This window comes from Triticum urartu, chromosome 1, assembly GCF_003073215.2.
Source record: "Triticum urartu cultivar G1812 chromosome 1, Tu2.1, whole genome shotgun sequence".
NCBI lineage: Eukaryota > Viridiplantae > Streptophyta > Magnoliopsida > Poales > Poaceae > Triticum > Triticum urartu.
The window spans coordinates 495650516-495722604 of NC_053022.1; the positions used below are offsets into that span (position 1 = coordinate 495650516).

A 72089-nucleotide genomic window follows, 5' to 3' on the forward strand; every position below is an offset into this window, starting at 1 on the left:
TGAATTGTGGGTTTATGATCAAGTCTATCTATGAACAATGTTTGATTCTTCTATGAAATCTTTTATGTATGATTGGTTATCTTTGCAAGTCTCTTTGACTTATCAGTTTGGTTTGGCCTACTAGATTGATCTTTCTTGCAATGGGAGAAGTGCTTAGCTTTGGGTTCAATCTTGCGGTGCTCGATCCTAGTGACAGAAAGGGAAACAACACGTATTGTATTGTTGCCATCGAGGATAAAAAGATGGGGTTTATATCATATTGCTTGAGCTTATCCCTCTACATCATGTCATCTTACCTAATGCATTACTATGTTCTTATGAACTTAATACTCTAGATGCATGCTGGATAGCGGTCGATGTGTGGAGTAATAGTAGTAGATGCAGGCAGGAGTCGGTCTACTTGTCACGGACGTGATGCCTATATACATGATCATGCCTAGATATTCTCATAATTATTCGCTTTTCTATCAATTGCTCGACAGTAATTTGTTCACCCACCGTAATACTTATGCTATCTTGAGAGAAGCCACTAGTGAAACCTATGGCCCCCGGGTCTGTTCTCCATTATATTAATCTTCCGTCAACAAGATATTTCAATTACCTTTTATTTTGCAATCTTTACTTTTAATCTTTATCATAAAAATACCAAAAATATTATCTTATTATCTCTATCAGATCTCACTCTCGTAAGTGATCGTGAAGGGATTGACAACCCTTTTATCGCGTTGGTTGCGAGGTTCTTATTTGTTTGTGTAGGTACGAGGGAGTTGCATGTGGCCTCCTACTGGATTGATACCTTGGTTCTCAAAAACTGAGGGAAATACTTACGCTACTTTGCTGCATCACCCTTTCCTCTTCAAGGGAAAACCAACACAGTGCTCAAGAGGTAGCAGCACCTCGCTCCATTTCTTCTGAAGGAGTTCCCGAAGCCATGCTGCAACACCTGCTTTGGTCTCAACTATTCCTTGCTCTGCAAATTCTATTTCGTCAAGCAGTGCTAATTCTGATTCTGAGGATTCTTTGGACGTGTAGTTCCTTGTATGCATTCTCTTTCCTTTTTGACACTTGTTGACAAAAAGTGGGAGAAGAACATCGAGTGATAGATGAACGGGGTATTTGAATGGTGTTTTATTTTGCCAGTTGCTTTTCGTAGTCGAACTCTTTGGTGTTTCTCAAACAATTTGCCTGTTGAACTTATCGAACTGCCTATGGTGTTGGAATACTCGATCGTCATGTACTGATTAATAACCCCCCTGCAATGCGATTTGCTTCCAACTATCTGTTTGCGGGTCCTATCGAAAGTTTGCTCCCATGCAATGATTATCCTCCATAATTATCTTTCATGCAGGGAAAGTAAAAGTTTTGCCAAGAAGGACATCAATTCAGGCTTATCCAGTCAGAGACATTTTTACTCCTTGAATCTATGTGTGTTACGGTTGGATACGCTATTCATTATCTCTCATTTTCTAACCTTGCACGCGAAGAAAGTCAGCTTCAATTTAAAATCTCATGAGATTTATCTATATGACTGACAAAGTGTTTTTCCTCACATATATCCTTCGTATCTACTTTGTTACAGGAAAACATCATCTGAATATTAACTCCTCCGAGCAATATCCTTTATTTCCCTTACTTTGACAATTCTCGAGTATCTACGTACCTTGCAGGGAATTTACATCTCGTGTGGATTCAAATCATGTTCTGAGAAAACCTTAGTGACATATCCTTCGTCACAAATCATTTCAAAGTATTGATTATATCTAATTCTTTTCAAAGATTGTGTGACAGGAACCATCTCAGTCAGTGTCGAGTGCATTGAAAGAGACCACGAATGAGATCTTATGTCAATAACACTCATACGAAGATTCACCTCACTTCCTTCCGATTTAACTACGCACTTAGATGATGCATATCTTCAGGGGGGAGCATGCGTTATCTTCGTAATTATCTCTCGTTGTTCATTATCCTTCGCATTACATTCCATTCATTATCTATCATTCGATGTGTTCAGTTTTGTCAACAATCGTCCAAAAAGGGGGAGATTGTTGGTGCAATACTTCCTTCCTGTGTTTTGGAGATTGTTGACAGAAACAGGTATGGACTGATTTGTTTGCTAGTGCATATAGAGAGAAATAGTCCATACAGAAACTGAAGAGAATGTTGTCTCCGGTGCCAAGTTCGAGTAACTTCACCGAAGTACATCTGTGCTACTGAAAAGAACGAGCTACATCTGGTGAAGATATGTAGACGAGAAGATTGCTGTGACGGAATTATCCTCTCTAATGATTGCTGCTGAAGCGAAGCATTTGGTTTGGTGTTGTTGTCCGAAGAAATTGACTGCAGTGAACGGAAGTCGAAGACAAATTGAAGACATAGTATTCTTTTCATCTTTCTTCTTTTGTTCAATTGAGTCATAGGACCTCTGTACTATTAAGAGGGGTATAGGTTCTCGAAGCTTAGATCCGTTGTGATGCTTAGGCCAAAAACTATGAAAGTTGCGAGAGAACTCTCTTTGTGTTCTGAGCAAATACTTGTCGGAAAGAGACTGTGATCTTCTTCGCCGCGAGAGATTTGTCTCAGACCGAGGAGTTAGCATTACTTGCTCCACAAGCAATGTTACCATTGTGCTCAAAATCCTACCGTTGGATTCATGTCGTTCGGCCATTGGATTCTCTCGATGTCCAATTTGGTCATTTCCCATCAGGGAAGGCTGCAGCTATAAATAGCCACCCCGCACCAGCTTTGTCTGGTGGCTGCTCCGCTTAAGATTTTTGAGAAGATTAATTTGAGCACCCCCTCTCCGAGTGATTTGAGTTTAAGATCCACCGAGAGAAAAATCAAGAGCCCAAACTTAGAAAGTGGTTGAGCATCACAGTAGTTCTGAGTTAGAGTTCTTGTACCTATTACTCTTGAGAGTTGTGCACTCTCTAGACGGATAGGTTTCGGCTCGAGTGATTGAAGAGTTGTTGTATTCACCGAGCTAGATCTTCAGCAAGCAAGAGTGACTGTGGTTTGCGAAGGTCGACCGAAGGTTTGGAGATTGCCGACATGTATGTACCACGAGTGAAATCAACTAGAGTCTGATCAGCTCCGAGTTGAAGAAGAATAGGGTGAAGAGAGTTTATCTTCCGTGTTAAGTCACATCCCCTCCAACCAGACGTAGCCCTTTGGCAGAAGGGTGAACTGATCTACCAAATTCATCTCTTGCCATCAAGCACCACTAGTTTATTCTACTTTACTGCATTTCATTCAGCAGTTTACCTTCGTGCTCTGTGTTGATAGTTTATCCGATCTTTATCACCTGTTGTATCATTCTTTTGCTTCGATCATCTCTGTTGCTCCCCTTTGGTCGATATACTCTCGGTCCTAACAATTGGTAACAAAGCGAGTACTCGTTGTCTCTACTTATTAAAGGCCTAACGTCCTTGGAGTTTTGAGTATGTCATATGCAGGTAAATCCTCGCGCTCTGAAAGATTTCCTATCTTCGATGGAAATGACTATATATACTGGAATGAAAGAATGAGGATCAGAATTCAAGCTATCAACTTTGATCCATGGCAGATTGAGCAAAATGGATACACCATTCAGCAACCGGATGATCCCAATTCCGATGACAAAGTCAATCTGCCGTCGAATGCTCAAGCAAAAGATATCATCTGTAGTAGTCTCTCGAAAGACATTTTCTTTCGGTTCCAAATGCTCGACACTTCAAAGCAACTTTGGGATGCTATAAAAAATTCTCATGAAGAATTCATTGCCAGAACACAGACTCACACTCAAATGCTTCGTGCCATGTTTGCTGGCTTTAGAAGCCTTCGAAAAGAAAGTGCTATGGAACTCACTGGTCGGTTTACAAAAATTGTTGAAAGACTTCATCAATGAGGAGTAACTGATATCACCGATAAAGATGTGGTCAACAGGCTGCTCAGTGCTCTTGACGCTACTTTCAATCCCATCATAGCAGAAATCAAGCAAAGACCAGATTATGAAGAACTTCACTATCTAGAGGTCATGACGCTGTTATCACTTCACGAAGAAAAGATGGAACTGGAAAATGCAGATCAAGAATCTTCTTTGGAAGGTGAAGGAGAAATTCTCTCAAACTATGGTAGTTCACACAAAGAAGAAGATATTAAGAATCAACACACCATCACCAGAGAACTAGAGATACTAACAGAAAGGCTAAGTGATCTCGGAAGACAAAATTTATGCCTCATGAATGATGACAAGTTTGACTTGCCTCAATCATCAAGAAGGTTACCTCTGAAAGAAGTGAAGTGCTTCAAGTGCAAACAATCCGGTCATCTCATAGCAGACTGTCCCTGCTGGGAAGGAAAACCTAGCAACAGATGGAAATATCTTCACTGCATTGGATTCACACAAATGGATCATCATACTAAGCTCTCGAAAAAAATGAATATTCCTCATCTTATTCGACGAGACTAGTCACTGACGTGAAAGCCAGAGCAACCATCAAGTCAAATATGAAGAGAATATCACAGCTGAATAGAGCATGTGCTGATATGACCCTGGATTCTAAAGAGGAGGCGAAAGACTCTGAATCAGATGATGAAGAATTTCATAGAAGTATTGGAAGGAGCAACGCCTTCATTGCCTATGAATCATCAGAAAATTCACTCGAATCGGACTCCGATGATGATGCCTCAAGTGATGATGAACCAATCGCATTCTGTCTCATGGAAAAATCATCTAAGGATCAGGTATCAGCAAAACACCAAAAATCCATGAATGGATATTCTCCTGAATACATTGCATATGCTAAACTGGTCAATATTGCAAAATCTCAACATGATGAACTTGAAATGCTTGAGAGGAATCTTAGGAAAGCCGAAGGATTACTAATTGAAGAGATGGAGAAGAATCAAAAGTTTGATGGAAGAGCATGACGCTTTCTCTTCAACTATTGATGATCTTTCTAACAAATATGATTCTCTTTCAGTTGTCTTCGAGAGTTTATCTGATGAACTCCTTAACAGGTATCAATAACTTGAGTCTCTGAAAGAATCTCATAACACGCTTGCGAAAGAGAAAGCTTTTCTCTTCGCCGAGTAATCTGTTCGGCTTCCTGATGATTTTATGCCTCCTTGCTTAAAATGCCTAGAACGTAGTAATGTTGATTCTCATGCTGAAACTTCTAATGTTTTCATCGAGAATATTGCAACTACTACGAATGATGTCACTAACCCCTCTTCCAAGGAATTTGCTGTTGTTACTGAGGAAAATTGTAGGCTAAAGGACTTGCTTGAGACAGCATTGCTAAGGATCCTAAAAGGGCATCAAACTCTATGTGATGTGCTCAAGAAGTCAATACTACAAAAAAATCCTCGAAAGGAAGGATTGGGTTTCGAAAGAAAACTCAACGTTGATGGAACCTATACTGGACTCCCGAACAGTATCCTCGAACGAGTTGGGTTCTTGCTAAAAGAAAAATGCTCGAACCTACTATTCTGTTAGGATATGATACTTTCATTACTGTTGTTCCTGATGAGTCTGATGACTCGAACTACAAATTCTTCAAACAACAAAATGGTAAGGTTTTCGCTCGATATACTGGGACTAACTGCAGGTCTGGTTCACCCAAGAAGCAAATCTGGGTGAAGAAGTGCATTACTGAAAATATATCTATCACTTCTAACTTGAACATGCAGAGTAATTCTCTTCGAGATAATGATTATCATTCGCGGGATGGCTTAGGGAGTTTCTCAAATGGGTATCGATCAAACCTTCAACATAAGGAGTATATGCGTACCTCCTCAAATCATTATGCTCATGTCTCTGGAAATAACTTCAATGCATATTCATATAATTACTCTCAAAGTGCACAGATGTCTTGCAGATCTCGCCAAAAGAATACTCCTGCTCAGACGAAGCAAAATGAGATCCTCGTTGCCCACGCAAGTGTGGGTTGCGAAAAAGAACTAATCCTCTCTTGGAGATATTATCTCAGGAATTCCATTCGTTTATTCTTTATCCTAAGATCTATATTATTGGTGCTAGTTCCTTGTGTTTTTCATTTGTTTTCTTTGCTTTTTGTTGTGTTTGTGTTCTTTCCGTATATCTCATTTGCTCACTTCAGATATCTTTGTGTTCATCCTATTGTATTCTCATCGCTGTCTTCATCATCTCTGTCATATTTTACGGTTCATCTGTGTTAACTTATTGCAGTTTCCTTTCGATGCTCACTTCATTTTTTATCTCATGTTACTTCATGTGATTGCCTATAGCATTACTATCATTGTGATTAAACCTGTGTTACTGCAAGCCTGTACCATAGTTGCTTCCTACGTTGATAGATATGCTCCCCAACATCATGCTTGATTGAGCTGTTTTCCATCATACTTTATTTTCGCTGTTGTGTTTGGGATCTGTTCAAAACATTCAAAAGAATTTTTGAATCTCCCATTCACCCCCCCTCCCTTTGGTTGATATACTCTCGGTCCTAACATCTATAGGCATAATTCATTGTCTGTCTAATTAATTAATTCCATTAACGACTCGGTTTCCAAATTGATTCGGTGCGGAAAAAATTGCTATTTAAGTGGACATGTGTAATTAATCGTCTTGATAATTAATTGCATTAATGGTTTGATTTTCAAAGTGATTCAGCGCTTGATTTCCAAATTATTTTCGCATTAATGGCTACTACGAATGACGACTACTTAAATATTTCCTTTAATAATAGAGATATTACACATTTGACGGACCTCTTAAGTGGATTCATTTCTGCAAGGCTATCGAGTATTGTAGGACACATTTTTCTGAATGATTTTCTTGACGTTTGAATGGACACTCTTGATTTATTGAGAATGTAGCCTCTCTGACTCGCTATATGACCGACAAGAAATATAATATGACCGCCTCCACGAACGCCTGTATCCGGCGGTCCGATGACCCGCCTGCCACCACAAAGGTGGGAGTGTGCAAGGAAGAAAAACCAACATGGAGGGGTGGTGGTGGGAGGTGAAGGCGAAAATAAACCATGAAAGAGAAAATAAAATGTGTGTACGGCCTACCAACCCCCCCCCCCCTTAAAAGTAGGGATATATGTGATTTGGTAAGGTAAGAAAATATATGTTATTTTGTAAGATAAGAAAAATATATGTTATTTTTGTTGTATTAGAAAAGTTGTGATTGCCATTTAATAGTAGAGATATTGAAACAATAAATGGCAGCACATTAAGGAGTGTTTTTTTTTATAAGGTAATCGAGAAAAATCTTATGTCTGTCTTTTAGGAAAGTGATCTCACATATATGATGTGATTTCTAAATTCTTAATTACATAATTGAATTGAATCAGCACATGCCAAAGAAAAAAGGAAACAAGACCTTCCCCTTTAATGAGATTTGATTTTTTTTAATAGGAGGGGGGTGGTGTGAGGTGAGGCAGAAAAAAAATCAAACGAAAAGTGAGGAGAAGCTATCAACTCCCTCTTTAGAAGTAGAGATTTTAGTGCTATATTATTTATCTTCTATACGGTGACTCTCAAATGCATTCTTCACAATCTTGCAAAAGAAGGTTGAATCCTAGCGAGGAGAGTTAGTACATCACTTATCCTAAATTAATGCATAATTTTTCCATGTCTAATCCTAAATTAATGCATCACTTATCCTAATTAATGCATTACTTCCTCAAGCTCAGCGTACAATGGCCTATAAATAGCAACCCATATGCAGTATATGTGATTCAAAACAGAAACATAATACAATATAGAGCAACTGTGCGCACATCTTAGTGATTAGCATGGAGGCCAAGCTTGTAGTCATCCTTGTGGCCTGCTTGTTGATTTCCTTTAGCAATGGAGGTACGCATGTAGTATACAGTATCGTTTTCGCACACAAATACCTGAACACATCGCTACTTTGCATTTGCGATGTCATTTTGCGAGGGTTTGTGGTTGTTGCATGTTATATATGTTTGTTGGGTTGATCGTGGTGTCATGGAGTTTCTTTCTTAGCGAGTAGTCCGCATGTGGTCTATATGTATCGGTTTTCGCCCGGTTTTCCGTTAATTAACTGAGTAATTCTCTTCTTCTTAATTAATCGATGAGGCAAATCTTTTACCTCCGTTTTGAAAAAAAAATCTAAATATTCTCCATTTCATAAGTACTTCCTCCGTTCCTAAATATTTTTTCTTTTTAGAGATTTTAAATGGACTACCATATACAGATGTATATAAACATATTTTAGTGTAGATTCATTCATTTTGTTTTGTATGTAGTCACTTGTTGAAATCTTTAGAAAGACAAATATTTAGAAACGAAGAAAGATCACGTACACCAGGAACTAATGACCAGACAATGCAGGAGATGCACAGTGCACGGTGAAAGACCTCGTCGTCGCCCAGACCACGGCGCCGACGCAGCCCGGAGAGACGTACCCGAAGCATGTGGTGACGGTGAAGAACACTTGCGTTTGCATGCAGCTCAGCGTGAAGATGGACTGCGCGGGGTTCGACTCCTCAGTCGACGTCGTCCCTGCTGACACGATCACGCCGGACGGCGACAATGCGCTCTGCACCCTCAATGGCGGTCGTCCGGTGTATGGAAACGGCACGGTCACGTTCAGCTACGCGTGGAGCACAGACATCAGCTTCCGGCCCGTCTCGTCGTACATGGAATGTTCCGTAGCACCATAATGTTTAAGGACTCATTTTACAAAAAAATGTTTAAGGACTCTAAAAACCATGGAAAAGTATACAGCTGGTAGTGGAAAGAACGAAGCGCAGGAAATAAATGGAGTATACTTGCCGACTCTTATTTATTTATTTTGTGGGGAAATTTTTCGGTTTATTCATCAACGGTTAAGCTAGTATAAAAAACACCAAAAGTAAAAAAAATACATCCAGATTCATAGACCACCTAGCGACGAGGACAAGCACTGAAGCGAGCTGAAGGCGCGCCACCGTCATCGTCTCTTCCTCATTAGAGCCGGACAAACCTTTTTTGTAGTAGACAACCGGGAAGTCGTCTTGTTAAGACCTTATAGGACCATCGCACCAGAAAATTAACCATCACCGATGAAGAAAAGTGTAGATTGAAAAAATCCAATCTATAGAAACGCAAACATGGACGAACGAAGACTGGATCCACACAGATCCATTGAAGACAAACGTCAACCGAATCCAACGAGATCCACCAGTAACAAATCTCTGCCTCCGCCACTCCTCCCCACGCGAAAGGGCCATGTTGTTGCTGGTGCGCGCATCTCATCCCTGATCCTCGTCGGCAGCACGCACCTCCCCCGAGTTGCGACGAGCATTTTCCTGTGGCGAACAAGAGCATCGACCAAAGTTTTTTGCAACGGGATGCGTCAGAGGGTGTTGGAACTTTCCAGTCCCATTGTTGCCCCCGGTGAGTACCGGTGTTGCGTCAGGCGCTAGGCTCGACAACGGGGATGTGCTGGGTTTGCCCCCTTTTTTCATCAAGCGACACATTAGTTGGCTGGCACGGACATTTCTTTTTGCTATGTCCGGCGACATTATTTGCTACAACCATTTCTTTTTTTGCTGGCACCAGCAGAATTTTTTATAGGAACCGGCGACTTTTTTTGCTAGGATCCAGAATTGGGGTGTTTCTTGTTGGAACCAGCCCCAGGTTTTTACCGCCATCTTCAGTTTTTGTTGGAACCAACGCCCATTTTTGCTACTACTGTCTTGCTGGCTTTTGGTGGAACAAAAAGATGCCATAGCATCCAAGTGCACCGACACCCTGTTATCTTGTCCGTCGATGCACACCAAGATTCGTGGGTTGTTCTCACGAGCCACACAGACCATTTGCAGGGCCAACATGCTTATACAGGCCATTGACCGAGAAGTGCATCGATGCACGCAGTGCCATCAACACGTAGCGCATCGACGACGCGCTTCTCAAGATCTAAATTTGATCATAATTCAGTGATAGAATTGTTGCTCCTGTCGCAGGGCTGACATGTCAATCCGGATGTAGACAAGCATGTCGGATTCTCCCCTATGATGAACAGTGCGAGCAGCTAGGCGCCTAGGCCCAATTTTCTACCAAATAGTCCCTCCGTTTCTTTTTAATATGCATATAAGATTTGGTCAAAGTCAAACTTTGTCAATTTTAACTAAGTTTATAAAAAATATATCAAGATTCATAAATATGAAATCAATATTAGTTTATGCATCATGAAATTAATTTTCATGTCATATAGCTTTAGTTTTGTAGATGTTGATATTTTTTCCAACAAAGTTGGTCAAAATTTATAAAGTTTAACTTTGACCAAATCTTATATGCAGACTAAAAAAAATAGAGGGAGTACTTGCAGTCTCCCGTCCTAGACCTGCTAATGCAACTAGTGGTACGGGGCCGGGTCCAGATCTCGAGCAGTTGTTCTCTCGATGGACGGGGTTGATAACCGGGTGCGTAAACACCAGGGTATTCGAAATCCATTCTTGTTGGAACCAACACTAACTTTTGCTACCACTGACTTAGGTTTTGTTAGAACCAGCCCACATTTTTGCTACCCCTAGCTTTGGCTATAACTGACGCTGGCGTCGCCATTGATGCTGAACCCGAGGGTGGGCAGAACCGGCGAGGAAGGGTGTCGCGGTCAGCGTTGTGGAGCTACCATGGATGCAACAGGGTGGTGGCGAAAAAGTTGCTACGGCCAACGGCCTTTTTGTTTTGTGATTGACGACAGCGAGTGTCGGGGGCGAGGCAAACATGCAAGGGTGGCCCGCTCGGGCGCCTGGCATGAGGGAGTGAGCGTAGACACGAGGGAGGGGACGGTCGCCATGGTATTTTCTCGTGTTCTTTTCAGATGTGAACGAGGGTGAAAGACGATTGGAAACCAAGCCATCGGCAACCGGCATCTATTATTGGCCAATTTTTTAATATTGAAAGCAATGAATGCCAGGACCAAACATTTGTCGTTTAATAATTGCTCATTATTCAAACATTGGATATTTTTAAATGCTAACTTATCTTATACCATGAATCAAATTAATTCTCCCCAATCAATAAAAGACTGCCTCATTTTCACCGTACAGTGGGCTATAAAAGGCAACCGTGATGCAGAACAGAAACACAACACAATAGTATACATCAACTGTGACAGCATCTCAGTAATACAATTTGTCAAAAACTGTGACAACATCTCGGTGATCAGCATGGAGGCCAAGCTCGTAGTGATCCTTGCGGCCTGCATCTTGCTTTCCTTCAGCAACAAAGGTACGCACTGACTTATACAAACTGTTTTTGCACACAAAAGGAAAGTAAAACAAACACCAGGAACTAACAATTGGGCAATGCAGGCGATGCCCAGCCGTGCACACCGTCGGATCTCCTCGTCAACCAAACCACCATGCCGGGGGAGGTCGGAGGGCGCCCGCACTACCTGGTGACGGTGGAGAACAGGTGCGTCTGCACGCAGCTCGGCGTGAAGCTGGCGTGCGCGGGGCTCAACTCCACCGTCACCGTCGAGCCCGCCGGCGTGGGGCGCCCGGGCGCGCTCTGCACCCTCAACGGCGGCCAGCCGATGCATGCAAACGAGACGGTCTTGTTTGCGTACGCGTCGAGCGCGAAGATCAGCTTCAGGCCCGTCTCGTCCTACGTCGACTGCTCCGTAGCCCCCTCGCCGGCTCCGCAGGCTGCACCATGATGTCCAGATACTTCCTCCAGTTCTTTTTAAGTCTACATATAATTTTTATTCAAAGTCAAAGTATCTTTATTTTAACATAACTTACAGAAAAAAAATATCAACATTTACAATATCAAATTAATATTGTTAGATTCATGCGAGAGTATTAAATGTTATGTGCCTGGGCACCTAGGTGCCCCAAATATATATATAGTATTGTAGTTGTTGATATTTTTGAAAATAAATTTGATCAAACTTTGCAAAGTTTGACTTAATCCAAATCTAATAAGCGGAATAAAAATGACCGGAGGGAGTACTCCGGCAGACATGCAACGACAGATGTTTTATTAAACGGAGGCAAGGACTCTATGTAATTTTTTTTAATGAAAACATGCGCACAGCTTCCTCTCAAACGGCGTCACAGGGTGGTGTCCCAAACACTAGTCTTGTTTCATTTGTTCGCCCTCGCCGTTGCATACCGTGCATCAAAACTCAAGCGATGACCATGGTTATGGCCAGGTGGTTGAAATTGTCCAGCAGGCGATGAAAACATTTTATTTCATTTTTTGAGAAAACAAGAGCTTGTATTTGGGATCACAATCACAATAGTGGAAGGGAAAAGCAGGCTCACGATCACGAGCACCACAAGCATCACAAATTTCACGCCTTTGGTTTTTGCCCAATGACCATAATCTCGCAATCTGCTCGGTCATTTTCTAAAGCGGCACCAAAAGGTTCGGGCCTTTGATTATGGTCACTGATCTCGAAGCAGGTTTTTGCCCAGTGACCATAATGTCACAACCTCTCTAGGACACCACAAAGGGGGCACAGTCCATCGATAGGCCCATGTCACTTGATGACCTCAGTCCTCGACGGGAGACAATCAGGCATAAACTGCCACACAAAGATCTTGATCTTAAAATAGGAGACGTTTTGCACAAAGGTGTGGACCACACAAAGAGTCAGTGCACGACATAGAGTCTGGTATGCCGAGCCGATAGAGAACACCCCCGACGAGGACAAAAGCATCGACAAGAGGGGCCGGCCGAAGGGTGACCCAAGCTACGGTTTTCTCGGGCCCAAGGGGTTGTTTAGATTGCGCCAGGGTCCGCCTCGCCAATCGCGGGCGCACCAATTTATTGGCGGCCGATTCCGCCACCCGCGTCTTGCCAACAAATTGGCGTTGGATTGAACTAGTGCGACAGGGCAGGCCAGGGCACACCGATTATTTGGAAGCCATCTAAACACCTACCCTATGCATGATCAACGCCAATATTTTGGATAGGCATCAATGGGCGTCGATCCAAACAGCCCCTAAATGTCCATAGGAACAAGACGTTCCAATTTCCATTGTGGGCGGCCGAGGCATGCAATATCATCGGGGCCGAGCACATAGCAAAACAAGTATAGGAACTCGACAAACAACTGAGATCCACCCTAACCATGTGTCAAATCAGAAGATGGTCCCGTCTCCATCACCTATGAGAACAGATAACCCAAGCTGAGTCTCGTGCTTGATCGACTGGATATACTTCCAGAACTGGGACCCCTCCCTATGTTCACAATTAAGAAGAGGATACTTTGCTTTCATAAGTAGTAGCCACGGACCCCCCCCCCCATCTTCTCAGATAATCCTCCTTACCTATCTCAGCATAAGGGCCACATTCATATGACGAGACGCAAGAATACATAGATCCACATGTCCTCGGGCAAGCATATATCCACCCACTTGACCACATGGTGGTATTTTTTCCGCCTACCCGCCGCCTACGATAAGAATCGTGATAGGTCCTTTTCAAAGAAGTTACGCACACCTTCTGACAAAATTTACAACCCCGTCATATACATGGGAGGCTCGAGAGATTGGAAGTCGATAAGCATTGGTTTACTCCCTTTGGGGTAAATCGCATGCACCACGGCTCCGACCGAGATGTGACCCGTCTTGCAACCGGGTCAAAACTCGAACGAGGATCCTCGAGTCAGATAACAGCGTCCCCAATTACTCAATGAGAAAGGCGGACAATCTACGATTAAGGTTCTTCGCAATCCGTTGTTGATACTCAACTGGATACCCCAAAATCACAACCTCACTCTTATCGAAATTGATCTTAAGGCCGGACATGGCCTCAAAGCAGAGGAGAAGAAACTTGTGGTTGATGATAACTAGTTCTGACCCCTCTACCATGATCATGATGTCATTCACATCCCGGAGGTGAGTAACATCACCTCATTCGAAGAAAAAACACCTCTTGGAACAATATGCCCAACCACACATGAGATATGACCAAGCATCCTAGCCTTGTCCAGGATGGCTGCCAGGGCGTCCACCGCAAGGTTAAAGAGTAGGTAGGAAATAGGATCCCTTGCCACACCCCTCTAGAAGACCTGAAACAGGGGCCACTTCCTCATTAATGTTAATCACAATGTTGCCATTCCTGGCTATTTTGCATGATCCAACAATACCAACGGTCATCGAACCCCCTTCACTCAAGCACTAGGCGGAGGAAGGAACAGTCAAGACGGTCATAGGCCTTTCCAAAATCTAGCCTCATGAAAACACCTTTCTCACGAATCCCATCATGAATCCGACGCCCCTTAGAAAGGTGAACTGACAGGCATGAGAGAGGCGCTCCACCACCGGGGCGAATCACATCACACACACCTTAAAGAAGATCCGTTCTAGAACATTGATCATCGTGGTCGGCCTAAAGTGTCGGATATCTGTCACCCCAACTAGTCTAGGGATCAGGGTAATCACACCATACTTTATACATGACATGTCCAATGTCCTAATGTTGAATTCTTGGAACGTTGGCATAATCACTGGCTGAAGTTGCCCCTAAAACTTTTGGAAAAAGGAGACGGGAGCCCATTCGGACGGAACGTCAAGCTAGTCTTCATCTCCGCGATCACCCGACCAACCTCCTATGGCAGAGATGGGAGGGTAAGTTTCGCATTATCCCCAGCTGAGACCCTAGCGTCGACTAGCCAGAAGTTTGTCGCCAAAAAAAATTGGACCGTGGGCTCCGCTGTGAAGAGCTCTTATAGAAGGAGTATAAATGTGCAACGACCCCCCCTCCCCCCCCCAAGAGGACATCCCTCTTCCATAAACGAAGGGATTGAGAATTTTCGTCGCCGCCCATTCACAATGGCATGGAAAATAGGCGGCGTTGGCATCACCCTTCAAAAGTCAATTCTATACGCTTCTATGTTGCCAAAAAAGCTCATTGTTGACACTGTATATAGAAAAAAAGACGAGCTCGTGAATATCGTGGACGACCGGTGCGATTTCTACGATGACTACCTCTATTTCGAAACCGGTTCGGATTTCCAGATCGTCAGGTTGCAGGCGCGCCATGTGATTTCCGCATGGTGGTGACCATATACTGAAAACCCCATGTTCCCATCAATGCAGGGAATAGCACACGCATAAAATTGCATCCGCACACGGACCCAATGATATGTTTCCGATAATGCTACCCAGCGAACGCTTGCTGGAGGTGCATGGTAAAAACGAATGTTTTTCGCGGCGATTTACGTTGCTGCAGGAGCATGACGATTCCTTCAAGCAAACACGGCGATTTTTCACGGCATAAAACCCTTTCCTCCCAGAAACTGCATTGTGTTTACGAAGAAATCGCCACGCGCGTTATGAAAAAAGAATCATAAGAACGTTCGCAGATGGTATCCTTCTCAGTGAACATTCCACTGGCTGCTGCGGTCCTGTGTTTTTGGTACATACACATCTCCTTTGGCCCGACAAAATTGACCACGACGTTGCTGCGGTAGCCGTCGGGAAGAAGAAGAAAAAAAAGCGGCCGACCACGCCATCCGAAGGTTCCAGACGCACGCACGCACGCCTGACCTGCCACAACGGATTCTGTTCAGAGGCCTGAGTAGGCCAGCTACGAATCGTGTGCGCCGGTGCACGTCACGCCTTCCACATCGGTCGCAAAATGGAAACTCTCTCAGATTCTATAATGTTGAAATAATAATCCTACTTTCCCGGAAAAAAAAGAAATAATAATCATACTGGTACTACTACTGTACTAGGAACAAAAACAATTGCGTAGGAAACCCGGAGTCCGATACGTATTCGCGGCTGGTCCCGCGCGTCGTAGAGATCCCGTGGGCGGGCGGCTTCCCACCTGACCCGAGCCGGGCCTGCCACGTCGGCGGAGTCCAACGCATTTCCGACGCCGCGGGCCAACGGCGCCGCGCCACGTGGAGCGCGTGCGCCATCACCGCGTCCGCCCGTCCGTCCCCCCACCTCGTAATCATCTCCGACTTTCTCCCCCCCTCCCCCATACCCCCTACCCCGAGGCCTCGGCTCGCTCGTAATCCCGACCCGGACGCGGCGGAATCTCGCGCCGGTCAAACCCTATCGCACGCGCGCGCGCGCTCTCACGGGCTCGGATCGGGAGGACTAGGGTTCGCGAGCTGCTGCCCTCCGGCGGTCTCCACGGCGTTGGCGTCGGCGGCGGCGGCGGAGAAGAGAAAGAGGGATGGAGGGGCTCCTGCACAAGCTCAAGGGGCTCGACGCCTACCCCAAGGTCAACGAGGACTTCTACAAGCGCACGCTCTCCGGCGGCGTCGTCACGCTCCTCTCCGCCCTCGTCATGCTGCTCCTCTTCGTCTCCGAGACCAGTAAGCGCCGCCTCCCCTCCTCCTCAGCCCGCAATGGCGTCGCCGCGATGCGCAATTCAAGAGTCCACGGTCCTCGAAAAGATGTTGAATTATAGTCCTAGCTAGATGTCTCTAGGAATTAACAGGTTGTTCAGCTCGGATTGGGGCGAGGCTTGATTTCGATGACGCGGATTTGATGTGCTCCTGTAGTTACCCTTCTGCTTGAGATTGAATGCTGCGCAAGATTTTCGAGATGCTTTTGGGTTTGCCGGTGGTAAAATTCATTGAGAGGTCGACAAAGGTGGTCTCTCTGGCCAAGCAATGTCTTTGCCGTCCGGGGAAGGAAAAGCTTCCACTTTTTGGTCGACATGTCTACCTGTGCTGCGCTGGTCATTGCCACAGATTGCAATGCTCGAGCAGTTGGAAGATTCCTGAAAACCTTTTCCGTTTTAGTCCATTCTGTTTTGCCAGTTTGGTGGGGGACAAGATTCAGTTTTTCATGTCTAAGTGGTCATGAAAGGTCATACCTTTGCTGCTGTGTTCCTGCCTGTGGTTCAGATCATGTCTTCAGAAATACTCCCCCTGTTCCTGAGTCGATGGTGTTTACATACTTTGGTGCATACCAAGGCTTGGTGGCCGTGTGCTGTTTGGTGGGCAATTTAACCCTCTCTCGACGCTCGATGCATGGATCGGCGCGTGACACTGGTGTAATTGAGGTCGCGTGCAGGGGCCGCGCTACTACGAACGGGTAATAAGTGCACGTGAGGGGGTAATTTTGAAGGATACTCGAGTAAATGGTGCCACGAGTTAGGAGGGGTAGTTTTGGAAAATATACCTAGGAACCGCGGGAAAATCTAAGCCACCATATAAATTCGGAACGGAGGGAGTAGGTTGTCATTTGGGTTAGCACGCCTGCACCATCAATATGTTCTTTGGAATGTCTGCTGGTAAAAAGGTTTTATTTCTTAGTCAACATATTTTGACCAGAATGGGTTTGCAGTATATAAAGTACTAAAGTTTAAGCGTTGAGGTCAATGCCAATGTTCTGCCAGAAATTTGCAGTTGGAATATGTTGTGGTTTTCTCTGTTGGGCAAGTTTGGTTGTGCGTTTTTGTCCAGTGTCTAGTTATGAAATCTGCTGTGCATTTGGTCTTATTTTTTTTCCTTTTTTTCAATATCGTGACCCTTTATATCCCTAGCCGTTTCCATTAATGCTACATATGCTAGTCTATCTCAAATAAATGAAGTACGACAAATATTCTAATAGCCACTATTTATTTGTCTGCTATTTTTGCAGGGTCGTATTATTATTCAGCAACCGAGACTAAGTTAGTGGTAGACACATCAAGAGGAGAAAGGCTAAGAGTAAATGTTAGTATTTGCCTTGTACCGATTAGACTTGATTCAGTTTTTTTGCTGCCGTAATTCAATTGTTTCTCTAAAAGGCATACTTCCGTATAATATTTTGGCAACATGGTATTCATATCCTTTGTAATACTATAAATCTATTTTGCAGTTTGATATTACTTTCCCGAGTATTCCTTGCACCCTTCTCAGTGTTGATACAAGGGATATTAGTGGCGAGCAGCACCAGGACATTGTACGTACTTCAGTCATCTCCTTTTTTGCCAATTCTTGCTTTATCTGCTGATCCGTCATCTTATTATTTCCATTTCTTGTTTTAGAGGCATGACATTGAAAAGAAAAGATTGGACTCACATGGTAATGTCATTGAATCAAGAAAAGAGGGCATTGGTGGAACAAAGGTTGGTGTCTCAGTTTCACTTAGTATGATGAGCTCATTAAAAATTCTAGGTCTTGAATAGGTGTTCAATTTAGTATGGGTGATAGTGCCTTTGGAGTTGAGGAACATGTTTCCATAGATAGCCGTAGAAACTGTGGTTGAAGTATAAGTATTTGAGTAAAAGAAATCCCTCTTCCTTACTTTCTATCTATGTTAATTACCTTTTTGGGGGAGTGGAACAACCGGAAATAAATACCTATTGTTATTATTTGGTAAGGATTTAGTGTGACTAAAGTGTACATATTTACAAACAGGGGACTGAAATTTGAGAACCATTCTGGCTCCTATATCTTGCACATGTGCATCTTTGTAGTTCTCTGCTGTAACATGGGTTTCTTAAGGAGTTAACAATGAGTAATTGGTACTCAATAATATGTCCACATAGAAATATTTTTTCTATTATACATACCTCGATACAAAATCTATATTAGTTTCCTTGTATAGTCTGTGATATTTGTCATTGTTATAAAGGGTTTTCTGTATATTTCCACCTGTACTTTGTGTATTTATGCTGGCCCTTGGCCTCCGGGGAAAACAAGTTGCATATTTGCTAACATGGTTTCATAGCCTAGGGTTATGCCCTTCTTTTTCCTCTCCACGTTAGGGTCTTATGTTCAGATAAAAAAATTATTATCTGCGATGAAACTGTAGCTCGTCGAAATTATAAGGCTAACCTAGTCTTAACCAATATTTCTTACTTATCTCAGCAAGTAACCTCTAATCATATGGCTATATTCTACTTTGTCATTTGATGCATATGCTTGATTGATCCTTTTCATAGATCGAGAAACCATTGCAAAAACATGGTGGAAGGCTTGGCAAAGGCGAGGAATATTGTGGCACCTGTTATGGTGCGGAGGAGGTGCGCACACTTTTGTGTTTTCCCTGTGTTAATCTCATTTTCTGTTATCTGTTTTACCTTTTTAACTTTGCACTGCTTGTGATTTTTTGGAGCCCAGTCAGATGAACAATGCTGTAATTCATGTGAAGAAGTTAGGGAGGCCTACAAGAAGAAAGGGTGGGCTCTTACAAACCCTGACCTAATCGACCAGGTATATGAATTATTTTGGCATTTTTTTTGCCTGGATATATCCAGAAAAAACTTTGTTTTGAGTTTTTGTTTTTGTTTTTGTTTAGCATTAAAAAGAAATCCATTGTATGGTACTATGTTGAAGATTGTGGATACCTTGCTGTGCTCTCTTGAATGACAGAGATGGCACATCCCTGAAATATTTGCATGCTATGCACTCTGCTGCATCATGTGCAACTTTGCATATGATACCGTCCCTTCTGTATCATAGGCTCGTAGCTAGCCATCAGCCTTCTCTGTTCTTTTTCAGGCGTTAATTTACATACTAGTGGCCAGTTAGACACGTTTTAATGTGTTTGGTAACTCATTTCAGTCTGTATGTAGTCCATATTAAAATATCCAGAAATCTTATAATAGTGAACGGAGGGAGTACTTTTGAAGGGAAATTACACACTGTAGGTTCTTTTTGAATATAAAATTGAGACTTGCTCTACTATTCGACGGCTGATTCTGTTAGACCTAATGTTGACAATACATGATGTTTGGTGCATTTCAGTCTGTATGTAGTCCATATTAAAATATCCAGAAAGCTTATAATAGTGAACGGAGGGAGTACTGTTGAAGGGAAATTACACACCAAGGTTCTTTTTGAGGATAAAATTGAGGCATGCTCTACTATTCGACGGCTGATTCTGTTAGACCTAATGTTGACAATACATGATGCTGCAAGCAATAAGCTTGCAGGTGCAACATGCCCCTAGAGTTGTATAATGTATGCCTTGGATCCTATAATGTCCAACAGAACTTTTTTATGCGCTTTCTCTTTCTGCATGCCTGCTGTTTGCAACTGCTAAGATTTTTTTTCTTCAAGAAAAGAACAGCTAAGATTTAATACAGTCTATGATGGCTATCGCAGTGCGCTAGAGAGGACTTCGTTGAAAGAGTTAAAACCCAACATGGTGAAGGCTGTAGTGTCCATGGCTTTCTAGATGTTAGTAAAGTTGCTGGAAATTTCCATTTTGCGCCAGGCAAAGGATATTATGAATCAAATGTAGATGTGCCTGAGCTGACTGCTGAAGGAGGTTTCAATGTAAGTAGGTTACATAATTTTTTTTCTTTCTTCCTTGGTTTATTGAAATGTTTGCCTTCAGTGTTCTCTAATATGATGTGTGTAATTTTACCAGATTACTCACAAAATAAACAAACTGTCCTTCGGGACAGAATTCCCTGGTGCTGTCAACCCACTTGATGGGTAAGTCTACACCTCCAGCACATTCAGCATGCAATGAACACAATAATATGGAGCATTCATGTTCCCCTAAGTAAATTTAAATATTTCATATTTTTTTTCTTTATTCTGCCCTCAAGTACTAACCAGTTTCATGAACACAGTGCTCAGTGGACACAGCCCGCATCAGATGGGACATACCAATACTTCATAAAAGTGGGTATTGCTGCACTCATGTTTGTTGCAGTTCTATCACTTGCTTCTGCCCTTGGTTTATGCATCTAAGATTTAATGGGTATTCCTTTCCAGGTCGTCCCTACAATTTATAATGATATAAGAGGGCGCAAGATCGATTCAAACCAAGTTAGTAGAGTTCATTGAATGATTACATGCTCAACCTTTCTGTTAACAACCTTTATGATAACTGTTACTTTCATTCACAGTTCTCAGTAACGGAGCACTTTAGAGATGGAAATGTTCAACCGAGACCCCAACCTGGGGTATTTTTCTTCTATGATTTCTCACCTATAAAGGTAAATAATGAAGACGTCAAAGATGCACATATGAATTTTCGCAGAAATATGTGACGGTTCTCACCTATGAGTTTCTAGCTTGGCTTCTCAGCCTGTCCGCTAACTTTGCTGCATGTGTTCTCACTGCACATGCAACTTGTGCAAATGGCACCATCTGTTTATGTTATTTTTAAAACGCGCGCGCGCGCACACACACACACTTGAGGACTAAAAACCTAAATCATATCCCTTTATCTATTTTAGAATGAACAGGGAAATCATGCCCCTCCCAAAATTTTGTTGTGGTCAAGCCTAATGCGCATCTCTATTACTACCCATTATTATGCTGTTATTGCATACCCGCAGAGAGAGTTGCAGGATGAAACTGGACTTAATGAAATAACCATTAGATTCGGTAAGTATATGAAGATAGTATTATTGATCTATTGTTGGAAGGAGCAATGCCTCCATCTCGTGAGCGCTGAGAGTAAAATAACATACCAAGATACGTTTGTGCCTGTGGTGTGTACATATGAGTGGAGTAAATCCACAATTTGCATGGATACTTGGTACAAAACCGTGATTTTGTCAAGTTAACTCTTTGTAGTTTGTATATGTTTTGTTTAGTTTAGCCATTTGTAGCGAGCACAAGATTGGAAGCTACTCTATTGAGCTCTTCATGTCTCTCAGCAACTATGATTGAGTTTTTGACTCCAGCTGTATGGCTAATGTCTTGTGCAGGTGATATTCACAGAGGAAAATAGATCCTTCCTCCACTACCTGACAAACCTGTGTGCTATAGTTGGAGGTATGAACACTGCCTCTAGTTTATGCATGCACAAACTACCTTATTTTATCATATTATATCATGTTAAAGGTTGTCATCTCTTTTAGTACAGAAAGTGTCTTTATATTTGTATTCTGTTGCGTTCTGTATAAAACTGTGTTGAGTTTTTAGTCGAGGTCTCCACGTAGTGTGCCTTATTGATCTGTTTTCTGCCTGATCCTCAGGGATCTTCACTGTCGCGGGCATCATCGACTCGTTCATATACCATGGACAGAAGGCACTTAAGAAGAAAATGGAGATAGGCAAGTACAGATGAAACCTAGGCAATATTTTCCAAGTTGTGTGGCTTGTAAGGAGGTGGATCCGGCATATGCGCGCCAAAAGACGACGAGACCCCAAAGGGTTACAAGGCAATCGAAAGTGATGATGCTGCACATTAGTTGATGAAAACTTGTAAAAAAGGAAGACAGAATAGGCTGGGTCTTGGGGGCAAGTGCTTTCATGTCCATCGATAGAGACTCTAGTTGACTGGCCTGAACTGGCGCAATGCTTACTGTACTTGGAAGTTGGTGCATCACAGAATGTTTCTCGTCAATCGCTTCACTCATTGTGTGTCACATCTTCGTTACTGTGTGGTGCTGATTTTATTTTGTTTTGCATTTTAGCGCTTTGGCAGAGATATATAGTTGACTTGAGCTCTTATGAAATCATATTTGTAATCCATTTTCCTTTGATTGCAAATGCGAGTCTTTTAGGACATGATATATGGTATTAAAGGCTTTGGCCAACAAATTTTATGCAGACAATATTGTCTCACATAGAACTGGTTATATAAATTGAAATTTGTAAGTGGCATATCAAATTGTTTTTGCATTCATTTTTGCTGAACGTAGTTGACGCCGTTCGATCCAGATCGTGACAACACGAGTAGACTCCCGTCCCGATAGTCAACCCGCAAGCCAGTGCCTTTTATTTATTGTGCTATTTTATGATCGTTTGGTATTTTTGCAAACTACCACACATGTGCCAGGTATCACATTTATATAAGTACCTTGTAGGAGTATAATGCTAGTACTCCCTTCGATCCATATTAATTGTCGTCGGAGGGAGTAATATCAATTTGACATTTTGGATCAATTTGACATTTTGGATGTATGATTGTCACTTAGAAATGTATGATTGTTATAGAAAGAATTTCCATTATATTTGATTGCCATTATAATTCAAGGCGGCGTTCCAGGAACGGAAAGGCGGGAAATACCACTTTGTATGTTGCTGACAGCTATAGGAGAGAAGATCCTCATCCAAAAGAATGCGTAACAAAACTGTAGCTTTTGAACACTTCAAATGCAAAAAAAAAAAAAATGTTGATCCATGAAGCTCTGACCCATAAACTGCTATAGAATGTCCTGTGCAGGCCTATGATAGTATTTCCAGAAAAAAGAAAAAGCAATAAACCGTCCAGCAGGAAAATTGGCTGGCTCTTGTCTGCTCTCAAACCTTCATTCTAAGGATGTATCTAAATTGACTTTGCTGAAGAAATTGACTTAACATGTCGATTTTTTAACATTCAGAACTGGAACAGATCTGATAAGCCTCCCCTGTGGATAAAAGATTCGCCACTTGCACCGGGATCAGATCAACGCAGGATGTGCCAGTCTGACAACCAGGTGCGCATAGCTCCATCTTATCCACTCAGCTTCCAGATTACACATAATACACACGATCTGATCTGATCTGATCAAACCACTAGGAGAACCATATCAACGGTAACTATCTCATACTCTTGTTAATCCAATGTTCTAAATATAGTTAAAAACACTTCTACTCACACCATCTCGCTTATTATGGCAATGGCTCTAACTAGGCATAGATAATTTGATTATTTTGGCAGTAGAGGTAACTGTTCAAATAACACAGAAATTCATGGTCTTCTCAAAGAGAGAGAAAAAAAGGTGTTCCTAGTTTCCGATCGATCTTTTCGCGGGGAATTGCTAAAAGAAAAACAACTCCTTCTCAAAGAAAGATGCAAGCTAGCTTTACCATGGAGCTACAGAAACTATATCGCATTTGTAAATCATAAGATCAATCATACATTAGATGTTCATTTAACTTCTTAAAAAGAATAGGCCACCAAACAACCAAAATACGTGCAACTTGAACTTAACTGAAAAACAATTAGGTGGCTGAAAGTGTATAATCTACTAACTTATTTCCAAAAAATACACACTTGAGATGGCAGACATGTACTGATGTGCATTATCCAAAGATTCTCCTAAGTCATGATCGGTTTAGCTTATTCACAAGTACACATGCCAGCTTATTATTTTTAGGGGAAGTACACATGCCAGCTTAATATTTTTAGGGTAAGTACACATGCCAGCTGAATCCAAATGCTGTATATGTAGTCATTCTTGTGCCAGCCTTACAAATGACCCCACTAAAGATCCCAAGGCCTCAATTATTGACAAAAACAATGAGCAAATTATTGCTGTAACCACATAAGAATGGATACAGCACGTTCGTGTCTTCTGAAGCATTCTTGTAAGATATTCCACTGCAAAATTATTTATGTAACTGGATCATGATCCGAGTCAAACAGGATGGGTTGAGTCTGCATCTTGGCATTAATGGCATGGCCAAGGATAATTGACCAATGAGAACTAATCTGACAATGCAGTTGTTTTTACCAACATACTCCATAAGCTAGATAAACTCGATAGAACTATATCCATAAAACCTGAGATAAGAGTAGGCGTAAACTAACAAATTAGGAAAGTCAACTTCAGGAAACATCCTGGCAACTGTAACTACGGTATCAAAATGAATACACAGATCAAAATCAGCATCAGATTAGTACTTCTCATTTTTTAGTCCCAAATGGATAACATCTACCTGGAAGAAGAATCGGTCTGGTCTCTTTTAATGCTGCCTCGTGCATGCTTCCTTCTATGAAACTGCTGTAAAGTTTGGACCAGATGTCCTGAAAGCATGCCAGAAGTTGTGAGAAAATTATTTTTACCCCTGGAGTGTGGTACAGACACAAGCTCAAACCAGTGATGAATCTGAATCTGAAGCTCCCATACAGACAATGGATAAATACAAAGGGCAAGCAATGTCATTAGAAAGAGGAAACCAACACTACATGTGGTTTCTCAGCCAGACAGATCTTCTCGCTTACTTTGGCAATAGATGTAACTTCTCAAACTAGGTAACTGTTCAAATAACACTGAAATTCAGGGTCTTCTCAAAGAGAGAAAAAATAGGTGTTCCTTGTCTCCTATCGATCTTTTCGCAAGGAACTGCCGAAAAAACAAATCCTTCTCAAAGAAAGATGCAAACCTTGCCATGGAGCTACAAAAACCAAATCACATTTTGTGAATCATAAGATCACTCGTGCATTTAAATTTTTAAACAAATAGCCTACCAAGCAAACAAAAATAACACCAAACTGAACATAACTGCGCAACAGTTAAGTGGCTAAAAACATAAAATCTAACTTATTTCCCCCAAAAACATACACACTTGAGACATGTACTCTCCGTTTTTATTGAGTTCGCGTATTAGCTTTGGTCAAAGTCAAACTTTGTAAACTTTGACCAAATTTATAAAGAAAAATATTGGCATATATAGTAACAAATCAATACTACTAGATTCATTGTTGAATGTACTTCCACATCATATAGATTTTGTTATGGTAAATATTTATATTCTTTTCTATAAACTTGGTCAAACATTAGAAAGTTTGACTTCGGTCAACTCTAATATGCAGAGTAAATAAAAACAGAGGGAGTAGTACATCATCCAAAGATTCTCCAAAGTCACGATCAGTTTATTCACAAGTACACATGCCAGCTTATTAATTTTAGGGGAAGTACACATGCCAGTTGAATCCAAACGCTATACATGTAGGGAATCATTTTGGGCCAGCCTTACAAATGGCCCCACTAAAGATCCGAAGGCCTCAACTATTCACAAAGTTGTAACCTCATAAGAATGGATACAACATGTTCACGTCTTCTGAAGCATTCTTGTAAGATATTCCACTGCCAAATTATTTATGTGCTCTTACCTTTTTTAGATGATAACGATTGATGTGTTCTTACTAATTGGATCGTGATCCGAATCAAACGGGATGGTTTAAGTCTGCATCTTGTCATTAATGGCATGGCCAAGCATAATTGACCAATGATAACTAATCTAAAATTGCAATTGCTTTTACCAACGATACTCCATAAGGTAGATGGAGATGAATAGAGCCATATCCATGCAACCCAAAGGAGATAAGAGTAAACAAGTAGCAGTAGTATACCCAACTTATTAGCAAAGTCAACCTCAGGAAAGCATCCTGGCAACCGTAACTACAGTTTCAAAATAAATACGCAAACCAAATCAGGTGGCAGCTGTTCCCCTGCACGAATTTACCAGTCAGCATCAGATTAGTCCTTTTCATTTCTCAATCCTAGATGGATAACATGTACTACCTGGAAGAAGAATCTGGCTGGTCTCTTTTAATGCTGCCTCGTGTATGCTTCCTTCTGTGAAACTGCTGTGAAGTTCGGACCAGATTTCCTGGAAGCATAAGAGAAGTTGTGAACATTTGTTTTTACACATGCAGCTCAAACAAATGACTGAATCTGAATCTGAAGCTCCCACCTAGTCACAATGGATAAGCACAAGGGCCATGCCACTGGAAAGAGGAAACCAACACTGCATGTGGTTTCTCAGTCGGACAGGTATTACTTGATGTAGTTTGGCTAAAAAAAAGTAGAGGCATCAAATGTCAAAATCTACATTGCCTCTTCAGATATCTCAACTGGCAGAATCCTTTTGTGGGAGTGAAAAATCAGCTTTGCAATAACAACAAAAAGCAGCTTGTATGAGGGTTAGATCACATCAGAGTGTCGTTAGAGAGGGGAGCAATGAGAAAATGTACTAATTTGATATGTTTTTCATATAGCTAACGAAATGTCACCACTGTACAAAGAGCTAACACACGAGACAACAAGCACAGACTATTACACAGACCAAAAGTTAAAGCAGCCAAACGACCCTTGCTTGCACCAGCAAGCAGATACCCAGGAAGAACTCCTAGAAGCCATTCATCTCCAGAAGGTATGTGCGCCTCTTCATCAGCGCCTTCGCGGCGAATTTGAATGGCCCATCAAATGCTCCAGAGATGAATGCGTCGGTTTCCTTGCGGCTGATATGGCCGCCATTGCTTCCCTCGGTGGAGGGCTTGATAGCAACCAGTGTAGCACCCTGCAGCGCAATTCCTCCGGGCAGCTCAAGATATGGCGCGTATTTCAGCTTCATGTTGCAGGCCGGGACCTGGGTCCTGTTGGAGCATGCCGAGGCCGACAGTTGGTTCTCTCTGAACTCCTTCAGCTGCTCTGCTCCCATGGTCAGCGTGCCCTGGCCATCGGCATCAGTCAGCACCAAGCTCACAAGTGTGGGGTGCTCCTTGATGATCGACCGGAGAAGATAATGCCTCGTCGACGCAGCGATGAGGGAGCTGATCGTCCACACGACGCGGAGCTTGAGCCCGCCATTGGTATAGAAAGACTCCGGCATGCTCCCGTTGTCCTCCGAAGACGGCTCATGCTCTGCGCCAACAGGCTTGCGGTCAACCCTGGTGCCCCCAAGGATGACACAGTTCTGAAGCGTGCTCCCGTACTCTGCCCGCCATTTCAGGAGCACCCCGTCCTCGGTGCCGCCGACATCCCCGGAAGGGAGCTCGATGTGGAGGTTCCGCACGTGCGTGAAGCTCCGGAGCACCTGCGCCGGCGAGTGGTGCGCGAGCTGCGGGAAGAGCGGCCGCCCGGCGCCGTTGGGGCCGCGCGCGCTGTGGAAGGGCTTGATGATCGTGAAGAGCATCAGCTTGAGGAAGTGGGAGAGGATGTTCCGGGGCTTGGGCGAGGTCAGGTTGAGAGCGTCCTCGCCGTCGCCGTCGACCGCCACGACGCGGTCGATCTTGACGAAGACGTCGTGGACGTGGGGCACGAGCCCGTTGAACCGCTTGGACGCCGCGGAGCAGCGGCCGAGGGAACGCACGTCCTCCACCTTGTTGAGGATGAGCAGGACGAGCGAGTCCGGCAGGCAGTCGAACAGGTCGAGCTCGAAGTCGAGCGCCGGGTCCGCGTGGATTCGGGCCTTGGGAAGCATCGCGCCGCCGGAAGGTCACGCCTTCTGCGCCGCCCACCCACCACCCAGCGGAACAAACGGCAATGGCAGGAACAGGCTGCTCGACCTTGGCTCTTCGGATGGCTCGCGCAATGGCAGCAACGGCCCGCCAAATCGACGCGACGCGACGCGGCCGCCTGAAGGAAAGGAGATGGGGAACAGCTCAGAACACGCACGGGAAACATTAGAGACATGGATGAAGCAGAATCACCATCAATAATCAAAGGGAACCTCAAATGAGGAACCGGGAGAGTGGAATCACCAATCTTTTACATACCTCAGTCGCCGGTCGCCACCGCCGCCGCAGCCGCGTCAACCAGCCCAGGCGAGCAAATCGGGGGCGGAGCCGAACCGAGACCCGCGCTCTCCTCCGGAGCAGGGCCGGATCCGACGCTGGCGAGCGCCCGGGAGGCCAGGGAGCAACCCGAAAACTCGCCGCAATTCCCCGCCCGACCGACAGCTCCTCCGCCTCCGGCGAGCCGACGCGCCCCAAGGCTCCGATCCGGCGAGGCTGCTGGCTAGGGTTTATCGGAGGCGAGGCGAGAGAGATTGGGGATATTTTTCTCCTCTGCTCTCCTCCCGGCGGCAGTTGTTTTTTTCTGGCTCGTGCGGTCGCTTCTGCTCTGCTCTCCGGCACCACTCGACGGTGGGCGGCTTTTAATATCGGCCCGGAGGACGGGGGCGGTGGCGCCGTCAACAGGTAACGGCTCCCCGCAGTTAAGCCAAGCGGCGGTGGCGCGCCGTTGGTTGATGGGTAACGGCGGGGGAGCCGTTACTCCCGGTCCACGTCAGCGCGGGGGAGGGTGGTGTGTGGTGCGACAAAGCACACAGTTTTCTCAGAGAAATATAAAGAGTTAAATGCACTGGCGGTCCTAAAAGTTTCATCGAGGTGTCACTTTAGTCTTAATTCTTTCAAAATGCACCTTTAGGCTCTCATTCTTTAGTAAGTGGTTCATGCGAGGTTCTTTTTTCATGAGCGCTCATTGCCCTGCACGTGTGGCGCGTTGACCCACGCCACGTCGACAGAGGGCCCAACCGCCAGGCGAGAAAATTACACTGGAGGTCCTAAAAGTTTCTAGGCAGTGTCACTTTAGTCCTACTTCTTTCAAAATGCATGTTTAAATCCTAATTCTATAGTAAGTGGTTCACGCGGGGTCCTTTTTTGCACGATCTTTCTCTGACATGCTTGCGTGCATTGACCCATGCCATGTCAACTTAAAGGCGGTTGTGGTTGTTTTTTTTTAGAGAAAGCCCCTTGTACCCTCTTCCTTTTGACATTTCCCACCTCTCTCTCTCTCATGCCCACACCGTCACCATGGTTGGGGCAGCAAGCTCCTCGGCAAGGAAGCGAGTGGCGAAGAGGAGCATTGCAGCAGCGTCGGCAGCGTTGCCTCCTCCACAAGCTATAGAATGATCGTGCGAAAAAGGACCTTACATGAACTACTTACTATAGAATTAGGACGTAAACGTGCGTTTTGAAAAAAAAATAGTACTAAAGTGACTGCTCAGAAACTTTTAGGATCACCAGTGTATTTTCCTCGCCAGCCAGTTGGGCCCTCTGTCAACGTGGCATGGGTCAACGTGCCACGCGGGCAGGTCAACGAGCACTCGTGAAAAAATGACCTCAAGTGAACCACTTACTAAAGAATTAGGATCTAAAGGTGCATTTTGAAAAAATTAGGACTAAAGTGACACCTTGATGAAACTTTTAGGACCTCCAGTACATTTAACTCAAATATAAAAGGAGGCACCCAATTTAAATATGAGTCTGTATAGAACACATCTAACCTTGTGTCCATTATATTTGTGATCTATTTTTTTGTTCTATTTTTTTATTCCTTATTGCTGCGTTATTTATGGAAGCTTAGATGTGACATCCTTAGAAAATATCTAGATGTAAATTACACAAACTGTTTAAACATTCGTACCTATGAATATTCGCGCACACATACTATCTCTATGATCACCTCGAATGGTCAAGCCGATAAATAATTACCGCATTCTCACCTCTTAAACTAATTTGAACCTTGAACAAAAATACTTAGTCGCAGGGTTTCTTTGCCTTCCGCAAGCGCCGCCGTCGATCTGCCTTGTCTCCGGTGACTTTTTAGGGCAATGGCGATGTGGTGGATCCTGACCATGGCTTGCGGGAGGCTCTATTTTTATACGTTCTTCGAGTTTTAGGCCTCTTTTGGTTCATAGGATAGGATTATCATAGGAATAGGAATCTTGTAGGAAATGAGATGACGTGTATCTCAAATCCTATGAGTAGGAATAGGAAACAAGATGTCATTTGGTTGACACCAAATGAATTTTTTCATTGAGTCTAGGCTCTTTTTTATTTTCCTATGAAATGTGAAGGATAGGAACCAATCCTATGTAGGAATAGGAATCCATTCCTATGAACCAAAGGGCTCTAAAGGAAAAAATCCTATAAGAATCCTATCCTCTAGAATTCCTATGAAATTCCTCTAAACCAAAGGAGGCCTAATTAGGGTTTGTGTCCCGCTTAGGAAGACGAGATGGCGGCGGCTCCTGAAGATGAAATAAGGTTCTCCCCGCTTAGCCCCTATCCCGGTGGTGTGTCTAGCATCATAGGTGGGCGTGTGGAGGTGTGTCTACAGCGGAGCTGTACTTGGTGGATTTGCTCGGATCTGATCATAGTTCGTGTACGTCTGTCTGTCTTCAGGTTGGGTCCTTCCGATCTATGCTATTCATTAAAGGCAATGGTTGTTGTTCTGTTGCGCTGGTTCTATGGGGTCTTAGCACGACGACTTCCCGGCTGTCTAGCACAATTTGCCCCCCTCTAGTGAGGGAGGAGCGATGACGGCGACGCGCCTTTGGCTTGCTTCAACGCTTGCAGTCATCATTAGTGGTCTACAGATTTGGATGTATTTTTTTAATTATTTTTAGTGTTCAATGTACTGTTATGATTGAAGATGAATAGATAAAAGTTTTATAAAAAAAATGCATTGAACCTTGAGATTTTCAACTTTGACATATGAAGGAATTGAAATTTTTCGACAACTTCATGTGCTAATTACTCCGACAATATTAGCGGCGTAAATGTCACTGTTTCAGCCTCTATGTGATAGACAAAAACTTTGAACTGGCCTCCTCGTGCATCTCTCCTCTGCCCACATAGCCCGGACAGGGTCTAGGATCAGCATCGAGCTCCGCCGGAACACATCCATAATGATTGGATTTGTTTTAACGGCAGTTCTTTTTGTTGACTTGTACAAACAGTGAATCTATGCCATTTGATCCGACGGCAAAGGTAGGACGAAGGCAGAAAGAGTCGCCGTGAATCGTGATACACAAGACGCAACACCCAGCAACCTAATTGGAGATGAGAAGACACGGTGTGAACCCGACGGCCCAACGAATATTAGCACGGAAAAGACACGCGCCAGCAACAAGCCAGGCCGGTCAAAAGCAAGGAAAACATCAGCACGAGCCGTCGCGACCGTTGTTTTTTTGCCGTGACACTGACAGCGAGGTGGATTCTTCTACAGTACGTACTATATACGACCTGAGGCCGACACGAGGAGGGAGGGAGGGAGCGGCGGAAACCACCAAGGCGTCGTTTTTGTGAATCCAGTGAGGTGTGCGGCGGATCTAGCCGTGAGGCGCACATTTCTCTTTTTATCTCCCTGCTCGTCGTGAGGCGTGTCGTGTACCGTCGGGAGGTCACGTTGCGTCGGCACGTACGTTGCTGGCAACGGACAAAAAAGCTAGCTAGATCACGCGGGAGACACGGACAAATTAGCAGAGATGCGACGGTGGTGTGCATGTAGCCATGTAGGCTAGCTTGGGATTCTCGTGGTGGTGTACAAGGGAGTGGTTGGAGGACGAGCTCCCGCGTTTTCTGGAATACACTAGGCGCGGACGTACCATGTAGGCATGTGCATGCACGTACGCACAAACTACCTGCTTCCATTTGGCGACATGTTGGCTGTCGATCGTAACGAGCTCCTGAGATTACTCTACTTACGATTGTGATGCGTGTGTAGCTATAGAGTGCTTTTCTGCTCGTCCGAGCTCAAATGCAACTTTGATGAGCGGTAAAAGTCCAAACTTTCGTAGGCATTTTGATGGAACGGGGCACTTACAAGTTTTCCTTCAAGGTTTGTTTCTTTACAAATCTTCCTTCATGGTTTGTTTCTTTAGAGGCAAAATTTCACTTGTCACTGATATAATACTGAACTCACATTCATCGAAATCACAAAAGGAAAAACTAGGAAAGTTTGGAGTGGTGCAACACATTATGTATGAATTTGACCTGACACAGCATAGTCAACATTAATCAACACAAATTCACGGTTCATTCTCAAGGAAATATGCCCTAGAGGCAATAATAAAATTGTTATTTATATTTCCTTATATCATGATAAATGTTTATTATTCATGCTAGAATTGTATTAACCGAAAACTTAGTACATGTGTGAATACATAGACAAAACTGAGTGTCCCTAGTATGCCTCTACTTGACTAGCTCGTTAATTAAAGATGGTTAAGTTTCCTAGCCATAGACAAAGAGTTGTCATTTGATAAGCGGGGTCACATCATTAGAGAATGATGTGATTGACTTGACCCATCCGCTAGCTTAACACGATGATCGTTACAGTTTCATTGCTACTGCTTTCTTCATGACTTATACATGTTCCTCACACTATGAGATTATGCAACTCCCGAATACCGGAGGAACACCTTGTGTGCTATCAAACGTCACAGTGTAACTGGTTGATTATAAATATGCTCTACAGGTGTCTCCGATGGTGTTTTTTGAGTTGGCATAGATCGAGATTAGGATTTGTCACTCCGAATATCGGAGAGGTATCTCTGGGCCCTCTCGGTAATGCACATCACTATAAGCCTTGCAATCAATGTGACTAATGAGTTAGTTACGGGATGATGCATTACGAAACGAGTAAAGAGACTTGCCGGTAACGAGATTGAACTAGGTATTAAGATATCAACGATCGAATCTTGGGCAAGTAACATACCGATGACAAAGGGAACAACATATATCGTTATGCGGTTTGACCGATAAAGATCTTCGTAGAATATGTAGGAACCAATATGAGCATCCAGGTTCCGCTATTGGTTATTGACTGGAGATGAGTATCGATCATGTCTACATAGTTCTCGAATCCGTAGGGTCCGCACGCTTAACGTTTTGTGACGATTTGTTTTTTTTGAAATAAGGAAAAGATTTGCCATTTTCGTTGATTAAGAAGAAGAGAGTTGTCCGATTAATTAGAGGAAAACCTAAATTACAAACCCTACAAAGGGTGCACACGGACGACCTGGCTACCAACAAAATCACGACACAACCAACGACACAAACGTCGAGAGGTAGCACCGAACAACAAAGCAACACCAAATAGTCGACCGCAGCGTTGAGAACATGGCAGCTCCGATTTTGCCGACGAGCATCACAGGAGAAAGTTACAAGCCTCGCACCGACCTAGTCCAGCGCAACACCCGAAGAGCACCGCTCGTTGAAAACCGCCATCATGGAGTCATTGTTGTCGAAGTGGCCGCGCCGCCCGCAGCTCCGACTTCTCTGTCACAGCCATAAGCCAACATAGGCACACCCATTGGCGCACCGGACCTTCGGCATCAGAAGGAAAAGTCGCGACCCGGCTCTCCTCGCCATCATCGTCGTTGCCACACTCAATGCCACATGAAGGAAATATGCCCTAGAGGCAATAATAAGGTTATTATTTATTTCCTTATATCATGATAAATGTTTATTATTCATGCTAGAATTGTATTAACCGGAAACTTAGTACATGTGTGAATACATAGACAAACAGAGTGTCACTAGTATGCCTCTACTTGACTAGCTCGTTGAATCAAAGATGGTTAAGTTTCCTAGCAATAGACATGAGTTGTCATTTGATTAACGGGACCACATCATTAGAGAATGATGTGATTGACTTGACCCATCCGTTAGCTTAGCACGATGATCGTTTAGTTTGTTGCTATTGCTTTCTTCATGACTTATACATGTTGCTATGACTATGAGATTATGCAACTCCCAAGTACCGGAGGAACACTTTGTGTGCTACCAAACGTCACAACGTAACTGGGTGAATATAAAGGTGCTCTACAGGTGTCTCGAATGGTACTTGTTGAGTTGGCATAGATCGAGATTAGGATTTGTCACTCTGAATATCGGAGAGGTATCTCTGGGCCCTCTCGGTAATGCACATCACTATAAGCCTTGCAAGCAATGTGACTAATGAGTTAGTTACGGGATGATGCATTACGGAACGAGTAAAGAGACTTGCCGGTAACGAGATTGAACTAGGTATTAAGATACCAACGAGCGAATCTTGGGCAAGTAACATACCGATGACAAAGGGAACAACGCATATCGTTATGTGGTTTGATCGATAAAGATCTTCGTAGAATATGTAGGAACCAATATGAGCATCCAAGTTCCGCTATTGGTTATTGACTGGAGATGAGTCTCGATCATGTCTACATAGTTCTCGAACCCGTAGGGTCCGCACGCTTAACGTTCTGTGACGATTTGTTTTTTTTTGAAACAAGGCAAAAGATTTGCCATTTTCGTTGATTAAGAAGAAGAGAGTTGTCCGATTAATTAGAGGAAAACCAGACGAAAACCTAAATTACAAACCCTACAAAGGGTGCACACGGACGACCTGGCTACCAACAAAATCACGACACAACCAACGACACAACCGTCGAGAGGTAGCACCGAACAACAAAGCAACACCAAATAGTCAACCGCAGCATTGAGAACATGGCAGCTCTGATTTTGCCGACGAGCATCACAGGAGAAAGTTACAAGCCTCGCACCGACCTAGTCCAGCGCAACACCCGAAGAGCACCACTCGTTGAAAACTGCCCTCATGGAGTCATTGTTGTCATAGTGGCCCCGCCGCCCGCAGCTCCGACTTCTCTGTCACAGTCAGAAGCCAACATAGGCACACCCATTGGCGCACCGGACCTTCGGCATCAGAAGGACAAGTTGCGACCCGGCTCTCCTCGCCATCATCGTCGTTGCCACACACGTCTCAACGCCACATGAAGGAAATATGCCCTAGAGGCAATAATAAGGTTATTATTTATTTCCTTATATCATGATAAATGTTTATTATTCATGCTAGAATTGTATTAACCGGAAACTTAGTACATGTGTGAATACATAGAAAAACATAGTGTCACTAGTATGCCTCTACTTGACTAGCTCGTTGAATCAAAGATGGTTAAGTTTCCTAGCAATAGACATGAGTTGTCATTTGATTAGCGGGATCACATCATTAGAGAATGATGTGATTGACTTGACCCATCCGTTAGCTTAGCACGATGATCGTTTAGTTTGTTGCTATTGCTTTCTTCATGACTTATACATGTTCCTATGACTATGAGATTATGCAACTCCCGAGTACCGGAGGAACACTTTGTGTGCTACCAAACGTCACAATGTAACTGGGTGATTATAAAGGTGCTCTACAGGTGTCTCTGATGGTACTTGTTGAGTTGTCATAGATCGAGATTAGGATTTGTCACTCCGATTGTCGGAGAGGTATCTCTGGGCTCTCTCGATAATGCACATCACAATAAGCCTTGCAAGCATTGTGACTAATGAGTTAGTTGCGGGATGATGTATTACGGAACGAGTAAAGAGACTTGCCGGTAAGGAGATTGAACTAGGTATGAGGATACCGACGATCGAATCTCGGGCAAGTAACATACCGATGACAAAGGGAACAACATATGTTGTTATGCAGTTTGACCGATAAAGATCTTCGTATAATATGTAGGAACCAATATGAGCATCCAGGTTCTGCTATTGGTTATTGACCGGAGACGAGTCTCGGTCATGTCTACATAGTTCTCGAACCCGTAGGGTCCGCATGCTTAAAGTTCGGTGATGATCGGTATTATGAGTTTATGTGTTTTGATATACCGAAGGTAGTTCGGAGTCCCGGATGTGATCATGGACATGACGAGGAGTCTCGAAATGTTTGAGACGTAAAGATTGATATATTGGACGACTATATTCGTGAAGGAAATATGCCCTAGAGGCAATAATAAAGTTATTATTTATTTCCTTATTTCATGATAAATGTTTTTATTCATGCTAGAAATGTATTAACCAGAAACTTAGTACATGTGTGAATACATAGACAAAACAAAGTGTCCCTAGTATGCCTCTACTTGACTAGTTCGTTTATCAAATATGGTTATGTTTCCTAACCATAGACATGTGTTGTCATTTGATGAACAGGATCACATCATTAGGAGAATGATGTGATGGACAAGACCCATTCGTTAGCTTAGCATTATGATCGTTACAGTTTCATTGCTACTGCTTTCTTCATGACTTATACATGTTCCTCGGACTATGAGATTATGCAACTCCCGAATACCGGAGGAACACCTTGTGTGCTATCAAACGTCACAACATAACTGGATGATTATAAAGATGCTCTACAGGTGTCTCCGATGGTGTTTGTTGAGTTGGCATAGATCGAGATTAGGATTTGTCACTCCATGAATCACAGAGGTATCTCTGGGCCCTCTCGGTAATGCACATCACTATAAGACTTGCAAGCAATGTGACTAATGAGTTAGTTGCAGGATGATGCATTACGGAACGAGTAAAGAGACTTGCCGGTAACGAGATTGAACTAGGTATGATGATACCGACGATCGAATCTCGGGCAAGTAACATACCGATGACAAAGGGAACAACGTATGTTGTTATGCGGTTTGGCCGATAAAGATCTTCGTAGAATATGTAGTAGTCAATATGAGCATCCAGGTTCCGCTATTGGTTATTGACCGGAGATGAGTCTTGATCATGTCTACATAGTTCTCGAAACTGTAGGGTCCGCACGCTTAACGTTCCATGACGATTTGTATTATGAGTTATGTGATTTGATGACCGAAGTTTGTTCGGAGTCCTAGATGAGATCGGGTTCATGACGAGGAGTCTCTAAATGGTCGAGACGTAAAGATCGATATATTGGAAGGCTATATTCGGACATCGGAAAGGTTCCGAGTGATTCGGGTATTTTTCGGAGTACCGGAGAGTTACGAGAATTCATATTGGGCCTTAATGGGCCATACGGGAAATGAGAGAAAGGCCTCAAGGGTGGCCGTGCCCCTTCCCCATGGACTGGTCCGAATTGGACTAGGGAAAGGGGGCGCCCCCTTCCTTCCTTCCTTCCTTCCTTCTCCCTTCCCTTTTTCCTATTCCATGTGGGAGGTGGAATCCTACTAGGACTAGGGAGTCCTAGTAGGACTCCACACTTTGGGCGCGCCCTATGAGGGCCAGCCTCCTCCTCCCTCCATCCTTTATATACGTGGCCAGGGGGCACCCCATAGACACACAAGTTGATCATTGATCTCTTAGCCGTGTGCGATGCCCCCCTCCACCATAATCCACCTCGGTTATATTGTAGCGGTGCTTAGGCGAAGCCCTGTTCCGGTAGCATCATCATCACCGTCATCACACCGTCGTGCTGACGAAGCTCTTCCCCGACACTCTACTGGATCGTGAGTTCGTGGGACGTCACCGAGCCGAACATGTGCAGATCGCGGAGGTGTCGTACCTTCGGTGCTAGGCTCGGTTGATCATGAAGACGTATGACTACATCAACCGCGTTGTCATAACGCTTCCGCTTACGGTCCACAAGGGTACGTAGAAAACACTCTTCCCTCTCGTTGCTATGCATCACCATGATCTTGCGTGTGCGTAGGAATTTTTTTGAAATTACTACGTTCCCCAACAGTGGCATCCGAGCCAGGTTTATGCGTAGATGTCATATGCACGAGTAGAACACAAAGGAGTTGTGGGTGTGGGTATATACATATCGCTTGCCGTCACTAGTTGATTCTTGATTCAATGGCATTGTTGGATGAAGTGGCCCAGACCGACATTACGCGTACGCTTATGCGAGACTGGTTCTACCGACGTGCTTCGCACAGAGGTGGCTAGTGGGTGTCTATTTCTCCAGCTTTAGTTGAATCGGATTCAATGAATAGGGTTCTTTCTAAAGATCAAAAAGCAATCACTATACCGCATTGTTGTTTTTGATGCATAGGTAAGAACGGTTCTTGCTCAGCCCGTAGCAGCCACGTAAAACTTGCAACAACAAAGTAGAGGACGTCTAACTTGTTTTTGCAGGGCATGTTGTGATGTGATATGGTCAAGACGTGATGAGCTATAAATTGTTGTATGAGATGATCATGTTTTGTTAAAGTTATCGGCAACTGGCAAGAGCCTTATGGTTGTCTCTTTATTGCATGAGATGCAAGCTCCATATAATTGCTTTACTTTATCGCTATGCGATAGCAATAGTTGGTGAGATGACCATGTGACGACACATTGATAGAGATTAAGATGATGGAGATCATGGTGTCATGTCGGTGACGATAGAGATCATGACGGTGTTTTGGAGATGGAGATCAAAGGCACAAGATGATTATGGCCATATCATGTCACATATTTTGATTGCATGTGATGTTTATCCTTTATGTATCTTAGTTTGCTTAGTTCGGCGGTAGAGTTATAAGATGACCTCTCACTAAATTTCAAGGTATAAGTGTTCTCCCTGAGTATGCACCGTTGTGACAGTTCGTCGTGCCGAGACACCATGTGATGATCGGGTGTGATAAGCTCTACGTTCACGTACAACGGGTGCAAGCCAGTTTTGCACACGCGGAATACTTGGGTTAAACTTGACGAGCCTAGCATATGCAGATATGGCCTCGGAACACTGGAGACTGAAAGGTCGAGCGTGAATCATATAGTAGATATGATCAACATAGTGATGTTCACCATTGAAAACTACTCCATCTCACGTGATGATCAGACATGGTTTAATTGATTTGGATCACGTGATCATTTATGACTAGAGGGATGTCTATCTAATTGGGAGTTATTAAGTAATATGATTAATTGAACTTTAATTTATCATGAACTTAGTCCTGATAGTATTTGCATAACTATGTTGTAGATCAATAGCTCGCAATGTAGCTCCCCGTTTATTTTTGATATGTTCCTAGAGAAAAACTATGTTGAAAGATGATAGTAGCAATGATGCGGACTAGGTCCGTGATCTGAGGATTATCCTCATTGATGCACAGAAGAATTATGTCCTTGATGCACCGCTAGGTGATGGACCTATTGCAGGAGCAGATACAGACGTTATGAATGTTTGGTAAAACTCGGTATGATGACTACTTGATAGTTTAGTGCACCATGCTTTACGGCTTAGAATCGGGACTTCAAAAACGTTTTGAATGCCACAAAGCATATAATATGTTCTAAGAGTTGAAATTGGTATTTCATACTCATGCCCGTTTCAAGAGGTAGAAGACCTCTGACAGTACTTTGCCTACAAGATGGAGGAGAATAGCTCGACTAGTGAGCATGTTCTCAGATTTTCTGGATACTACAATTGCTTGAATTAAGTGGGAGTTGATCTTCCAGATAAGATAGTAATTGACAAAGTTCTCTAGTCACTATCACCAAGTTACTAGAACTTAGTGATGAACTATAATATGCAAGGGATAACAAAAGTAATTTCCAAGCTCTTCGCGATGCTGAAATCGGCGAAGGTAGAAATCAAGAAATAGCATCAAGTGTTGATGGTAACAAGACCACTAGTTTCAAGAAAAAGGGCAAAGGGAAAGAAAGAGTAACTTCAAAGAAGAATAGCAAGGAAGTTGCTTCTCTCATGAAGAAGCTCAAAGCTAGACCCAAGTCTGGAACTGAGTGCTTCTACTGCAAAGGAAATGGTCACTGGAAGTGGAACTGCCCTAGATACTTGGCGGATAAGATGGATGGCAAAGTGAACAAAAGTATATATTTGATATACATGTTATTGATGTGTACTTTACTAGTGTTTATAACAACACCTCAGTATTTGATACTGGTTCAGTTACTAAGAGTAGTAACTCAAAACGGGAGTTGCAAAATAAACAGAGACTAGCTAAGGGCGAGGTGATGATATGAGTTGGAAGTGATTCCAAGGTTTATAAGATCACCATCGCACACTTCCTTTACCTTCGGGATTAGTGCTGAACCTAAAACAAATGTTATTTGGTGTTTGCGTAGAGCGTAATATGATTGGATCATGTTTATTGCAATACGGCTATTCATTTAAGTCAAGGGTAATTGTTATTATGTTTACATGAATAAAACCTTCTAAGGTCATACACCCAAGGTGAATGGTTTATTGAATCTCGATCATAGTAATACACATATTCATAATATTGAAGCCAAAAGATGCAAAGTTAATAATGATAGTGCAACTTATATGTGGCACTGCCGTTTAAGTCATATTGGTGTAAAGCGCATGAAGAAAGTCCATGCTGATGGGCTTTTGGAATCACTTGATTATGAATCATTTGATGCTTGCGAACCATGCCTCGTGGGCAAGATGACTAAAACTCCGTTCTCCGGAACAATGGAGCAAGCAACTGACTTATTGGAAATAATACATACTGATGTATGCAATCCGATGAGTGTTGAGGCTCACGGCGGGTATCATTATTTTCTGATCTTCACAGATGATTTGAGCAGATATGGGTATATCCACTTAATGAAACATAAGTCTGAAATAGTTGAAAAGTTCAAAGAATTCAGAGTGAAATGGAAAATCATCGTAACAAGAAAAAAAGTTTCTGCGATCTGATCATGGAGGAGAATATTTGAGTTACGAGTTTGGTCTTCATTTGAAACAATGCAGAATAGTTTCACAACTCACGCCACTTGGAACACCACAGCCTAATGGTGTGTCCGAACGTCATAACCGTACTTTATTAGATATGGTGCAATCTATGATGTCTCTTACCGATTTATCACTATCGTTTTGGGGTTATGCATTAGAGACAACTGCATTCACGTTAAATAGGGCACCATCTAAATCCGTTGAGACGACACCATATGAACTTGGTTTAGCAAGAAACCTAAGCTGTCGTTTCTTAAAATTTGGGGCTATGATGCTTACGTGAAAAAGTTTCAACCTGATAAGCTCGAACCCAAATCGGAGAAATGCATCTTCATAGGATACCCAAAGGAAACTGTTGGGTACACCTTTTATCACAAATCCGAAGGCAAGATATTCGTTGCTAAGAATGGATCCTTTCTAGAGAAGAAGTTTCTCTCGAAAGAAGTGAGTGGGAGGAAAGTAAAACTTGATGAGGTAATTGTACCTTCTCCCGAATTGGAAAGTAGTTCATCACAGAAATCAGTTCTAGTGATTCCTACACCAATTAGTGAGGAAGTTAATGATGATGATCATGAAACTTCAGATCAAGTTACTACCCAACCTCGTAGTTCAACCATAATACGTTCCGCACCAGAGTGGTACGGCAATCCCGTTCTGGAGGTCATGTTACTTGACCATGACGAACCTACGAACTATGAGGAAGCGATGATGAGCCCAGATTCCGCAAAATAGCTTGAGGCCATGAATTCTAAGATGGGATCCATGTATGAGAACAAAGTATGGACTTTGATTGACTTGCCCGATGATCGGTGAGTCATTGAGAATAAATGGATCTTCAAGAGGAAGACGGGCGCTGATAGTAGTGTTACTATCTACAAAACTCGAATTGTCGCAAAATGTTTTCGACAAGTTCAAGGTGTTGACTATGATGAGATTTTCTCACTCGTATTGATGCTTAAAAGTCTGTCCAAATCATGTTAGCAGTTGCCGCATTTTATGAAATCTGGAAAATGGATGTCAAAACTGCATTCCTTAATGGATTTCTTAAAGAAGAGTTGTATATGATGCAACCAGAAGGTTTTGTCGATCCTAAAGGTGCTAACAAGGTAAGCAAGCTCCAGCGATCCATCTATGGACTGGTGCAAGCATCTCGGAGTTGGAATATATGCTTTGATAAAGTGATCAAAGCATATGGTTTTATACAGACTTGCGGTGAAGCCTGTATTTACAAGAAAGTGAGTGGGAGCACTACAACATTTCTGATAAGTATATGTGAATGACATATTGTTGATTGGAAATAATGTAGAATTTTCTGGAAAGCATAAAGGAGCGTTTGAAAGGAGTTTTTCAAATAAAGACCTCGGCGAAGCTACTTACATATTGAGCATCAAGATCTATAGAGATAGATCAAAACGCTTGATATATTTTTCAATGAGTACATACCTTGACAAGTTTTTGAAGTAGTTCAAAATGGAACAGTCAAAGAAAGAGTTCTTGTCTGTGTTGCAAGGTGTGAAGTTGAGTAAGACTCAAATCCTGACCATGGCAGAAGATAGAGAGAGAGAGTGAAAGTCATTCCCTATGCCTCAGCCATAGGTTCTATAAAGTATGCCATGCTGTGTACCAGACCTATTGTATACCCTGCCCTGAGTTTGGCAAGGGAGTACAATTTTTGATCTAGGAGTGGATCACTAGACAGCGGTCAAAATTATCCTTAGAGGACTAAGGAAATATTTCTCGGTTATGGAAGTGATAAAGAGTTCGTCGTAAAGAGTTACGTCGATGCAAGCTTTGACACCGATCTGGATGACTCTAAGTCACAATCCGGATACATATTGAAAGTGGGAGCAATTAGCTAAAGTAGCTCCGTGCAGAGCATTGTAGACATAGAAATTTGCAAAATACATACGGATCTGAATTTGGCAGACCCGTTGACTAATCTTCTCTCACAAGAAAAACATGATCACACCTTAGTACTCTTTGGGTGTTAATCACATGGTGATGTGAACTAAGATTACTGACTCTAGTAAACCCTTTGAGTGTTGGTCACATGGCGATGTGAACTATGGGTGTTAATCACATGGTGATATGAACTATTGGTGTTAAATCACATAGCGATGTGAACTAGATTATTGACTCTAGTGCAAGTGGGAGACTGAAGGAAATATGCCCTAGAGGCAATAATAAAGTTATTATTTATTTCCTTATTTCATGATAAATGTTTATTATTCATGCTAGAATTGTATTAACCGGAAACTTAGTACATATGTGAATACATAGACAAAACTAAGTGTCCCTAGTGTGCCTCTACTTGACTAGTTCGTTTATCAAAGATGGTTATGTTTCCTAACCATAGACATGTGTTGTCATTTGATGAACGAGATCACATCATTAGGATAATGATGTGATGGACAAGACCCATTCGTTAGCTTAGCATTATGATCATTACAGTTTCATTGCTACTGCTTTCTTCATGACTTATACATGTTCCTCGGACTATAAGATTATGCAACTCCCGAATACCGGAGGAACACCTTGTGTGCTATCAAACGTCACAACGTAACTGGGTGATTATAAAGATGCTCTACAGGTGTTTCCGATGTTGTTTGTTGAGTTGGCATAGATCGAGATTAGGATTTGTCACTCCGTGTATCGGAGAGGTATCTCTGGGCCCTCTCGGTAATGCACATCACTATAAGCCTTACAAGCAATGTGACTAATGAGTTAGTTGCGGTATGATGCATTACGGAATGAGTAAAGAGGCTTACCGGTAACGAGATTGAAGTAGGTATGATGATACTGACGATCGAATCTCGGGCAAGTAACATACCGATGACAAAGGGAACAACATATGTTGTTATGCGGTTTGACCGATAAAGATCTTCGTAGAATATGTAGGAGCCAATATGAGCATCCAGGTTCCGCTATTGGTTATTGGCCGGAGATGAGTCTCGATCATGTCTACATAGTTCTCGAACCCATAGGGTCCGGACGCTTAACGTTCTGTGACGACTTGTATTATGAGTTATGTGATTTGATGACCAAAGTTTGTTCGGAGTCCCAGATAAGATCGGGGACATGACGAGGAGTCTTGAAATGGTCGAGACGTAAAGATCGATACATTGGAAGGCTATATTCGGACATCGGAAAGGTTCCGAGTGATTCCGGTATTTTTTGGAGTACTGGAGAGTTACAGGAATTCATATTGGGCCTTAATGGGCCATACGGGAAAGGAGAGAAAGGCCTCAAGGGTGTCCGTGCCCCTTCCCCATGGACTGGTCTGAATTGGACTAGGGAAAGGGGGCGCCCCCTTCCTTCCTTCTCCTTCTCCCTACCCTTTTTCCTATTCCATGTGGGAGGTGGAATCCTACTAGGACTAGGGAGTCCTAGTAGGACTCCACACTTTGGGCGCGCCCTATGAGGGCCGGCCTCCTCCTCCCTCCATCCTTTATATACGTGGCCAGGGGGCACCCCATAGATACACAAGTTGATCATTGATCTCTTAACCATGTGCGATGCCCCCCTCCACCATAATCCACCTCGGTCATATCGTAGCAGTGCTTAGGCGAAGCCCTGTTCTGGTAGCATCATCATCACCATCATCACGCCGTCGTGCTGATGAAGCTCTTCCCCGACACTCTACTGGATCGTGAGTTCATGGGACGTCACCGAGCCGAACGTGTGCAGATGGCAGAGGTGCCGTACCTTCGGTGCTTGGATCGGTCGATCGTGAAGACGTATGACTACATCAACCGCGTTGTCATAACGCTTCCGCTTACGGTCTACGAGGGTACGTAGACAACACTCTTCCCTCTCGTTGCTATGCATCACCATGATCTTGCGTGTGCGTAGGATTTTTTTGAAATTACTATGTTCCCCAACAATTCAGACACCGGAAGTGTTCCGGATGATTTCAGAGAAAATCAGAGTGCCGGAGGGGTTACCGGAACCCCCAGGGAAGTATTGGGCCTTAGTGGGCCTGAGGGGAGAGAGAGGGCTGCAGCCCAGGAGGTGGCGCGCCCCCTCCCATGAGGAGTCCGAATTGGACTAGGGGAGGGGGCGCGACCCCTCTTTCCCTCTCCCTCTCCCTCTCTTTCCTTCCTCCTTCCCCCTCCTAATAGGAGTAGGAAAGGATGAATCCTACTCCTACTAGGAGGAGGATTCCTCCTCTCCTTGGGGCGCACCAAGGCCGTCCGGCCTCCCCCTTGCTCCTTTATGTACGGGGGCGGGGGGGGGGGCACCCAAAGACACACAAGTTGATTGTTCCAAGCCGTGTGCGGTGCGCCCCTCCACCATAATCCACCTCGATCATATCGTGACAGTGCTTAGGCGAAGCCCTGCATCGGTAGCAACATCATCACCGTCATCACACCGTCGTGCTGAGGAAACTCTCCCGCAAAGCTTTGCTGGATCGGAGTTCGTGGGACGTCATCGAGCTGAACGTTTGCTAAACTCGGAGGTGCCGTACGTTTGGTACTTGGATCGGTCGGATCGTGAAGACGTACGACTGCATCAACTGTGTTCTCATAATGCTTCCGCTTACAGTCTACGAGGGTACGTAGACGATACTCTCCCTTCTCGTTGCTATGCATCACCATGATCTTGCGTGTGCATAGATTTTTTTTCGAAATTACTACGTTCCCCAACAGTGGTATCAGAGCCAGGTTTATGCGTAGGTGTTATATGCACGAGTAGAACACAAAGGAGTTGTGGGCGTGGGTATATACATCTTGCTTGCCGTCACTAGTTGATTCTTGATTCAGCGGCATTGTTGGATGAAGCGGCCCAGTCCGACATTACGCGTACGCTTACGCGAGCTGGTTCTACCGACGTGCTTCGCACACAAGTGGCTAGTGGGTGTCTGTTTCTCCAGCTTTAGCTGAATCAAATTCAATGAACAAGGTTCTTTCTAAAGATCAAAAAGCAATCACTATACCGCGTTGTGGTTTTTGATGCGTAGGTAAGAACGGTTCTTGCTCAGCCCGTAGCAGCCACATAAAACTTGCAACAAGAAAGTAGAGGACGTCTAACTTGTTTTTGCAGGGCATGTTGTGATGTGATATGGTCAAGACATGATGAGATATAAATTGTTGTATGAGATGATCATGTTTTGTTGAAGTTATCGGCAACTGGTAGAAGCCTTATGGTTGTCTCTTTATTGCATAAGATGCAAGTGCCACGTAATTGCTTTCTTTATCGCTATGCGATGGCAATAGTTGCAAAAGCAATAGTTGGCGAGACGACCATGTGACGACACATTGATAGAGATCAAGATGATGGAGATCATGGTGTCATGCCAGTGACGATAGAGATCATGACGGTACTTTGGAGATGGAGATCAAAGGCGCAAGATGATCATGGCCATATCATATCACATATTTTGACTGCATATGATGTTTATCCTTTATGCATCTTATTTTTTTAGTTCGGCGGTAGCATTATAAGATGATCTCTCACTAAATTTCAAGGTATAAGTGTTCTCCCTGAGTATGCACCGTTGCGACAGTTCGTCGTGCCGAGACACCACGTGATGATCAGGTGTGATAAGCTCTACGTTCACATACAACGGGTGCAAGCCAGTTTTGCACACGCGGAATACTCCGGTTAAACTTGACGAGCCTAGCATATGCAGATATGGCCTCGGAACACTGGAGACCGAAAGGTCGAGCGTGAATCATATAGTAGATATGATCAACATACTGATGTTCACCATTGAAAACTACTCCATCTCACGTGATGATCGGACATGGTTTAGTTGATTTGGATCACGTGGGTGACTAGAGGGATGTCTATCTAAGTGGGAGTTCTTAAGTAATATGATTAATTGAACTTTAATTTATCATGAACTTAGTCCTGATAGTATTTGCATAACTATGTTGTAGATCAATAGCTCGCGATGTAGCTCCCCATTTATTTTTGATATGTTCCTAGAGAAAAACTAAGTTGAAAGATGTTAGTAGCAATGATGCGGATTGGATCCGTGATCTGAGGATTATCCTCATTGCTGCACAGAAGAATTATGTCCTTGATGCACCGCTAGGTGACAGACCAATTGCAGGAGCAGATGCAGACGTTATGAACGTTTGGCGAGCTCGATATGATGACTACTTGATAGTTTAGTGCACCATGCTTTACGGCTTAGAATCAGGGCTTCAAAGACGTTTTGAACGCCACGGAGCATATGAGATGTTCCAAGAGTTGAAATTAGTATTTCAGACTCATGCCCATGTCGAAAGGTATGAGACCTTTGACAAGCTCTTTGCCTACAAAATGGAGGAGAATAGCTCAGCTAGTGAGCATGTGCTCAGAATGTCTAAGTACTACAATCACTTGAATCAAGTGGGAGTTAATCTTCCAGATAAGATAGTGATTGATAGAGTTCTCTAGTCACTATCACCAAGTTACTGGAACTTCATGATGAACTATAATATGCAAGGGATAACGGAAACGATTCCCAGGCTCTTCGTGATGCTGAAATCGACGAAGGTAGAGATCAAGAAAAGCATCAAGTGTTAATGATTGACAAGACCACTAGTTTCAAGAAATGGGCAAAGGGAAGAAGGGGAACTTCAAGAAGAACGGCAAGCAAGTTGCTGCTCAAGTGAAGAAGCCCAAGTCTAGACCTAAGCCTGAGACTAAGTGCTTCTACTGCAAAGGGATTGGTCACTGGAAGCAGAACTATCCCAAGTATTTGGCGGATAAGAAGGATGGCAAAGTGAACAAAGGTATATTTGATATACATGTTATTGATATGTACTTTACTAGTGTTTATAGCAACCCCTCAGTATTTGATACTAGTTCAGTTGCTGAGATTAGTAAGTCGAAATGGGAGTTGCAGAATGAACAGAGACTAGTTAGGGGTGAAGTGACGATGTGTGTTGGAAGTGGTTCCAAGATTGATATGATCATCATCGCACACTCCCTATACTTTCGGGATTAGTGTTGAACCTAAATAAATGTTATTTGGTGTTTGCGTTAAGCATGAATATGATTTGATCATGTTTATTGCAATACAGTTATTCATTTAAAGTCAGAGAATAATTGTTGTTCTGTTTACATGAATAAAACCTTCAATGGTCATACACCCAAGGTGAATGGTTTATTGAATCTCAATCGTAGTGATACACATATTCATAATAATGAAGCCAAAAGATGCAAAGTTAATAATGATAGTGCAACTTATTTGTGGCACTGCCGTTTAGGTCATATTGGTGTAAAGCACATGAAGAAAATCCATGCTGATGGGCTTTTGGAATCACTTGATTATGAATCAGTTGATGCTTGCGAATCATGCCTCATGGGCAAGATGACTAAGACTCCATTCTCCGGAACAATGGAGCGAGCAACAGACTTGTTGAAAATAATACATACTGATGTATGCAGTCCGATGAGTGTTGAGGCTCGCGGCAGGTATTGCTATTTCTGACCTTCATAGATGATTTGAGTAAGATATGGGTATATCTTCTTGATGAAACATAAATCTGAAACATTTGAAAAGTTCAAATAATTTTAGAGTGAAGTGGAAAATCATCGTAACAAGAAAATAAAGTTTCTACTATCTGATCGTGGAGGAGAATATTTGAGTTACGAGTTTGGTCTTCATTTGAAACAATGCGGAATAGTTTCGCAACTCACGCCACCTGGAACACCACAGCATAATGGTGTGTCCGAACATCGTAACTTTACTTTATTAGATATGGTGCAATCTATGATGTCTGTTACCGATTTACCACTATCGTTTTGGGATTATGTATTAGAGACAACTGCATTCACGTTAAATAGGGCACCATCTAAATCTGTTGAGACGACGCCATATGAACTGTGGTTTGGCAAGAAACCAAAGTTGTCATTTCTTAAAGTTTGGGGTTGCGATACTTATGTGAAAAAGTTTCATCCTGATAAGCTCAAACCCAAATCGGAGAAATGTGTCTTCATAGGATACCCAAAGGAGACAGTTGGGTACACCTTCTATCACAGATCCGAAGGCAAGACATTCGTTGCTAAGAATGGATCCTTTCTAGAGAAGGAGTTTCTCTCGAAAGAAGTGAGTGGGAGGAAAGTAGAACTTGATGAGGTAACTATACCTGCTCCCTTATTGGAAAGTAGTTCATCACAGAAATCTGTTCCTGTGACTCCTACACCAATTAGTGAGGAAGCTAATGATGATGATCATGCAACTTCAGATCAAGTTACTACCGAACCTCGTAGGTCAACCAGACTGAGATCCGCACCAGAGTGGTACGGTAATCCTGTTAAGGATGTCATGTTACTTGACCATGACGAACCTATGAACTACGAGGAAGCGATGATGAGCCCAAATTCCGTGAAATGGCTTGAGGCCATGAAATCTGAGATCGGATCCATGTATAAGAACGAACTATGGACTTTGATTGACTTGCCCGATGATCGGTGAGTCATTAAGAATAAATGGATCTTCAAGAGGAAGACGTACGCTGATAGTAGTGTTACTATCTACAAAGCTCGAATTGTCGCAAAATATTTTTGACAAGTTCAAGGTGTTGACTATGATGAGATTTTCTCACTCGTATCGATGCTTAAAAGTCTGTCCGAATCATGTTAGCAGTTGCCGAATTTTATGAAATCTGGCAAATGGACGTCAAAACTGTATTCCTTCATGGATTTCTTAAAGAAGGGTTGTATATGATGCAACCAGAAGGTTTTATCGATCCTAAAGGTGCTAACAAAGGGAGCAAGCTCCAGCGATCCATCTATGGACTGGTGCAAGCATCTCGAAGTTGGAATATATGCTTTGATAAAGTGATCAAAGCATATGGTTTTATACAGACTTGTAGTGAAACCTGTATTTACAAGAAAGTGAGTGGGAGCACTACAACATTTCTGATAAGTATATGTGAATGACATATTGTTGATAGGAAATAATGTAGATTTTTTTGGAAAGCATAAAGGAGTGTTTGAAAATAGTTTTTCAAAGAAAGACCTCGATGAAGCTGCTTACACATTGAGCATCAAGATCTATAGAGATAGATCAAGATGCTTGATAAGTTTTTTCAATGAGTACATACCTTGACAAGATTATGAAGTAGTTCAAAATGGAACAGTCAAAGAAGGATTTCTTGCCTGTGTTGCAAGGTGTGTAGTTGAGTAAAGAATCAAAACCCGACCACAACAGAAAATAGAAAGAGAATGAAAAGTCATTCCCTATGCCTCAGTCGTAGGTTCTATAAAGTATGCTATGCTGTTTACCAGTCCTATTATATACCTTAGCATGATTCTGGCAAGGGAGTACAATAGTGATCTAGGAGTAGATCACTAGACAGCGGTCAAAATTATCCTTAGAGGACTAAGGAAATATTTCTCGGTTATGGAGGTGATAAAAGAGTTCGTCGTAAAGAGTTACGTTGATGCAGCTTTTTACATCAATCTAGATGACTCTAAGTCTCGATCTGGATACATATTGAAAGTGGGAGCAATTAGCTAGAGTAGCTCCGTGCTGAGCATTGTAGACATAGAAATTTGCGAAATACATACGTATTTGAATGTTGCAGACCCGTAGGCTAAACTTCTCTCACAAGCAAAACATGGTCACTCTTTGGGTGTTAATCACATAGCGATGTGGACTAGATTATTGACTCTAGTAAATCCTTTGGGTATTAGTCACATGGAGATGTGAACTAATCACATAAAGATGTGAACTAGATTATTGACTCTAATGCAAGTGGGAGACTGAAGGAAATATGCCCTAGAGGAAATAAAAAAGTTATTATTTATTTCCTTATATCATGATAAATGTTTATTATTCATGCTAGAAATGTATTAACCGGAAAATTAGTACATGTGTGAATATATAGACAAACAGAGTGTCGCTAGTATGCCTCTACTTGACTAGCTCGTTGAATCAAAGATGGTTAAGTTTCCTAGCCATAGACATGAGTTGTCATTTGATTAACAGGATCACATCATTAGAGAATGATGTGATTGACTTGACCCATCCGTTAGCTTAGCACGATGACTGTTTAGTTTGTTGCTATTGCTTTCTTCATGACTTATACATGTTCCTATGACTATGAGATTATGCAACTCCCGAGTACCGGAGGAACACTTTGTGTGCTACCAAACATCACAACGTAACTGGGTGATTATAAAGGTGCTCTATAGGTGTCTCTGATGGTACTTGTTGAGTTGGCATAGATCGAGATTAGGATTTGTCGCTCCGATTGTCGAAGAGGTATCTCTGTGTAATGCCCAGAGACCGACGCGCCAGGTGTCTTCTAGTTATTCGTTGTTGTTGCCTTATCATTTGCTTGCGTGTCGCATCTTGCTATGTCATCATGTGCATTGCATCATCTTGTTTTCAAAACTTGCATCCGTCCCGGTCTCCTCGTTCTTTCTGTTGTCCGTTCTGAGCCTAGACACACTTGCATGCGCCCGCGGCACCTTCAAAATATTATTTTATAAGTGGCATAAAAATGTTCTTGGAATGGGTTGAAAGTTGGCGTGCGGTCTTATTATAGTGTAGATAGACCGCTTGTCAATTTTTGTCACATTCGGAGCTCGTTTGATAGCCCAACCGTTAAATATATAGCGGCAATATAGCCGGTCTATTGTCGGACGTTTCCGGGCACTGGAAACGGATGCCGGGTTGCAACCCTCCTCTCCCATCTCAGTCCAACCACACACTTGACCTCCTTCCCCTAACCCCTCTTTGCACAGTGCATCGACCCCTCGCCCATGTCCGAAACCGTCCCGAACCCGACCCGGACAGTCGTCATCGTTGGAACCGGATCATCCCCAAACGTCCCTAAAACATCCTCAATTTTTCATTTGGACTCCCTAGTCTATATTTTTCTTCGTCTGTCTGATTTTGATCGGATGATCCAAGCTCCCCTCTCTTTTCTATATATAGTCCACCTACATATCAAATTTGTCCAAACCAAACCCTAGCCTAGCTCCTATCCCCTCCTGCGCCACCACCCTCCTCGGATCCAGCACCGCACCAACCACCTCTTTCCTCGTTTCAGATACACCCAATCCACCGAGCCGCTCAGATCCACCCAATTCCCTCCGGACCATTGGATCTCTGATCCAACGGTTGCTGGTCAGCCATCTGTCCCGACAGCCTCCCGCTCCTCTCATTCCCCAGAGCGAGGAGTTCTTGAGCTCCCGATCTAGCGCCCGATCCTTGCTACCTCTTGAGCACTGCGTTGGTTTTCCCCAAAGAGGAAGGGATGATGCAGCAAAGTAGCGTAAGTATTCCCCTCAGTTTTTGAGAACCAAGGTATCAATCTAGTAGGAGGCTACGCGCGAGTCCCTCGTACCTGCAGAAAACAAATAAATCCTCGCAACCAACGCAAATAGGGGTTGTCAATCCCTATAAGGCCACTTACGAGAGTGAGATCTGATAGATATGATAAGATAATATTTTTGGTATTTTTATGATAAAATATGCAAAGTAAAATAAAGGAAAAGTAAATAGCAAAGGAAATAACTAAGTAGCAGGAGATCAATATGATAAAGATAGACCCGGGGGCCATAGGTTTCACTAGTGGCTTCTCTCAAGAGCATAAGTATTCTATGGTGGGTGAACAAATTACTGTTGAGCAATTGACAGAATTGAGCATAGTTAAGAGAATATCTAGGTATGATCATGTATATAGGCATCAGGTCTGAGACAAGTAGACCGACTCCTGCCTGTATCTACTACTATTACTCCACTCATCGACCGCTATCCAGCATGCATCTAGAGTATAAGTTAAAAACAGAGTAATGCCTTAAGCAAGATGCCATGATGTAGAGGGATAGACTCATGCAATATGAAGAAAACCCATCTTGTTATCCTCGATGGCAACAATACAATACGTGCCTTACTGCCCTTACTGTCACTGGGGAAAGGACACCGCAAGATTGAACCCAAAGCTAAGCACTTCTCCCATTGCAAGAAAGATCAATCTAGTAGGCCAAACCAAACTGATAATTCGAAGAGACTTGCAAAGATAACCAATCATACATAAAAGAATTCAGAGAAGATTCAAATATTGTTCATAGATAGACTTGATCATAAACCCACAATTCATCGGTCTCAACAAACACACCGCAAAAAGAAGATTACATCGAATATATCTGCACAAGAGAGGGGGAGAACATTGTATTGAGATCCAAAAAGAGAGAAGAAGCCATCTAGCTACTAACTATGGACCCGTAGGTCTGAGGTGAACTACTCACACTTCATCAGAGGGGCAATGGTGTTGATGTAGAAGCCCTCCGTGATCGATGGCCCCTCCGGCGGAGCTCCGGAACAGGCCCCAAGATGGGATCTCGTGGATACAGAAAGTTACGGTGGTGGAATTAGGGTTTTGGCTTCGTTTTTGATCGTTTGGGGGTACGTGGATATATATAGGAGGAAGGAGTACGTCGGTGGAGCAACAGGGGGCCCATGAGGGTGGAGGGCGCGCCTAGGGTAGGCAGGCGTGCCCCCTACCTCGTGGCCTCCTGTTTCTTTTCTTGACGTAGGGTCCAAGTCTGTCTGGTCTTATTCGTTGAGAAAATCACGTTCCCGAAGGTTTCATTCTGTTTGGACTCCGTTTGATATTCCTTTTCTTTGAAACCCTAAAACAGGCAAAAAACAACAATTCTAGGCTGGGCCTCCGGTTAATAGGTTAGTCCCAAAAATAATATAAAAGTGGATAATAAAGCCGAATAATGTCCAAAATAGTAGATAATATAGCATGGAGCAATAAAAAATTATAGATATGTTGGAGACGTATCTAGCATCCCCAAGCTTAATTCCTGCTCGTCCTCGAGTAGGTAAATGATAAAAACAAAATTTTTGATGCGGAGTGCTACTTGGCATAATTTTAATGTAATTCTTCTTAATTGTGGTATGAATATTCAGATCCGAAAGATTCAAGACAAAAGTTTATATTGACATAAAAATAATAATACTTCAAGCATACTAACTAAGCAATTATGTCTTCTCAAAATAACATGGCCAAAGAAAGTTCATCCCTACAAAATCATATGGTTTAGTCATGTTTCATTTTCGTCACACAAGAATGCTCTCATCATGCACAACCCCGATGACAAGCCAAGCAATTGTTTCATACTTTAGTAATCTCAAACCTATAAACTTTCACGCAATATATGAGCGCGAGCCATGGACATAGCACTATGGGTGGAATAGAATAGAATGAGGGGGTTATGTGGAGAAGACAAAAAAGGAGAAAGTCTCACATCAACGAGGCTAATCAATGGGCTATGGAGATGCCCACCGATTGATGTTAATGCAAGGAGTAGGGATTGCCATGCAACAGATGCACTAGAGCTATAAATGTATGAAAGCTCAACAAAAGAAACTAGTGGGTGTGCATCCAACTTGCTTGCTCATGAAGACCTAGGACACTTTAGGAGGCCCATTGTTGGAATATACAAGCCAAGTTCTCTAATGAAAAATTCCCACTAGTATATGAAAGTGACAAAACAAGAGACTCTCTATCATGAAGATTATGGTGCTACTTTGAAGCACAAGTGTGGCAAAGGATAGTAACATTGTCCCTTCTCTCTTTTTCTCTCATTTTTATGGCCTTTCTCTTTTTTTGGGCCTTCTTTTTTTATGGCCTTTCTTTTTTTATATTCCTCACTTAGGACAATGCTCTAGAAAATGATGATCATCACACTTCTATTTATTTACAACTTAATGATTACAACTCGATACTAGAACAAAAGATGACTCTATATGAATGCCTCCGGCGGTGTACCGGGATGTGCAATGGACCAAGAGTGACATGTATGAAAGAATTATGAACGGTGGCTTTGCCACAAATACTATGTCAACTACATGATCATGCTAAGCAATATGACAATGATGAATATGTCATGATGAACGGAATGATGGAAAGTTGCATGGCAATATATCTCAGATTGGCTATGTAAATGCCATAATAGGTAGGTATGGTGGCTGTTTTGATGAAGATATAAAGAGATTTATGTGTGAAAGAGCGTATCATATCACGGGGTTTGGATGCACCGGCGAAATTTGCGCCAACTCTCAATGTGAGAAAGGGCAATGCACGGTACCGAAGAGGCTAGCAAGGATGGAAGGGTGAGAGTGCGTATAATCCATGGACTCAACATTAGTCATAAAGAACTCACATACTTATTGCAAAAATCTACAAGTCATCAAAAACCTCGGTACTACGCGCATGCTCCTAGGGGGATAGGTTGGTAGGAAAATACCATCGCTCGTCCCCGACCGCCACTCATAAGGAAGACAATCAAATAACACCTCATGTTTCAACTTTGTTGAATAAAGTTTACCATACGTGCATGCTACGGGACTTGCAAACTTCAAAACAAGCATTTCTCAATTTCACAACTACTCAACTAGCACGACTTTGATATTATTACCTCCATATCTCAAAACAATCATCAAGCATCAAACTTCTCTTAGTATTCAAAACACTCGTAAGAAAATTTTACTAACTTTGAATACCTAGCATATTAGGATTTTATGCAAATTACCATGCTATTAAGACTCTAAAAATAATCTAAGTGAAGAATGAGATATCAATAGTTTCTATAAAACAAATCCAGCACCGTGCTCTAAAAGATATAAGTGAATCACTAGAGCAAAACTATATAACTCAAAAGATATAAGCGAAGCACATAGAGTATTCTAACAAATTCCAAATCATGTATGGCTCTCTTAAAAGGTGTGTACAGAAACTATGATTGTGGTAAACTAAAAAGCAAAGACTCCAATAATACAAGACGCTCCAAGCAAAACACATATCATGTGGCGAATAAAAATATAGCTCCAAGTAAAGTTACCGATAGAAGTAGACGAAAGAGGGGATGCCTTCCGGGGCATCCCCAAGCTTTGGCTTTTAGGTGTCCTTAGATTATCTTGGGGGTTCCATGGTCATCCCCAAGATTAGGCTCTTGCCACTCCTTGTTCCATAATCCATCAAATCTTTACCCAAAACTTCAAAACTTCACAACACAAAACTTAAAGTAGAAAATCTCGTGAGCTCCGTTAGCGAAAGAAAATAAAAGACCACTTCAAGGTACTGTAATGAAATCATTATTTATTTATATTGGTGTTATACCTACTGTATTCCAACTTCTATATGGTTTATAAACTGTTTTAGTAGCCATAGATTCATCAAAATAAGCAAACAACACACGAAAAACAGAATCTGTCAAAAACAGAACAGTCTGTAGTAATCTGTAGCTAGCGCAAGATATGGAACCCCAAAAATTCTAAAATAAATTGCTGGACATGAGGAATTTATCTATTAATAATCTGCAAAAATAATTAAATAAATAAAACTTCCCAAATAAAAATGGCAGTAGTTCTCGTGAGCACTAAAGTTTCTGTTTTTTACAGCAAATTCAACAAGACTTTCCCCAAGTCTTCCCAACGGTTCTACTTGGCACAAACACTAATTAAACACAAAAAACACAACCAAAACAGAGGATAGATAAATTATTTATTACTAAACAGGAGCAAATAGCAAGGAATAAAAATAAAATTGGGTTGCCTCCCAACAAGCGCTATCGTTTAACGCCCCTAGCTAGGCATAACAAGCAAGAATAGATCTAGGTATTGCCATCTTTGGTAGGCAATCCATAAGTGGTTCTCATAATAGATTCATAAGGTAATTTAATTTTCTTTCTAGGAAAGTGTTCCATGCCTTTCCTTAATGGAAATTGGAATCTAATATCTCCTTCCATCATATCAATAATTTCACCAATCGTTCTAAGGAAAGGTCTACTGAGAATAATAGGACATGAAGGATTGCAATCTATGTCAAGACCAATAAAATCTACGGGCACATAATTCCTATTTGAAACAATAAGAACATCATTAATTCTTCCCATAGGTTTCTTAATAGTGGAATCCGCAAGGTGCAAGTTTAGAGAGCAATCATCAAAATCACGAAAACCTAACAAATCACACAAAGTCTTTGGAATCGTGGAAACACTAGCACCCAAATCACATAAAGCATAGCATTCATGATCTTTAATTTTAATTTTAATAGTTGGTTCCCACTCATCATAAAGTTTTCTAGGGATAGAAACTTCCAATTCAAGTTTTTCTTCATAAGATTGCATCAAGGCATCAACGATATGTTTAGTAAACGGTTTATTTTGACTATAAGCGTGAGGGGAATTTAGCATGGATTGCAACAAGTAAATACAATAAATCAAAGAGAAATTTTCATAGTTAAATTCCTTGAAATCCATAATAGGGGGTTTAGCAACATCTAGGGTTTTAATTTCTTCAATCCCACTTTTATCAAATTTAGCATCAAGATCAACAAATTCCGAATTCTTGGAACGCCTTCTAGGTAAAGGTGGATCATATTCAGTCCCATCATTATCAAGATTCATATTGCAAAATAAAGATTTAATAGGGGACACATCAATAACTTTTATATCTTCAACTTTATTTTCATAGCAATCCGGTTTAGCGGCCATCTTATTAACTAAGCTAGCCTGCTTATCTGAAATTTCAGCAGTTAATTTCTCAAGATGAGCAATTTGGGATCTTAAACCATCGAATTCTTTAGACATATCGTCAAGCTCTTTATTCATAAAACTCATAAAACTTTTTTGTTCTTTAAGCTCGTTTCTGAAGAAACTAGTATGTTCAAATTGCAAGACCATGAAACTCCTGACATTGCTTTCGCTCTCTTCTAATCTTTTAAGGTGAAGATCACCAAATTTTGGAAGAGCCATCGTGACAAGCAAGCAAACTAACACACAAGCAAACAAAAAGCAAGCGGGCAAAAAGAGGCAAATAGAGAGGGAGGATAGAGAGAGAGGGCGAATAAAACGGCAAGGGTGAAGTGGGGGAGAGGAAAACGAGAGGCAAATGGCAAATAATGTAATGCGGGAGATAAGGGTATGTGATGGGTACTTGGTATGTTGACTTTTGCGTAGACCTCCCCGGCAACGGCGCCAGAAATCCTTCTTGCTACCTCTTGAGCACTGCGTTGGTTTTCCCCAAAGAGGAAGGGATGATGCAGCAAAGTAGCATAAGTATATCCCTCAGTTTTTGAGAACCAAGGTATCAATCCAGTAGGAGGCTACGCGCGAGTCCCTCGTACCTGCAGAAAACAAATAAATCCTCGCAACCAACGCAAATAGGGGTTGTCAATCCCTATAAGGCCACTTACGAGAGTGAGATCTGATAGATATGATAAGATAATATTTTTGGTATTTTTATGATAAAAGATGCAAAGTAAAATAAAGGCAAAGTAAATAGCAAAGGAAATAACTAAGTAGCAGGAGATCAATATGACAAAGATAGACCCGGGGGCCATAGGTTTCACTAGTGGCTTCTCTCAAGAGCATAAGTATTCTACGGTGGGTGAACAAATTACTATTGAGCAATTGACAGAATTGAGCATAGTTATGAGAATATCTAGGTATGATCATGTATATAGGCATCACGTCCGAGACAAGTAGACCGACTCCTGCCTGCATCTACTACTATTACTCCACTCATCGACCGCTATCTAGCATGCATCTAGAGTATTAAGTTAAAAACAGAGTAACACCTTAAGCAAGATGACATGATGTAGAGGGATAGACTCATGCAATATGAAGAAAACCCATCTTGTTATCCTCGATGGCAACAATACAATACATGCCTTGCTGCCCTTACTGTCACCGCGAAAGGACACCGCAAGATTGAACCCAAAGCTAAGCACTTCTCCCATTGCAAGAAAGATCAATCTAGTAGGCCAAACCAAACTGATAATTCGAAGAGACTTGCAAAGATAACCAATCATACATAAAAGAATTCAGAGAAGATTCAAATATTGTTCATAGATAGACTTGATCATTAACCCACAATTCATCGGTCTCAACAAACACATCGCAAAAAGAAGATTACATCGAATAGATCTCCACAAGAGAGGGGGAGAACATTGTATTGAGATCCAAAAAGAGAGAAGAAGCCATCTAGCTACTAACTATGGACCCGTAGGTCTGAGGTGAACTACTCACACTTCATCGGAAGGGCTATGGTGTTGATGTAGAAGCCCTCCGTGATCGATGCCCCCTCTGGTGGAGCTCCGGAATAGGCTCCAAGATGGGATCTCGTAGATACAGAAAGTTACGGTGGTGGAATTAGGGTTTTGGCTCCGTTTGTGATTGTTTGGGGGTAGGTGGATATATATAGGAGGAAGGAGTACGTCGGTGGAGCAACAGGGGGCCCACGAGTGTGGAGGGCGCGCCTAGGGTAGGCAGGCGCGCCCCCTACCTCATGGCCTCCTGTTTCTTTTCTTGACGTAGGGTCCAAGTCTCTCTGGTCTTATTCGTTGATAAAATCACGTTCCCGAAGGTTTCATTCTGTTTGGACTCCGTTTGATATTCCTTTTCTTCAAAACCCTAAAACAGGCAAAAAACAACAATTCTGGCTGGGCCTCCGGTTAATAGGTTAGTCCCAAAAATAATATAAAAGTGGATAATAAAGCCCAATAATGTCCAAAACAGTAGATAATATAGCATGGAGCAATAAAAAATTATAGATACGTTGGAGACGTATCAATCCCCACCTCCTCGCGCCTCCCTACATCGCCGATGACAACATCTACCACTGAACCAGCAGCACGCGCCGCCGCACCTTCCGGTTGGTCCTGCTTCCCTTCCCCTTACTATCGTCTTCTCTCTCCCTCTCACCCCTCTGTCTCTCTGTTTGAGCAGGAGCCCCACGACGCCGCCATGGTTGGCTGCCCGAGCTTCGTTGACCTCTAGCCCTTGCCGCCGCGGATCCGACGAGCCCCTCCTCGAAAACCGCGCCCTGGATCCGCCGACCCCGCCACCTCCGGCGACGCCCCCTCATTCCCCGTTGTTCCTCATGCCGTCTTCATCCCGCGTGTCGTCAATGCTCGGTCCAACCGCTGCATCGAGCAGAGGGAGACACCCTGCCTCGCTGACTCGCTCGTCCGCAAGCCGCTGGACCGCGTCCCGGGCCTCAAGCCAGGAGCAGCCCAGCAACCAGTCTCCTCCAACCGTTGCACTAACCGGGCCTTGGCCCATGGGTGAGCTGCCCTAGTGCCTGCCCTGTTCGGCCCCTGTTCCAGATTCGGCCTGTGTAGTTTTTTAGGTTCTGCAATTTAGCTATTTTCCAGAGAACGACTATTTTACAGAAAAGCCCTTGCACTTCATGCATATCCTAACTCACCAACCGTGCATCACATGTAAAAACTTTATATATGAAAAATGCTTAGAATTTTGTGTACTTTCATAATATGCCACTTTCACCTATGTTTAAAATGTTTAAACTGCTGTTTGCATTAATTTGCTCCAATGCCATGCTAAAATGCTTTATTTCATAACTAAATAACTGTAGCTCCAAATTTAATAAACTTTATATGTATCTGGGGCAGAAAAATGCATAGAATAACATGGTTCACTTACTTTGCATGTTTAAGAACTCTAAAATCGTGTTTAGGGCAGAACAGTACCAAACCTAAAATATGCATATGAGGATTTTTCCGGACTCGTTGCTTGTTGTTCCGGCCTCATTTAAACTTGTCTAGATAGGTAGTTTTTCATATGATGCACCTCTTACCATGTTTAACAATATTTAATATTGTTGGGTACATAAAACGAGAGTGAACTAAATGATTGAATGTGGTGTTCCGTCAATATGCAACTCGTTGCATATTGAGCTCCACTTAATTTGTACTATTGTTTGTGCACTTTGCCATGCCATGCCTCATTAAACCGGACATGCATCATACTTGGTTGTGCATCATGCCATGTTTACGTGGTGGTTGTTTACTATGTTGTTTGCTTCTTTCCAGGTTGGTTTCGTTCCGGAGTTGTGAGGATTCGTTCGACTTCGTCCGTTTGTCTTCTTTATGGTCTCGTTATTCTTCCTTGCGGGATCTTAGGCAAGATGACCATACGCTCGATATCACTTCTATCTTTGCTTGCTAGTTGTTTGTTCTATCGCTATGTTGCGCTACCTACCACTTGTTATATCATGCCTCTCATATTGCCATGTCAAGCCTCTAACCCACCTTCCTAGCAAACCGTTGTTTGGCTAAGTTACCGCTTTTGCTCAACCCCTCTTATAGCGTTGCTAGTTGCAGGTGAAGCTGAAGTTTGTTCCATGTTGGAACATGGTTATGTTGGGATATCACAATATCTCTCATTTAATTAATGCATCTATATACTTGGTAAAGGGTGGAAGGCTCGGCCTTATGCCTGGTGTTTTGTTCCACTCTTGCCGCCCTAGTTTCCGTCATACCAGTGTTATGTTCCTTGATTTTGCATCCCTTACGCGGTTGGGTGTTATGGGAACCCCTTAACAGTTCGCTTTGAATAGAACTCCTCCAGCAAGGCCCAACCTTGGTTTTACATTTGCCTAACAACCTATTACCCTTCCATTGGGTCGGCCAACCCGAGGGTCATCTTTATTTTAACCCCCCCGGGCCAGCGCTTCTCTAAGTGTTGGTCCGAACCGGGCAGCCTGCAGGGCCACCTTAGGGCAACTTGAGGGCTGGTTTTACTCGTAGCTTGACCTATTTGGTGTTGCCCTGAGAACGAGATATGTGCAGCTCCTATCGGGATTGTCGGCACATCGGGCGGCTTTGCTGGTCTTGTTTTACCATTGTCGAAATGTCTTGTAATCGGGTTTCCGAGACTGATCGGGTCTTCCCGGGAGAAGGAATATCCTTCATTTACCGTGAGAGCTTGTGATGGGCTAAGTTGGGACACCCCTGCAGGGTATAAACTTTCGAGAGCCGTGCCCACGGTTATGTGGTAGATGGGAATTTGTTAATGTCCAGTTGTAGAGAACTTGACACTTAACTTAATTAAAATGCATCAACCGCGTGTGTAGCCGTGATGGTCTCTTCTCGGCGGAGTCCGGGAAGTGAACACGGTTCTTGTGTTATGCTTGAAAGTAGACTCAAGATCACTTCTTGACCACTTCTAGTTCACGACGTTGTATTGCTTCTCTTCTCGCTCTTATTTCCGTATGTTAGCCACCATATATGCTTAATGCTTGTTGCAGCTCCACCTCATTACCTTATCCTACCCATAAGCTTAAATAGTCTTGATTTCGCGGGTGTGAGATTGCTGAGTCCTTGTAACTCACAAATACTTCCAAACAGTTGCAGGTGCCGATGATACCAGTGCATGTGGCACAACCGAGCTCAAGTGGGAGCTCGATGAGGATCTTGATCGTTGTTTTGTGTCTTTTCCGGTTGATCAGTAGTGGTGCCCACTTGGGACGATCGGGGATCTAGCATTTGGGGTTGTCTTCTTTTATTTTGGTTCCGTAGTCGGACCTTGATTGTACTTTGGATGATGTATGTTTAACTTGTATTTGTGTGAAGTGGCGGTTGTAAGCCAACTCTTTATCCCTTTCTTATTCACTACATGGGATGTGTGAAGATTACCCCTCTTGCGACAAACCTACCATGCGGCTATGCCTCTAAGCCGTACCCTGACACGTGGGAGATATAGCTGCATTGTGGGTGTTACAAGTTGGTATTAGAGCCATCCCCGACTTAGGAGCCCCCTACTTGATCGAATCGTTGACGTTGTTGAGTCTAGAACAAAATGTTTTGAGTCTTAGGATTATATATATCAGAGAGTAGGATTCTTTTTACTCCTCAGTCCCTTCGTCGCTCTGGTGAGGCCTCCCGACGTAGAAGTTTTGACTCTCCTCAAATTTCACAATTTTTTTGTAGGATCACGCGGGTATCTTGGAATCATTCCGATAGTCTTGTGACAAGAACATTGTTCTTGGTGCCTCCTGACATTTAGGGGTTGCGGTAGTGTCCCGGGGAGTTGAGCTCCGAGGTGTTGTCGTCACAATTTTATCGTTGCAGTTCTGGAATACCTGAGTTTCGCCGACATCGAAAATCTCTTTTATCTAGTTGTTGGTGAGATAACCTCGATGCCACCCAGTACTGGGGTGGGAGTTTGGGAGTATTGCCATAACTCGTATAACATATGCTTTTCGAAGGTTGAGGTACACAATTTCCGAAGGTTTCCTGGTTATGTGTTGAAGGATGGATACACCTGGATGTAGGAATTGTTAGTTTGGGTGAGATATTATGCTTCCCCTGTATCCCCAACACCTGATTGCATAACCAGAAAGTTTCGGGAGTTTATAAGTGGGAATTCAAATAGCTCCTAGAATATCTTTCCTACAGACACATGATACGATATGGGGTCTATCATATGTTTGTTTCCGGCTTATTCTGCAAGCCAAATCCTTTGTTTTGTTTTGGTTTCTGGTATTCGAGTTGCTCCAATGTCAAGTGTTGATTCCATACCTTTCCTAAGCTGTATTCTCATATTTCTATGTGAATACTAATCCTTCATGACAATCAAGATTGTCAAGTCAATCCTTTTCCAACCAGCGTGTTTCTCTTCAAGTGGATCCGATCATTTCAACATTCGCGAGATCAAATTCTTAGTTCTTTGCAACAGTGTTTGTTTCATCCGTCCCAAGTTGCATTTGTTTTCCCGCCCTCCCACCCTTTTTCTTCAAGGACTCAGATATCTTAATCAAGTATTCATTTTATTGATGGGAAGTCTTCTTCATTCTTTTCCTTCAAAGTTCTTACGTGGCGATTCTCATGAAGATGCTAAAGAAGCTTCAAGTTCATCATTCTCCATTCTTTTTCTTCTCCGGTGGATCCAATTCAAGCTTTCAGTGTTGATCATATTCTTTTCCTTGTTTTAAAGGCTTTCTCATTCCGGCGCATCTCTTAATCATCCACCTCTTGCTATTCATGTTTATCTGGAGTGCTGAAGATATCCCAGAAGATTCAAGTTTGTATTCGTAATCCGTTCAAGCTATTTCGATGTTGTTATCTCATTCAAGCCATTTAATTCAACCGGTGCAATATCCCTTTCAAGTAATCGTTCAACTGTGTTTTCTTTTGAGTGGGCCCTAAACCACAGGTCTTTTCCGAGGATCTTACCTAACTCTTCTAATTTTCCCGGAGTTATTCTCAAATTCATTTCAAAGTTTGACGTAAGAATGATTTCTCATCAGTCAAATGTCTTTCTCCAAGATCTTTCAAATTCTTTTCATCGTCGGTCCAACCTTTCTAATATTCATCCCGGAGTATCTCAACAATTCATGTTGGTGATTCGCATCGTCATTCTTAACATTTGAAGACCGAAGAAGAGTTTTTCCTCCAAATCTTACCCATTCTCTCAAGACTCATGGTTTTAGCTTTATACCATCCTCTCATAATTGTTTTCAATTGTGACAATTCTTTTCACCCATCCGGAGCAATTCAGGGGTCTTCTCAATTTGATTCCCCGGAGCCCATCATCTCAGAAGTATTTGTTCCAGCTTTCAGCTCACATTTGTCCAAATCTTACCGGTGCATCATTCAAGTATTCTCTAATCAGCTCGTGATCTATTTGGTCTCATGTATTTATATTCTCTCAAGGATCTTCGTTCTTTTTATAATTCTTCCCGATGTTTATTTATTTTATTTTCTTCGTTCTTTTTCAATTCTTACGATGGTTCATTCAAGATTTCTCTTCCTTTGTTATCATATCAATTCATTTGTTCTTTCCAATCCTACCGGCGGATCGTTGAAGACTTTTCTCAAGTTTGCGCTATATCTCTCTTAATCCTTTCTACGAGAATAAGTAGTATGCCAAATCCGTTGCTTGTCATCAATTTAAATTGGTGAAGGATAAGCATAATGTAATTCTTATTCTTGTTTCATCGAGTAAATTCAATTCCTTATTCTGGAGGCTCATCAAATTCTCGGTTTCAATTGTTTCATCTTTTCTTTTCCCGGAGTTCCAAGCTCTCTCAATTATATCGTCGCGAAGACCCATTGAGGGAGTCCTGGATTAGGGGGTGTTCGGGTAGCCGGACTATACCTTCAGCCGGACTCCTGGACTATGAATATACAAGATTGAAGACTTCGTCCTGTGTCCGGATGGGACTTTCCTTGGCGTGGAAGGCAAGCTTGGCGATGCGGATATTCGAGATCTCCTACCATTGTAACCGACTTTATGTAACCCTAACCCTATCCGGTGTCTATATAAACCGGAGGGTTGTAGTCCGTAGGAAATCAACTCCATACACAACAATCATACCATAGGCTAGCTTCTAGGGTTTAGCCTCCTTGATCTCGTGGTAGATCTACTCTTGTACTACCCATATCATCAATATTAATCAAGCAGGAGTAGAGTATTACCTCCATCGAGAGGGCCCGAACCTGGGTAAAACAAAGTGTCCCCTGCCTCCTGTTACCATCCGGCCTAAACGCATAGTTCGGGACCCCCTACCCGAGATCCGCCGGTTTTGACACCGACATTGGTGCTTTCATTGAGAGTTCCTCTGTGTCGTCGCCTTTAGGCCCGATGGCTCCTTCGATCATCAACAACGATACGGTCCAGGGTGAGACTTTTCTCCCCGGACAGATCTTCGTCTTCGGCGGCTTCGCTCTGCGGGCCGATTCGCTCGGCCACCTGGAGCAGATCGAAAGCTACGCCCCTGGCCATCAGGTCAGGTTTCGAAGTTTAAACTACACGGCCGACATCCGCGGAGACTTGATCTTCGACGGATTCGAGCCACAGCCAAGCGTGCCACACTGTCACGATGGGCATGATATAGCTCTGCCACCGAACAGCGCCTTGGAGGCCGCATACGCATCGGTTTCGACCATTGATTCGGAGCCTACTGCGCCAATCGAGGATCAGCGGTTGGATGCTGCCTCAGGGGCTGCGATCTCAGAGGCGATCGAGCCGAACGCTAGCCCCGCACTCTGCACTATCCGTGACTCCGAGGATTCGGACTCCACCCTGGACTCCGAACCCCCCGCGCCCCTGCCAATCGAATCCGATTGGGCGCCGATAATGGAGTTCACCACCGCAGACATCTTTCAGCATTCACCTTTTGGCGACATCCTGAATTCTCTTAAGTCTCTCTCGTTATCAGGAGAGCCCTGGCCGGACTACGGTCAGCGAGGGTGGAATACGGACGATGAGGAAATTCAAAGCCCACCCTCCACCCACTTTGTAGCCACTGTCGACGATCTAACCGACATGCTTGACTTCAGCTCCGAAGACATCGACGGCATGGACGACGATGTAGGAGACGAACAGGAACCAACACCTGTAGGGCGCTGCAAGGCCACCTCGTCGTATGACATATATATGGTGGATACTCCAAAAGATGGAGATGGCGATGGAACAGTGGGGGATGACGCCCCCAAGAAACAGCCAAAGCGCCGGCGTCAGCGGCGCCGCTCTAAATCCCGCCAAAGCAAAAACGGTGATTCCGGCACGGGAGATAATACTACCCCGGATAACGCTGAAGAACACCCACCTCAGCAAGATTCGGCACAGGAAGATGGAGAAGCCAGCCCTCATGAGAGAGCGGCAGACCGAGAGGACGAGGATGATAAATATATGCCTCCCTCCGAAGACGAGGCAAGCCTCGATGACGATGAATTCGTCATACCATCAGACCCCGCTGAACAAGAGCGTTTTAAACGCAGGCTTTTAGCCACGGCAAGCAGCCTCAAGAAAAAGCAGCAACAGCTTAAAGCTGCCCAAGATTTGCTAGCTGACAGATGGACTGAAGTCCTTACGGCCGGAGAGTATGAACTCGAACGCCCCTCCAAGAGTTACCCGAAGCACAGGCCGCTACCCCGATCAGAGGAGGAAGCACCTACATCACCAGCGCATGACATGGCAGACCGGCCACCTCGCGGCCGCGACAGAGAGGCCTCTCGGCCCTCCACCCAAGCCATGCCCCAACGCCGCTCAACTAAGGCATGGGAAAATGCGCCCGACTTGCGAGACATACTGGAGGATAAGGCAAGACAAACAAGATCGATCTACGGATCGCGCAGGTGCCCTATGGCATGTGACAATGATCTTCACTCCGGATACAACAAACCCGGCCGGGCCGAACACAACAGACATAGCGCTTCCGAGCTACGTCGTGATATAGCCCAGTACAGAGGCGCCGCACACCCGCTATGCTTCACGAATGAAGTAATGGATCATAAAATCCCAGAGGGTTTCAAACCCGTAAACATCGAATCATACGATGGCACAACAGACCCGACGGTATGGATCGAGGATTATCTCCTTCACATCCACATGGCACGCGGCGATGATCTACACGCCATCAAATACCTCCCGCTCAAACTTAAAGGACTGGCCCGACATTGGCTTAACAGCTTGCCAGCAGACTCAATAGGTTCTTGGGAGGACCTGGAAGCCACATTCCTCGATAACTTCCAGGGCACTTACGTGCGACCGCCGGATGCCGACGACTTAAGCCACATAATTCAGCAGCCAGAGGAATCAGCCAGACAATTCTGGACACGGTTCCTAACAAAGAAAAACCAAATAGTCAACTGTCCGCACGCAGAGGCCCTAGCAGCCTTCAAGCATAACATCCGCGACGAGTGGCTTGCCCGGCACCTGGGACAGGAAAAGCCGAAATCCATGGCAGCCCTCACGACACTCATGACCTGCTTTTGCACGGGAGAAGACAGCTGGCTAGCTCGCAGTAACAACTTATCAAAGAACCCTGATAATTCGGATACCAAGGACAAAAGTGGCAGGATACATCGGAATAAGCAAAAACGCCGCGTTAACAGTGATAGCAATGAAGAAACGGCAGTCAATGCCGGATTCAAAGGCTATAAATCCGGTCAGCGGAAAAAGCCATTCAAAAAGAATACTCAGGGCCCGTCCAGTTTGGACCGAATACTCGATCGCTTGTGCCAGATACATGGCACCCCCGAAAGGCCAGCCAATCACACTAACAGGGATTGTTGGGTGTCCAAGCACGCAGGCAAGTTAAGGGACGAAAACAGAGACAAGGGGCTGCACAGCGACGACGAGGAGCCCAAGCCGCCGAACAACAATGGACAGAAGGGCTTTCCCCCACAAGTGCGAATGGTGAACATGATATACGCAACCCACATTCCCAAGCGGGAGCGGAAGCATGCGCTATGGGACGTATACGCGATAGAGCCAGTCGCCCCAAAGTTCAACCCATGGTCCTCCTGCCCGATCACTTTTGATCGGAGGGACCATCCCACTAGCATCCGTCATGGCGGCTTCGCCGCATTGGTTCTCAACCCAATCATCGATGGATTTCATCTCACAAGAGTCCTCATGGATGGCGGCAGTAGCCTGAACCTGCTTTATCGGGATACAGTGCGGAAAATGGGCATAGATCCCTCAAGGATTAAGCCCACAAGAACGACCTTTAAAGGCGTTATACCAGGTGTAGAAGCCAACTATACAGGCTCAGTAACACTTGACGTGGTCTTCGGATCCCAGACAATTTCCGAAGTGAAGAGTTAATCTTCGATATAGTCCCGTTTCACAGTGGCTATCACGCCCTGCTCGGACGAACCACATTTGCAAAGTTCAATGCGGTGCCGCACTACGCATATCTCAAGCTCAAGATGCCAGGCCCTCAAGGAGTAATTACGGTCAACGGAAACACCGAACGCTCCCTCCGTACGAAGGAGCATACGGTGGCTCTCATAGTGGAGGTACGAAGTAGCCTTCTCAGGCAATTCTCCAGTCCGGCTATTAAAAAGCCAGACACTGCCAAGCGCGCCCGGAGTAACCCACAGCAGGACCGCTTGACACACCCAGAGCAAGCGTAGCAATGCGGCCCCAACCCCAGCTTTCACGACATAGCGAAACCAGTACCTCGCATACATAACTATGCCCTTGAAATACCATGGGCACAGGGGAAGGGGCACAATAACGGCACGCCCAGAATACGGCTTAAAATGTACTAGGGGCTGCCGGATTCTTTTTTTTTCATTTTTTCTTACTTTCAAGACTCCATACTTCGGACGACCTGTTCGGCAATTCTCCTGCCGCACAAACGATGCAAGATCCAGGGAGGCAGACAAGCCATGCCGCATTATGGAACTCCCAGGTGGTCTCTGTTACGAGCGGTATACCTGTTTTAAATAAAATTCCGCGGCCTGCCCCTGGTCAGGAGATACTGAATAGTCCAAATATCTTTTTGCTTATCGCACTCCTTGTATCGTTCGGCTTTGATAAATAGCCTCTCTATAAACAATGCATAGCTTTTGTCTATTTTCTGCATTACTCTCTTTTATATATGTTCATTAATGACATGTTGCACCCGTACACTGTGGTACGACAAGTACGCCAGGGGCTTCAGTACCCTTTAATATGGTGTGAGAAGTCCGTACACTTTCACAAGTGCGGCACCCCGAACTTATAGCACTATATGCATCAACTCCGAATCATGATTTGGGTCAATAGTTGGGTTTGCCCGGCTCCTATGTTTTGGTGCCTTACGTTCCGCTATATCGGCTAAGGTAGCACTAGGAGAACCACTGCGATTGTGCCCCGGTTGAGCTGGGTTAAGCACCTCAGTGGAGAAAGCTAAAACTGACTGTCATGATGAGGCAAGAGACCGGTCGCTGTTCGAGAGGTTTTCCGAGTCCCTAAAGACTTATGTCGCTTCGAGCAAGGAGCCGGATTCTGTCCGGCCAAGGCGTGGATAGCGCCCCGAACTCGGTCTTCCGAACTAGGGGCTTCGCCGAAATTTAAAATTATAAAGTTCTATGGCTAAGTGAGAGTGTTCAAGCATTATAGTCCGATTGCCTGGTTCGTCGTGCTGAGCGCCTCCCTCGAAGGACCCAAACATGGGAAAAAGAGCGCTCAGGTTTATCACCGAACACCCCAGCACTAGTGGCATGGGGGCAGAAGCCGACGATTGGCCATCTCTCAATTTTTGATAAACGGCCGCACAGAAAATAATATTTTAAATTCAATAAGCATTGCTTAGCGCATATGAACAAGTTTTCAGCGCACAGGATAAAAACGAGCGAGTTTATTCAAAAATTACATCCTTGGTACATTCATCCGCCACAAGGCGGGCACCTGCAAGAACATCCTTGTAATAGTTCTCGGGCTTGCGATGCTCCTTCCCCGGCGGCGGCCCGTCCCTCACAAGCTTTTCACCATCTAGCTTACCCCAGTGCACCTTTGCACGGGCAAGGGCCCTACGGGCACCTTCGATGCAGACGGAGCGCTTGATGACCTCGAGCCTTGGACAGGCCTCCACCAGCCGCCGCACCAGCCCGAAGTAGCTCCCAGGCAGGGCCTCTCCGGGCCACAGCCAAACTATGAAGCCTTTCATGGCCTGTTCGGCCGCCTTGTGGAGCTCGACCAGCTGTTTCAGCTGGTCGCTCAAGGGCACAGGGTGTCCGGCCTCAGCATACTGAGACCAGAACACCTTCTCCGTCGAGCTGCCCTCTTCAGCTCGGTAGAATGCGGCGGCGTCGGATACGCTGCGGGGAAGATCTGCGAATGCCCCTGGAGAACTCCGGATTCGGGTAAGTAACAAGTAGTTTACTTTTATATTTCTGCTTTGCATAAAGAATGCCTCACCCGCTGCTACCTTCTTCATATCCTCCAACTCTTGGAGGGCCTTTTGGGCTTCGGCCTTGGCAGACTTGGTAGTCTCAAGGGCCGCCGCGAGCTCGGACGCTTGGGTCTTTGACTCAAGCTCCAAACTCTCATGTTTTTTCATGAGAGCCTGAAGCTCTTGCTGCACCTCGCCGACCTGAGCCCCAAGTTTCTCTCGCTCGGTGCGCTCCGTGGCCGTTTTCTTTTCGGCCTCGGACAACGCCTGCTTGAGGGTCGCCACCTCAGTCGTGGCCCCTATAATAAGCAGTGCAATCCTGTTATTTTTTGCAATCGCGCCTCTCTATAGGCACTTTTTCTGTAAGGTATTTTCTTACCTTCTTTCTCCTTGAGCTGCCGTTTGGCAAGGCCGAGCTCTTGCTCGGTCCGCTCGAGGCCCTATTTCAGGGCACCCACCTCCGCAGTCAGTGCGGCGGTGGCTAGCAGTGAAGCCTGCATACGCATATTGACTCTTTTTGTTAGACTCCTGCAAAATTTAATAGATCCTCTATTCGGCTTTTCTTCCCGAACGCCAAACAGAGCATCAGGGGCTACTGTCTATGCGGTAATATTTTTACATATCTTTTACTTACCTCGAAGCCTGTTAGGAGGCTAGCGCAAGCTTCACTCAGTCCGCTCTTGGCGGACTGAACCTTCTGGATCACCATACTCATAATAGTACGGTGCTCCTCGTCGATGGAGGCGCTGTCAAGCACCTCGAGCAGATTGTCCGGCACCTACGGTTGGACGGAGGCCGCTGGCTCAGAAGGCTTGCTCCTCTTGGAAGGAGTTTGCCTACCGCGGTCCGGAACTGTTGAAGATTTCGGCGCGGTGTCCGGCACAAAGCCGGACTTGGAGCCCTGGGGGGTCTTGTCCCCTTTACTCCTGGAGTCCGGGAGGTCGCCTTGCGGCTCCTCCAGGACCACCTCCTCCTGCCCCGGAGCTCGTTGCGACGCCACTTCGGCGTCATCCGCAGTGCGGGGGGAGACAGCGGGCGGAACTGAGTTCACGTCCGATGAATCCAGGGAGCCGCTCGACGACTCGTTGAGTTCGGCCCGGGGCGGGCTGCATGATTATATTCGACATTAGGGAAAGCTGTGCAACAAAAGGAATATCATGAGTTACTCTGGTATCCGAACACTTACGATTTCGCCGGACGCCTGGTCCTATCCGGCCACTCCTCTTCGCCCTCGTTGGCGTCGGGGGCATAGTCCGGTGGAGGGGTTTTCCTCTTCTTGGACCCTTTGGCCCCCCCTACTGGGGCGGCCTTCCTCTTCTTGCCTCCCCCCGCTGGAGGGGGAGAGGTTTCTTCTTCCTCCTTCTCGTCTCCACGGGAGGGGTGCGTCTCGGACTCGTCGGACGACGAGTCCGACGCCACCATATGCCGGGAACTCTTTCGAGTCCCCGTGGCCTTCTTCTTCTTGGCCTTCTTCTCCGGCACCACATAAGGTGTCGGAACCAGCAGCTTCGCTAGTAGAGCGGGGGCTGGGTCTTCGGGCAAGGGAGCCGGACAGTTAATCGGTCCGGATATCACCCGCCAAGCCTGTCGAAGGTAAGGGAGTTTAGATCCCGCATAGAGTCAAACTATGAAAAAACTTAACATCCTGTAAAAGGTGAAAATAGCTTACCTCGCTAGCGTGACGCTGCGAGCTGTATCCGCGGTCCTCGGAAGCGGATGTGGGAGCCTCGGCGCCTTTGGTTAGCACCTTCCAGACGTCTTCATACGTCGTGTCGAAGAGCCTGTTAAGGGTTTGGTGCTGCGCCGGGACGAACTCCCACAGATTAAAATCCCATTGTTGGCACGGGAGGATCCGGCGGACGAGCATAACCTGGATTACATTAACAAGCCGGATTGGCTTGTTCACCAGGGACTGGATGCATGTTTGCAATCCGCTCACCTCTTTTTCGTCACCCCATGATAGGCCCGTCTCTTTCCAGGACATAAGCCGCGTGGGGGGTCCGGATCGGAACTCGGGGGCTGCGATCCGTTTCGGATCGCACGGCTCGGTGATGTAAAACCACCACGATTGCCACCCCTTCAGGGTCTCCACGAAGGAGCCCTCGAGCCATAGGACGTTGGCCATCTTGCCCGCCATGGCGCCTCCGCACTCCGCCTGGCTGCCGCGCACCACCTTGGGCTTGACGTTGAAGGT

The 72089-nt window shown here is 43.9% G+C and overlaps 4 protein-coding genes across 4 annotated transcripts; 3 read left to right on the forward strand and 1 right to left on the reverse strand.

Annotated features, from left to right (window-relative positions):
• Positions 1–7723: 7723 nt before the first annotated feature.
• On the forward strand, positions 7724–8767 carry LOC125536516 (uncharacterized protein At1g05835-like). The gene is made up of 2 exons (XM_048699751.1): positions 7724–7824; positions 8326–8767. Exons 1-2 carry the CDS (start codon positions 7764–7766, stop codon positions 8655–8657), a joined length of 393 nt encoding a protein of 130 aa, XP_048555708.1. The 5' UTR covers positions 7724–7763; the 3' UTR covers positions 8658–8767.
• Positions 8768–10973: 2206 nt separating this feature from the next.
• On the forward strand, positions 10974–11641 carry LOC125532972. Its single transcript, XM_048696804.1, has 2 exons — positions 10974–11211; positions 11295–11641. The coding sequence occupies exons 1-2, from the start codon at positions 10974–10976 to the stop codon at positions 11639–11641; spliced, it is 585 nt and encodes a 194-aa protein (XP_048552761.1).
• Positions 11642–15913: 4272 nt separating this feature from the next.
• On the forward strand, positions 15914–22202 carry LOC125522154 (endoplasmic reticulum-Golgi intermediate compartment protein 3-like). The gene is made up of 13 exons (XM_048687236.1): positions 15914–16267; positions 17544–17617; positions 17763–17846; positions 17932–18012; positions 18832–18912; positions 19010–19102; positions 19997–20170; positions 20265–20332; positions 20473–20524; positions 20618–20671; positions 20752–20841; positions 21562–21628; positions 21832–22202. The coding sequence occupies exons 1-13, from the start codon at positions 16126–16128 to the stop codon at positions 21921–21923; spliced, it is 1152 nt and encodes a 383-aa protein (XP_048543193.1). The 5' UTR covers positions 15914–16125; the 3' UTR covers positions 21924–22202.
• A 4328-nt stretch (positions 22203–26530) lies between these two features.
• LOC125522164 (F-box protein At4g18380-like) lies at positions 26531–28431 on the reverse strand. Its single transcript, XM_048687245.1, has 2 exons — positions 28068–28431; positions 26531–27927 (listed from the first exon to the last, which is right to left on the reverse strand). Exon 2 carries the CDS (start codon positions 27770–27772, stop codon positions 26699–26701), a length of 1074 nt encoding a protein of 357 aa, XP_048543202.1. The 5' UTR covers positions 27773–27927; positions 28068–28431; the 3' UTR covers positions 26531–26698.
• Positions 28432–72089: the final 43658 nt, after the last annotated feature.

What these genes read in the sequence shown, in the direction of transcription:
- LOC125532972 (XM_048696804.1), top strand. Translation starts at nt 10,974, where the DNA reads ATGAATCAAATTAATTCTCCCCAATCAATAAAAGACTGCCTCATTTTC. An exon ending in GCTTTCCTTCAGCAACAAAG is followed by an intron (nt 11,212 to 11,294) that starts GTACGCACTGAC and finishes TGGGCAATGCAG; the next exon opens with GCGATGCCCAGCCGTGCACA.
- LOC125522164 (XM_048687245.1), bottom strand. Translation starts at nt 27,772, where the DNA reads ATGCTTCCCAAGGCCCGAATCCACGCGGACCCGGCGCTCGACTTCGAG.
- LOC125522154 (XM_048687236.1), top strand. Translation starts at nt 16,126, where the DNA reads ATGGAGGGGCTCCTGCACAAGCTCAAGGGGCTCGACGCCTACCCCAAG. An exon ending in CCTGTTATGGTGCGGAGGAG is followed by an intron (nt 18,913 to 19,009) that starts GTGCGCACACTT and finishes TTTGGAGCCCAG; the next exon opens with TCAGATGAACAATGCTGTAA. An exon ending in GCTGTCAACCCACTTGATGG is followed by an intron (nt 20,333 to 20,472) that starts GTAAGTCTACAC and finishes TCATGAACACAG; the next exon opens with TGCTCAGTGGACACAGCCCG.
- LOC125536516 (XM_048699751.1), top strand. Translation starts at nt 7,764, where the DNA reads ATGGAGGCCAAGCTTGTAGTCATCCTTGTGGCCTGCTTGTTGATTTCC. An exon ending in GATTTCCTTTAGCAATGGAG is followed by an intron (nt 7,825 to 8,325) that starts GTACGCATGTAG and finishes CAGACAATGCAG; the next exon opens with GAGATGCACAGTGCACGGTG.